This window comes from Delphinapterus leucas, chromosome 4, assembly GCF_059928025.1.
Source record: "Delphinapterus leucas isolate spDelLeu-1000000601 "Yukka" chromosome 4, BTC_Dleu_Yukka2, whole genome shotgun sequence".
Classification (NCBI taxonomy): domain Eukaryota; kingdom Metazoa; phylum Chordata; class Mammalia; order Artiodactyla; family Monodontidae; genus Delphinapterus; species Delphinapterus leucas.
The window spans coordinates 6,620,623-6,692,355 of NC_143132.1; the positions used below are offsets into that span (position 1 = coordinate 6,620,623).

The 71,733-nt window shown below is 45.7% G+C and overlaps 2 protein-coding genes across 12 annotated transcripts; both read right to left on the bottom strand.

Annotated features, from left to right (window-relative positions):
- Nucleotides 1–14,803: 14,803 nt before the first annotated feature.
- On the bottom strand, nt 14,804–22,157 carry LOC149749262 (melanoma inhibitory activity protein 2-like). The gene is given in 2 exon segments (XM_089910245.1): nt 14,804–15,914; nt 15,917–22,157. Coding segments are annotated over 2 exon segments (1,266 nt in total). The 5' UTR covers nt 16,740–22,157; the 3' UTR covers nt 14,804–15,471.
- A 118-nt stretch (nt 22,158–22,275) lies between these two features.
- On the bottom strand, nt 22,276–39,551 carry ETS2 (ETS proto-oncogene 2, transcription factor). Of its 11 annotated transcripts, none has more exons than XM_022552872.3 (10): nt 39,440–39,551; nt 35,294–35,365; nt 31,953–32,064; nt 30,662–30,781; nt 30,144–30,344; nt 28,552–28,635; nt 27,300–27,524; nt 26,227–26,490; nt 24,256–24,374; nt 22,276–23,351 (listed from the first exon to the last, which is right to left on the bottom strand). In XM_022552872.3, the coding sequence occupies exons 2-10, from the start codon at nt 35,363–35,365 to the stop codon at nt 23,136–23,138; spliced, it is 1,413 nt and encodes a 470-aa protein (XP_022408580.1). In that variant the 5' UTR covers nt 39,440–39,551; the 3' UTR covers nt 22,276–23,135. The 11 variants fall into 11 exon arrangements, with proteins under 11 accessions (XP_022408580.1, XP_089766363.1, XP_022408579.1 ...); XM_089910237.1 differs by having other exon boundaries at nt 24,256–24,587; XM_022552871.3 differs by having other exon boundaries at nt 30,138–30,344.
- Nucleotides 39,552–71,733: the final 32,182 nt, after the last annotated feature.

Here is a 71,733-nt window from a genome sequence, read left to right on the forward strand (position 1 = left end):
TGCACATGGAACATACACCAAGATAGACCATATGCTAAGTCATAGAATAAGCCTCAACAATTTCGTTTTTTTTTGGCTGCACTGGGTCTTCACTGTGATGCATGGGCTTCTCATTGCTGTGGCTTCTCTTGTTGCAGAGCACAGGCTCTAGGCACGTGGGCTTCAGTAGTTGTGGCTCGTGGGCTCTAGAACACAGGCTCAGTAGTCGTGGCTCACGGGCTTAGTTGCTCCGCGGCATGTGGGATCTTCCTGGACTAGGGCTTGAGCCCGTGTCCCCTGCCTTGGCAGGTGGATTCTTAACCACAGTGCCACCAGGGAAGCCCAACAAATTTTAAAAGGATTGAAATCATACAAAGTTTATCCTTTGCTTAACAACAGAATTTAGTAAGAAATCAACAACAGAAGAATATCTGGAAAATCTTCAAACATTTGGAAATTAAACAGCATACGTTTAAATAACACATGGGTCAAAGAAGAAACTACAAGGAGGATTAAGAATATTTTGAACTAAACAAGAATACAAATACCAGCAAAATTTGTGAGGTATAGCTTAAAAAAATGAATTAAACTTCCATCTTAAAATGTTAGTAAAGAAAAAAATGCAAATTAAATCCAAAAATCAGAAGCAGAAAATAATAAACATAAAAGTAGAAATCAATGAAATGAAAAACAACAGCAAAATAACAACATGAATGAAACCCAGAGTTGAGTCTTTGAACAAAAAATACACAATGGAATTGATAAACCTTTAACTAGACTTATTCAGGTAAAGAGAGAAGACACAAATTACCACTTCAAGAATGAAATAGAAGCATCACTACAGACACTATAGGCTTTAAAAGGATAAAAATAATATAAGCAATATTACTCCAATTACTTTAATAACTTAAATGATATTTTTTTGTCACAATATTACTTTGGTTGTACTGAAGAGTGTCCTTATTTTTAGTATATACATGCAGAAATATTGGAAGGGCAACTCACTTTCAAATGATTAAACACAATTTTGATGGTTGGTGAATTGAAATTTTGAATCTCACTGGCTGGTGTACAAATGTTCATTGTGTTCTTCCTTTCCCTTTTCTGTGTACTCGAACATGTTCATACTATGAAATTGGGAAAAAGAAATCCAGCATAAATACTTGTCAGCAGAGAGGTTCTCACTCCAGATTCTTCACTTGAAATAGGCTGATGGTGGGAAGGACAGTGTCATGACCTTTTTTCCCAGAGGGCGGTGTTGTGGCCTTCCCTCTGTGTCAGGATGAAGCTTCTTGGTCGGGATGCTGGTGGGCTGTGGAAACTCCTATAAGACAAACACAAAGAAGGACCTAGATCACTGGGTGACCAGTCTTGCCCTTTCACCAACAGCAAGAGCCAAGAAAAATATTTAGTAGCTTAATCTAGAGGTTTAGCTACTAACAACAACTTGGGAAATGCCTGGGGGACTCAGTCTTGGGCCTTGTTCTGTAAACAGAGGCCTGACATACTTAATTGGTCCCAGAGGTTGGAAAAGGAGGCCTTGACTCACACAGACATGAAACTTAGCCTAATTAAATACTAATTACTCATAAGAGCTTTGTTTACCTAAACTTCCCATAAACCAAGTTTGGTATGACATGAGAGCAGGCATAAAGGAGCAGAATCACTGCTCGGAAAATGACATCAATTGAGTCCTTTTTTCAGAAATGATGTTGCTAATTGCACAAGAATCAACAATACACGAGTTGATAAATCCCACACTTAGGGGCTGTGAACAGCTTTCCTACATTCCTAAGGAGCTGTATGTTTGGAATGGGTAAAATGAAAGGAAGAATAGTTGGCCATCTGAAGCCACTTTGGATGAAAGAAGCAGAATTCTCCGTATTTCTATACATCGCTGTAATGAGAGAATCTGTCAAGGGTATGAATGATTGCATGCTTACGACTTTAGTAAGATATCAGGAAAAGAGGCCTGGTAATGTGAGTTTCCCCTTGGCCTTGGGCGCTGGCTGATGTTCGGGCATCCAGCCACCCTCTCTGTCTGAGTGGAGACCTGAGAGGGAGCCAGAGGGAGGAACAGCATTAAAACTTCCTTGCGGGACGAAAACAAACCACTTGCTACTTAATTTTTTATGGTCCATTTGTTCAAGAAATGGAGCGTCTCAATCACGAATGCTGTTATAGACACTAGATACAGTGGAGAAAAAGACAAAATTAATTGCTGTTTTTATGCAGCTTACATTGTGGTGGATGTCATAAAATCAAAATTATTTAAATAAGAAAAAAAATATGTGAGGAAAGCTTTGGACTTAGAAAATCTGGTCTCTCATCCCAGCGTTACAGCCAGCTTGCTGGGGACCCTCAGTGATGAGTCCTTTGACCCCCCCTTTAGACCTTAAGGTCTCATTTATCTTGGGTGGAAATGACCACATTTCCCAAAACAGCCCTTCCAGCCCGATCTTTGTAAGGGGAGATCTGAGTACAGTCCAGTGGGGAAGGGCTGGGCTTTGAAGTAAAGCATTTGGGTTGCTCAGTGATTGAATCTCTGATCTTGGTCAAGTCATTTAACCTCTCTGAGTTTAGTTTTCTTGCTGTGAAATGAGATGATAATGTTTGCTCAATTGAGATCCCCCAGGCAAAGCAACACTCTGCTCCTGACGTGCCCTCATACCTGGTACCTGGCCGCAGCTCCCCTGGGGAGCTTATCTGTGAAAAATGTTTTGCAGGGCAGAAACAATGGTCATTTTGCTAGTGAAGCAACCAAGAAAGTGGGCAATTTCCCCCCAATCGCCCAGCCTAAGAAGGTTTGGCTCACAACGGAAAAGGCGTCCCACCCCCTCCCTCATTCTGAACATCTGTGGTCTGAAGAACTGGAAAATTACCTTCAAATGAGAAAAAAATTTCTGGTGACACATGCTTTCATTATCCACACTGAGTTTGTGTTCCTTTTGGAAAATGTGTCCAGTTGAACAAGTCGGGGCCATTTTTCACACAGCCCGTCCTGGCTCTGAGAGAACAGCAAGAGGGGCAGAGGGACCTGGGCTTGGGCTGCTGTGCACCAGCTGTGCCCCTCGGCATGCCTCTGGCAGAGGCCGGCCCTCCCGTGTCCACGTGTCAGGGGACGATTCCTGCGACCACAGACAACTGACCCCCCAGGGGCCTTGTGGTAGAAACCTTGAGGGCAAGGCTGCAGCAGTGGTCCAACACAATACCATCATTTCTTCTAATTTCCAGAACATGATAGATGATTAACAGCACAAGACTGGGATCCAGCACTTACAGAGAACCTGCACAAATCACTAAGAAAGAGACAAGCGAACCGATTAAAAAATGGGCAAAGGTCCTGAGCCGGTGCTTTACAGTAGAGCAGGGTCCGCAGATGAAGGCCCCTCAGGCCAAATCCCACCCCCCAGCCTGGTTTATAAATAGTTTTATTGGAAGAAAGCCACACCTGTTCACTCCCATGTGGTCAAGGGCTGCTTTTCTCTACAGCAGCGGGGCTGATGAGTTGGGGCAGAGACTGTGTGGCCTGTAAACCAAAGATGTTTACTATCAGCCCCTTTCAGAAAAATCTGCAGATCCTGTAATAGAAGAAATCCAAGAGCCCACTAAGCATATGAAAAGGTGCCCAACGTTATTAGCCAAGAGGAACATGCAAACTGAACCCATAGTAAATTACCTTGTGCATCTATTAGAATGGCTAAAATTCCAGAGACTGACCAGTGTGACAATGGTGGGACAGCTGGGGCTCTCAGACATCCGTGGCTGAAGTGCAAAGTGATACCACCTTGGAAACTGTTCTGCTGTATCCCCTACAGGTAAACACACGTGTTTCCATGACCAGAGGTTCCTGGGTGTGTGTAACTCAGGTGAGATGGGGGCTCGGGCCACCAACAGACACTCGTGAGAATGTCCATAATCATCTTTATGTATAATAGTCCCAAACATGAACTAACCCAAATGGTCATCAGTTGTAAGACAAGTTGAATCAACTGTGCTATATTCACATAATGGGACGGTACACAGTAAACAAACAAACAGTTGTTCCAGGCAAGGACACGTCACAGACGCAGTGTCGAGTGAAAAAAGATCCCAGCGTGTGTGCTGTGTGAATCCACCTGCAGGAAGTCCAGTGACACGTGGTGCTGGGTGTCGGGACAGAAGCCACCTCCAGCCTGGGGATTCTTGATAGGGGTTGCTATTGACCAGGGGGCCTGCTGGGGCCTGGAAAGTTCTGCATATTGCTCAGGGAGGTGTCCCATGCTGGAGACGTATGTTGAAGGTCCCTGAATGGTACCCCGAACATTCAAGCACCTGCAGTGCAAGTGTGGTATCTCAATAAAAAAGAAGATTAAAGAAAAGAAAGACTGGGAATCCTTTTGCACTTGAATCTTAATACCAGCAGTGGCCACTGCAGAGTGAAGTTTTTTGTTTTTTTTTTAACATCTTTATTGGAGTCTAATTGCTTTACAATGGTGTGTTAGTTTCTGCTTTATAACAAAGTGAATCAGTTATACATATACATATGTTGCCATATCTCTTCCCTCTTGCGTCTCCCTCCCTCCCACCCTCCCAATCCCACCCCTCTAGGTGGTCACAGAGCACCGAGCTGATCTCCCTGTGCTATGTGGCTGCTTCCCACTAGCTATCTATTTTATGTTTGGTAGTGTATATATGTCCATGCCACTCTCTCACTTTGTCACAGCTTACCCTTCCCCCTCCCCATATCCTCAAGTGTGGTCTCTAGTAGGTCTGTGTCTTTATTCCTGTCTTACCCCTAGGTTCTTCATGACTTTCTTTTTTCTTAGATTCCATATATATGTGTTAGCATATGGTATTTGTTTTTCTCTTTCTGACTTACTTCACTCTGTATGACAGACTCTAGGTCCATCCACCTCACTACAAATAACTCAATTTCGTTTCTTTTTATGGCTGAGTAATATTCCATTGTATATATGTGTCACATCTTCTTTATCCATTCATTCGATGATGGACACTTAGGTTGCTTATATGTCCTGGCTATTGTAAATAGAGCTGCAATGAACATTTTGGTACATGACTCTTTTTGAATTATGGTTTTCTCAGGGTACATGCCCAGCAGTGGGATTGCTGGGTCGTATGGTAGTTCTATTTGTAGTTTTTTAAGGAACTTCCATACTGTTCTCCACAGTGGCTGTACCTATTCACATTCCCACCAGCAGTGCAAGAGTGTTCCTTTTTCTCCACACCCTCTCCAGCATTTATTGTCTCTAGATTTTTTGATGATGGCCATTCTGACCGGTGTGAGATGATATCTCATTGTAGTTTTGATTTGAATTTCTCTAATGATTAATGATGTTGAGCATTCTTTCATGTGTTTGTTGGCAATCTGTATATCTTCTTTGGAGAAATGTCTATTTAGGTCTTTTGCCCATTTTTGGATTGGGTTGTTTGTTTTTTTGTTATTGAGCTGCATGAGCTGCTTGTAAATTTTGGAGATTAATCCTTTGTCAGTTGCTTCATTTGCAAATATTTTCTCCCATTCTGAGGGTTGTCTTTTGGTCTTGTTTATGGTTTCCTTTGCTCTGCAAAAGCTTTTAAGTTTCATTAGGTCCCATTTGTTTATTTTTGTTTTTATTTGCATTTCTCTAGGAGATGGGTCAAAAAGGATCTTGCTGTGATTTATGTCATAGAGTGCCCTGCCTATGTTTTCCTCTAAGAGTTTGATAGTTTCTGACATTTAGGTCTTTAAGTCTTTGAGCTTATTTTTGTGTATGGTGTTAGGGAGTGTTCTAATCTCATACTTTTACATATACCTGTCCAGTTTTCCCAGCACCACTTATTGAAGAGACTGTCTTTTCTCCACTGTATATTCTTGCCTCCTTTATCAAAGATAAGGTGACCATATGTGCGTGGGTTTATCTCTGGGCTTTCTATCCTGTTCCATTGATCTATATTTCTGTTTTTGTGCCAGTACCATACTGTCTTGATTACTGTAGCTTTGTAGTATTGTCTGAAGTCAGGGAGCCTGATTCCTCCAGCTCCATTTTTCGTTCTCAAGATTGCTTTGGCTATTCGGGGTCTTTTGTGTTTCCACACAAATTGTGAAATTTTTTGTTCTAGTTCTGTGAAAAATGCCAGTGGTAGTTTGATAGGGATTGCATTGAATCTGTTGATTGCTTTGGGCAGTAGAGTCGTTTTCACAAGGTTGCTTCTTCCAATCCAAGAATATGGTATATCTCTCCATCTATTTGTATCATCTTTAATTTCTTTCATCAGTGTCTTATAATTTTCTGCATCTACAGGCCAATATCACTGGTGAACATAGATGCAAAAATCCTCAACAAAATACTAGCAAACAGAATCCAACAGCACATTAAAGGGATCATACACCATGATCAAGTGGGGTTTATTCCAGGAAGGATTCTTCAATATATGCAAATCAACCAATGTGATACACCATATTAACAAACTGAAGGAGAAAAACCGTATGATTATCTCAATAGATGCAGAGAAAGCTTTTGACAAAATTCACCACCCATTTATGATAAAAACCCTGCAGAAAGTAGGCACAGAGTGAACTTTCCTCAACATAATAAAGGCCATATATGATAAACCCACAGCCAACATCATCCTCAATGGTGGAGTTTTAACTAGAATTTTAAGCTTTGCCCTAAAAAGAACGAACATTTCAGAATGTACTAAAGTCTTCTGTAGTAACCTGTTTCTCTCCCTCCACCCCCCGTCCCCACCAAAGCTGAGGACACTAGCTATGGCCCTGGCCTGATCCCTGACGTAGATGTGTTTTGAGGTGACACCTGTGTGGTGTGTGTGTGACTCATACTGAGGGGACCAAGGACCGAGGCTTGCACCAGTCCTGCCCTGGTGGCCATGGAGGCCAGTCCTATTCGCTGGAAGGCAGATGTGCTGGAGGTGGCACCTCCCCAGGGCCAGCTGGTCCCATCGTGGGTCCAGGAGGAGAACACAAGGGCCATGGTCTTTCTATGTGAACCCAAGCCCCACCTTAATGGAGCAAATACCGAGGACCCCCATCACACCTCTGACAGGAAAGCATCCCTGCCCCATGATGCATAGGACTCCGGTGGATGCAGGATCACAGGTGTGAAGGAAGGAAAGCTAAGGCAGCACCTTTTGGTCTCACAGCAGGTGAATGTTTCCTATTAGGTATTGGGATGATGTCTGCTGCTCTCAGACTGTCCCTGGGAAAGACTCAATGGTCTCCCACGGGTTGGGATTTTGGGTCTGACTGGATCATCCGGTAGTGGAGGGTGGAGTCACATCGGAAATGTCCTGGTACCTCCCTCATCACTGCACACGCATGTGAAACGCTGCTTAGCTGAAGTGCTCACGTAACAGGGCTTGAGGATAGGCAGGTCCATGAACGCCTTTTCCTGGTAGGTTTGACTTAAAGCCACCTCTTCACTCACCCCCAGTGAAGGCGAGGAGCCACACAGAAAGAGAGTCAGTGAGACAGACTGTGAACACGTTCCAACAAGGGAACCTTTATGAGGATGTGATGAGGTCATAGATGTGGCAGGACTGCCTCTCCCCACTTTTCCTTCCTGTCCATCCTGGGGCAGAGACGGGCCTCCCAGGAGCCGAGCACAGCAAACAGAACAGAACTTGTCTTCATGGAGCATTTGCAGGATTACATGCAGGTGCAAACTATGAACTCAAGGTCATTGGTTGAGTTCATGATGAATCTGTGTCAATCCCAGGACATTCCCTAGAAGATTACTTTAAAAATATCTAAGGGGTGTGTGTGTGTGTGTGTGTGTGTGCGCGCACGTGTGCGTGCACGTGTGTGTTATTTTTCTGTATTGTTTTACTCTTTCCTTAAAAGTATAAGGAGTAGGGCTTCCCTGGTGGCACAGTGGTTGAGAGTCCGCCTGCCAACGCAGGGGACATGGGTTCGTTCCCCGGTCCGGGAAGATCCCACATGCTGCAGAGCGGCTGGGCCCGTGAGCCATGGCTGCTGAGCCTGCGCGTCCAGAGCCTGTGCTCTGCAACGGGAGAGGCCACAACAGTGAGAGGCCCGCGTACCGCAAAAAAAAAAAAAAAAAAAAAAAAAAAGTATAAGGAGTAGATATCAGACACATTTTTCATTCTATCCTAGGTTCAGGCCAGTTGAATCCCAGCTTAGAGATTTTGCAAGGCCTCCATTTTGAAGTATCATGTGGCACCGTATTCATTTCCTGTGGCTGCTATAACAAATGACCACAAGGGTGGGAGGGAGGGAGACGCAAGAGGGAAGAGATATGGTGAGATATGTATAGCTGATTCACTTTGTTATAAAGCAGAAACTAACACACCGTTGTAAAGCAATTATACTCCAATAAAGATGTTAAAAAAACACACAAAATAACAACAACAACAAAATGACCACAAACGGGGGTGCTTAAAACAACAGAAATTTATTATCTCCCTGATCTGGAGACCAGAAGTCTGTATCAAAGTGTCGGCAGGGTTGGTTCTTTCTGGAGGTCCTGAGGGAGGAATTGGTCCAGGTCCCTCTCCCAGCATCTGGGTCTCTGCATCTGTCTTCACGTGGTTTCTTCCCTGTGAGTCTGTGTCTGTTTTCCATAAGAACACCAGTTACACAGGATTAGGGGCCCACCCTAACCCAGTATGACCTCATCTTGACTAATGACATCTTCAAGGACCCTATTTCCAATAAGGTCACCTTCTGAGGTTGCAAGTGGACATGAATTTAGGGAGATGCTGTTCAACCCAGCACAGGCATCAAATGTGTCTATCAGTCACCTCACACTGCAGATGGGTGGAAAGACCCACCTGTGACCACATCCTGAAGACAACCTCAGGAAAAGCATTCTGGAAGAAAAAGTGTTTCATGAGCACGGGTGGGGAGGGCAAGGGCTGGCGAGCAGGTTGCCATGGTGATTGTGTCTCACATCTACCATGGTTCCCCCAGTTCTCAGGGGGTCCTGCCCTCCCTCCATGGATCATTCACAGTCCACACACCCCGCACACAGGGGTCTGTGCATGGTCAGCAGCCTTTCCTCCTCCCTTGATAGTCTGGGGTCCAGGGATGATGGAGCTGTAGAGCAGCTTGTAGCTCTGGGAGGGGGTAGGAAAGGGCTCCTTCCAGGAGGGTGGCTGCCTGGGTGAGCCCCGGGTGAGGGTGCAGATTTGTCGCCCTAGCAATGGGTAGAGGACCCTCTGGGCCTAACTCAAAATACGGTAGTTCACACGGGGGGTTAGCCTTTAGTGGTAAGGCAAGAGTTCTGGGTGGAGTTTTATGCCAATTGATGGCAAATCCTCCAGGATTTAGTATCCTCACCATTATGTTATGAACCTGGGAACTGGGTGGGGGGTTTGCATCTCATAGGTCGTTCTCTAGCAGGGTATGTGGCTGGAGTGATGTAGTCTGTGTTTGGGGGGCGGTCAAGGGAACTCCTTCAAGTCTCAAATTCCACAAACACTGTTCCCTATACCTTTTTGTCTCAGAAATTAGTTAATATGGCTTGGCATTAACTTTGCCCAGGGGGAAAAATATATATATACATATATATTTATCTGCAGCCTGTTTTTAATAAATCTTAATAGATGGGGTAGGAGCTGCCTTATTGTCTCCTCCCACTCAGAGAGTCCACTGGCGGGTAGAGATTTTACTTCAGCTTAAAGATTCTGTGACGCCTGAAATGAGATATTTAGAAGGCACGTGATATAGACCTGCCCGCTAGTTCTAATCTTACAGCTACTCGAATCTCCCAGGTTTTGTTCATCCTGACCTCATGATTCAGACTTGAAACTTCACCAGCAGTGGGAACAGCAGAGACTATTCAAATAGAAAACCAGCCCCAAACTGGCCATCATTGACACCCACTGACCAAATTGCATCAGTATTTGCCAAGGTTGAGGTCAGATGTTGGTGTGGGATGAAATGGCAGAAAAACTGTGTTTGTGGATGACGTGAGAGCTCCATGGATCTCTCTGATTAGGTGCCTTGTCTTCCGGCATTGCTGATAACTTCTAGGGGTCTTAGGATGGGGGTTCCAATCAGGACCAGCTTCTGCCTCTTCCTCAGGTCTGGTTTCGAAGGTCCAGGAGTAACCCTCAGTCAGAAATCCAGAGAGCACTTCACCACCACCACTGTTGGGGACAGAATACCTGGGTCTCGCCCCTTGTGGCCTCTCCTCCCCTAGGAGAGTGGCAGCCCCTCCCCAGAAGCTTCCCTGGCAGGGAGGTGCTCCCTATACACACAGGAGTGGGAGGCCCCAGCCCCAGCCCTGCTCTCTGGAGGAACTGCTGTGGGTCTGATGGGTCATTGGCGAAGGCTGAGCCATTGTGGTCCCTGCTGTCTTCCCTGGGAAGTTTGGAAGCCGGGCCAAACAATCCCCTTCCCTGAGGGTCCACAAGGAGAGTGCAACAGCCTTGGACAGAGGGTGACTCCAGGGGGAGGATGCCTTGTAAACTCAGAAACAGGGATGCTTGTCACTGCTCCTATACTTGTAAAGCATGAGCCCAGGTGTGACCAACTGCACCTTTGAGCTCTCTCACCTTGTCCGTTCTGATGGATGCTGTGACTCTGAACAGAGTGTTCTATTTAAGACAGAGCTTGCTATTGGCAGAATGATTATAAAAATATAACCAATAGGATTCTTTCACATGCAACTGATAGAAACTCAGCTCTGTCTGGCTTAAACCTCAAAGGGGACTCAATGGCTCAGGGCATTTAAGAGAGGAGGATATGGGAATTCAGGAACAGCTGGATCCAGGGCCCAGCTCTCAGGACTCTGGCTCTGTCTTTTGGCTTCACTGCTTTCTCTTCAATAGCTTAGTTCTCAAATAGGAGATCTCCAAAAGGGAGGAGATGACCCATGATGCCCCAGGATTACAGGATTCTTGGTGCTCATGGTTTCAAACTGAGAGAAGTTCCCTCTTTCTTAACATCTGTACTAATCTGTAAAAGGGGGCTGGACCCGGGCCTGCAGGGGTCACATGTCCACCCTGTACTTCAGGGCTGGAGGTCATTCCCACTTGGAGGAGGGCAGCTCCCCGAAAGCAGGGAAGGAGGCAGAGTTGCGGGGCACCCAGCATCAGGCTTCCACTACCGGTGCTCCGAGACCAGCCTCCCCAAGGGGATGTGCTCCCTGGCACCTAGTGAGAGTTGGGAGACAGCAATAAGCAGAGGTTGGATGTGACAAAGAGCCTCTAAAAACCCCTGCTTGCGACCATCTCGCAATTCTGAAAACCTGAGAATGTCACCTAAATAACAGGAGAAAGGGCTGCGAGTCCCTCTGCCCTGTCCTGGGTGACAGGCGCCATGGTGAGTCCAGAGCTTTCTCCAGGCTGTGCCAGCAGACTGGTGCACTTGACATTTAAACCATATTCCAGCCCCGGGTTCCTTTGAGAGACTAGAGCATCTCTGAACTGAATATCCAGGTAAACCGAGAGAAAGATTGGGAGAAGATCCCGTCTTCTGAAACGCCTGTTTCTTAGGAGAAGCACAGGGAAGGAGCAGACCAGTCCTCCTCTGTGACTCTGCACCTTCCATGGGGTCCCAGCTCAGAACCTGGGGTGAGTTCTTTCCAGTGTCCCCGCCCTTCTGACCCCCGCTTGGTGATCATGGAAAAACCCAGCGAGGGACATGACTTTCCAGGGTCCATCAATGAACTTGGATGGGCAAAAAAACCCACAACATTTTAATTTTCACTAGCTTCCAACTAAAATGTAGCATTTTCTTCATTAATTGAATGGAGGCAACACATTACAGCAGCATTAGCAGCACCTGTGATTTTGTCACCAATAGAAATCACAGATATTTCATACCGCATTAATGCTGTTGTGAAATCTCGAAACACCGCTTCTGCTCATAACTGCTTTGAAATTGCAGTAGTTATTAGACCTGCCACTGATCTTATTCTACAACATGTTAATAAAAAGCACATAGATCACTTTTCCACAACTATATTTCAATATGCATTTCAATGTACAGTAACTGGTTTCATTTGTCATCCTCTGAATTTTATGTTATGCGTTTAAAAATATGATTCTGAGAAGGGGCCCATGGTCTTTACCAGTCTGCCACTGGGAGCCACAGTACGTCCTATGTGCTGGCACCGTGCTGTGAGTTTTACAAGTGTTATTAAGAGAATCCCCACAGCTACACTATGAGGTAGGTATGAAGAATTCCCCCATTTAACAGATGAAAAGATTGAGGCTCACAGAGTGGATAAATTCCCCCAGGACTCAGAGTCAGTAAGTGGCAGAGTTGGAATTCAAATCCAGAGAGTCTAATGGGGAGCCTACCTCAACTTCTTGACTCAGAGGTGACGGTCAAGCTCTGGTGCAGGGAGGGGGCAGGTGTCAGACGTGTTCCTAAAGCCAGTGCATCCTCCAACCAGGTTCACAGGAAGGTATGAACAGAGCAGGTGCCTGTGGGCACAGGCGGGGCCTTAGGAGGCACACCCTTGAGGGAGGACAGGTGAGAACAAGAGAACCTGTCTCGGGCTATATTCGGGGACCCTTGATTTTTTCCCCAAACACTCCTTGCAGGGTTCCCCAAATTTTCCTATCCGTGATATCTGACCTATACTTAGATATCTGATTTTAGGTATTTTTTTCAAAAGGAGTCATCAGAAATTTTAAAACAATAAAGAGGAGGTGCAATGTTTTAGGCTGGTAATAATATTATCAGTTTCTGATCAGTGAGAGAGGTGATATTTTCACTCTTCCACAAAGATCTCTCCATCCCTGTTGATGACAGAGAACTTGACCCATTTCTTTCTTATTCTTTAAACTGGAAAATCCCAGTTCATAGTTAAAGCTCATGATTGACAGTGAATAAAAAATGGCTCAGAGAGGATTTAAGTTCAAAATGAACCCAAAAACTAGGGAGTGATTTCTCAATGAAGAAGATTCTGCTTCCCTGAAAGATCATGGGAGCATGCTGACTTTTCTCCCCTCCCCTCCACTCCCCTGTCCTTCCTGATGGTTCCTGGCAGGTCCTCAGCTGCCCAGCAGGTCTCTCCCCACCCCGAAGCTCCTCTCCCTGAATCACACATCAGCAGGGTTTACTTGAAATGATTATTGAACATTGCTTAGAAATGGAAACCAACCAAGGAGAGATGAGTAAAATATCCAGCTCCCCTGCTTTCTCAGTGGGAAACACTGAACGCAGCCCCTTTTCCCTGTAATTTCATGAGCATATTTGCAGGTGCTCCCAGGTGGGGAGAACTTCTCCATGTGTCTCCAAATGCCTGGTGCCCATCACATGCTCAGTCTGGGTGGGGTTGGGATGGATGTCGGGCAGGTGACCTGGATTGAGGTGGGAAGAGGAGGTGAGGAAGGGAAGGAGTGATGGAGGTGGGAAAGGGGAGGAAAGAGGCAGGAGGGGAGGGAGGGGAGGCGGGAAGCATCTGGAGACAAAGACGGAGCCAGGGGATCAGAGAAGGGAAGGGGCGGAGGTGCTGCTCTTCACAGACTCGGGTTCACATCCTGCTCTGGCCTCACCAGCTACTGAATCTGACCTGTTTCTCACCTGGAGACTGGAGACCCTGCGCAGACCTCATAGGATGGGTGTGAGGGTGGTCCCCTCTGAGTGTAGACAGGGAGGTGGGCGCCCAGACGGTGGACACGCAGGTGATGTGGGCCTGATGTCATCTGTCACCTTGAGCTGCTGCTCACCTGGGCTTCGAAGACAGAACCTTCTCCAGTGTCTGATCTCTGTCCGTGTGTTGCCATGGGAACCCTCTTCCCGTCCTCTACCTGCTCTTCACTCTGAACCCATCCTGGCCCTTCGGGATCAGATGCCCGCAGCCGCCACCAGCCAGGAGCTGTGGCACCAGAGATGGTGTCATGGCCCCCAGAGCACCTGGGACAACCCAGCTGCAGGTCAGCACTTTTCCTCCCTGAAGCTCTCAACACAGGATCCTGAGCCCCCTTGTCACCTGTTGGCCCCAGTCCCACAGGGACCAAACTGGGGGTGTCGGTACTCAGGATCCTATCGTTTCACCTCGTTCCGTGAGTGTTCTCATTTTTAGAGCGACACGAATATCACCAGGGGAGCCCAGACTTTCCACACTTGTCTCCCTATTCCTGAGCTCAAGGCGGCGTGAAAAGTGAGTTTATCATTTCATTGGCAGCATCGTCCTTACTAAAAACCCCACCCCCTCCACCTCCTGCCATCGTTTCCTGGCTTCCTCACCGTCACAGCTTAGAGACAATAAATAACGTATCCAAACAATCTTTGGCATCGTTCAGCCCTGAAACCAGGCCACGCCATAAGCCAGGTGGGAGTGGCCAGTAAAATTACTACCTCAGTCCCCTGTTCTTAATAACTATCTTTTCTGTGTATAAGATTTAGATATCTTGTCCCTATATACACAAATTGCACATGTGTGATTTTTATTTTTCCTTTTTTAACTAAAATTTTTTTCTCTTTATTTTTACATTTTCCTTAGGTACTGAAATAACAAATAAATTGTCTTACACCCACATTGTAGTCTTTGTGTGTGTGTGCATATGTGATTTGCCAATAGAAAATTTTTATTTTCACTTCATAAAACTGAAAAATGTCTAAACAACAAACAATACTTTAAACAAAATGACAAAGGTTGGAAATATAATAAAACAAAAAATGAGGGCTTCCCTGGTGGCACAGTGGTTGAGAGTCTGCCTGCTGATGCAGGGGACACGGGTTCATGCCCCAATCTGGGAAGATCCCGTATGCTGCAGAGCGGCTGGGCCCGTGAGCCATGGCCGCTGAGCCTGCGCGTCTGGAGCCTGTGCTCCACAACAGGAGAGGCCACCACAGTGAGAGGTCCACGTACCACAAAAAAAAAAAAAAAAAAAAAAAAGAGTGCAAGATGTCAACTCCTCTAAATTATTCAATGAATTTAGACCATTTCATAAAAAATTGTGACATTTCAGTGGTAGTGTATTCAGGGTTTTTTTGTTTGTTTGTTTGCATTGTGTTTTAAAACCCATCTAATTTCTTGGGGGCAAATTTTAGATACCTGTACAGATTTCTAATAACAGTTCGTAGCATACAGAAATGGTCTTTATTATTTCAAACATCTCTATGTTAAACTTCAATGATGGCTTAAGGAATAGTGACTTTTGATTTAAATTAAAATACATTATTTATACTATCATGTTCTAGACGGTGCAAGACATACAAATAAATTATTCATAAGAATTGTATTAAGGGCTTCCTTGGTGGCGCAGCGGTTGAGAGTCCGCCTGCCGATGCAGGGGACATGGGTTCGTGTTCCTGTCCGGGAAGATCCCACATGCCGCAGAGCAGCTGGGCCCGTGAACCATGGTCGCTGAACCTGCGCATCCGGAGCCTGTGCTCCACAACGGGAGAGGCCACAACAGTGAGAGAGGCCCGTGTACTGGAAAAAAAAAAAAAAGGAATTGTATTAAATAAAACTTTATTTGAAAAATCTTACAAATTATAATGCATTATCTGTATGAATAAAAAATAATGTAATAGAAGCTAAACTAAAAAGATAAAAATCAAAATTACTCTAAAAAGGGAAAACACATGCAGATGTTTGTCCTGGTTGTGAGTGTCCAGACCCTGCTGCTGTGAGCTGAGTCAAACCTGCAAGTGACCCCAGGTCCCTGGGCCCTCGTGGCATGATCTTCCTCCTTCCGGGGAGGTGGTGCCTGATGACCCAGGAGATCCCCTGACACTTCCGGGCCTCTGTGGACTGTGGGTAGAGCAGCAGGGGCACAAGGGCCCCTTGGGAACGGCTGGATGTTGGACTCGACCTTGGCCAGCACCTGCCTGTTGTGGTCACTCTCTTGCCTTGGCTCCTTGAGCTTTCTCTCCATCTCCACCACCCAGCTTTCTTGAGCTTTTTTCTCATGGAGGCAGGTCTCCTGGTGATAGTAGGAAGTGGTTCTCTCCAATTCTTTGCCCATGTCTTTGGCTGTCTTCTTAGAGAGGTTGAGGCTCTGATTATGGAGTTCATGGCTCTATACACGTTGAAAAATTTCTTCCATCCTAAGCAGCGTGCTTCCTCCTTAAACAATTTTTTGTGAAGTTGGATCACATAGTCGTCATGTAAATCAGGCAGACTTTGAAGTTTCTGCTTCAGCGGCTGAATCTCACTGTCAAGAAGTAAAGTTTCACACTGCAGAGATGCTTCCTCAGTTTGGAGACTTGTGATTTGTCCTGTACGCTCTTCGATCATTTGCTTTTCTTCCCTCAGTTGTCTGGCTGCTCCTTGATGTTCCTCTTCAGGACGTGGCAGGGACACGTTGCAGTCAACATCATCAATGATGCCCTTCAGGTCAACTTCTGACCCATGGACAGGGCAATGGCCATTTTCTGCTTCCTTCTTTGGCTGGATGTCTGAGTTCCCTTCATCCACGTGATCTCCAAAGGGGTCAGGTGCGGAGAAGATTGTCAGCAGGTGTTCTGCTATGGATCTTAATCGGCTGACTGTATCTTTCAGGACCTGCTCCTTTCGTGCCTTCCACTGCTCCAGGCTTCCTCCCATCTCCTCCTTTTCCTGGACTCGCCACTTTTCTCTCTCAATTTCTTGGTCAGACAGTTCTAGACTTTCTGGAAAATCAACACTGTTATTCAGATCATTTGTTTCTTTCTTCTGAGGTTGTTCTCCCTCTTCCTCTGGTGCTTTAAAGGTGTGTTTTCCATCAGTAACTTGGGAAAGTTGAGGAGGCTGGCTGTTGTGTACCTTTTCCAGAAGGTCCACAGTGTCCTGAAATGATGACCTGCTCTGGTTTGCATTCATTGCCGACAAGCACAGCGTTTGTAACATGGGAGGACTGGCCTCCACCCAGGTGGCCCGAGGGCTTCATCAGCCTGAGCTATTGGTCCAATATTCTCATTACACTTTCCACAGACTTCATCATGGTCAGAGGACCTTTTCCCTCAGAACTTCACACCTCTTGAAGTGTGCCGTCTCTTTACTGTCAGAGCCAGCAGCACAGCGCATAACAGGAGCTCGCAGGGAAACGCAGGGAGGCCTGGGAGGTGCGTCAAGCTTTGGGGAACCACCAGCAGAGCACCCCACAGGTGTTCCAGGATCAGTTGGAAAGTGGACCAGGGAGCAGGTGGCAGACCTTCCATGGCTGCGTGGGCTCCACAGATCTGCCTCTGAGGGCCAGTGTCCTCTGGGTCTCAACTGACCACTCAGAACCCTGCAGAGTGTTCTGTCTCCAAGGTAAACAAGGGCCTGACAACCAGGGCTGATCTGTTAGGCTGGGGAAGGGGAGGTCAGCCAGGTTCTAGGAAACAGTTCTCCCTAATTGCTCTGAAATAGAAAGTGATCTAATCACTTATACAGGCCTTGGGGGAGGTCGAGAGGGCTGATCACGGCCTGGAGCTGGACCCCTCTAGGCCCCACCTGGCCCTACTGCAAACCTAGGGGGTCAGAGCAGGGCCAGGCCATGTCCTTTCTGTGCAAAAGAACAAGCCAGTGCAGAGTGGTGGGGCCCTGTCCTATTTGCATTGTGATGAAAAGTAACCTCTTCAACACCCAATTTGGTGGAGTTTACCAGCAAATGGCAAAATTGTTTCTGAAGGGTGTTACATGGAGATGGATCATGGCTGATACACATATTTTTGTTCATTTTCTATTTACCATTTTCCCTCCATTTCTATCTCCATCCTCCAGCCAGCCCAGGCCACAGGTCCCCTTGAATCAGCCTGTCTGTCCCCCAGCCATGTAAACACACAGGTGTGTGAGGAGCCCTGGTTACATGTACTCAGCATATGAAGCCATAGTCACAGAAACAACTGATGGGGATCAGATGTGGCAATCTGGGGCTGTTTTGCCATCTGAACATGAATTCGGTAAGCAAGGAGGGGTCACTTACTCATAGCACATGGACAAAGGTCATGCCAATTCCAGTTGCAAAGGTGTCGACACACCAGCTGTGACCAAAAGTGGTCTTTTCCCTAATATTAGATTTCAAGCAGCATCACATGTTCTAAACCTGCCCAGGAGTTTCAAAAGAGTGTATACAATAAGAGGTTTCCCCTTTCCCCGCTTGCGTCTCACCCTTCTGTTGTGCTCTTACAGAAAAGACAGATTAACTTCTGGCCCAGGTTATGCGATCCTGTCATCTGCTCAGAGAACGGAGCTGCCGCCAGCTGCTGTGTGTCCAAGGACTCTGTGTTCTCTTGTAGGAGGTTCCTGGATAATTTAAAATTCAAAACCAAGGGCAGTGCACAGAAGCCTGGGGGAGCCCCTGGGTAGCAGTTTTAATGACATCAACAAAACTCAGTCTGGTTATCTTGGCAAGAGAACAACATGAGGAAACAGAAGACCTGGGTCTGAGTCCTGGTTCTGTTCAGTGTCAGCTTTATCACTGAACTGTGCACCCATGCTACTTCTGGAAACAGAGCATTGATGTGAGAAGCCGTCTGTTCTTTGCAGAACCCCTGCTGGAAGGCTTTGGTTAAGACTTCAGTGGAGTCCGCAGGCCACTGACTTCCCACAGTCTTAAACCAACCATGGATACATCCACCAGGGACCTCATTTTGTGGGGGGAAACTGAGGCATGGAGTAAGTCACGTGCCCATGGTCACAAAGGCCGGGTAAGGGTGATAAGCTGAGGTCTGGCTCCTAAGCACAATAAACCCTCCTGCCAACTTGATGTTTCCAAAGAGATGATGAAACAGCCCACCCTGCCCCCTTCCTTGGACTCTGCCCACCTCCTCCGGCCCCACATCCTGTGCCTCACACACCCATCAGGCTCCCAGTCCCTGTATCTGCTGTGAGTGTCCATCTGCAGCTCTCAGGCCCCTAATATGAGGAATAGCTGGGACCCAGGGAGAAGGGGGCAGCTAAAGGCAACTTAGTTCTGCTGCTTCTCCACCTTGTGGAAAAGCTGGAAGACAGGCCACAGGAACCTCATCTCTTTATGACCACAGATTTGGCTATGTTAGGAAAAATCATTTTTAAAAAATATTATGGTAAAATATACATTTAAAAAAAGGTTTGGAATTTCAGTGGAACTAGGAAAAGGACAAAGAGCGAGGCTAATAGAAGGACTTGGAAAGGATCCATCTCAGCCTGGGTGAATGAATTTTTCCTTATCATGCAGACATTAGACCATTCTATTTGCTTTAAATAAAAGATGCTTCATCTTAACTGGCTATGAAAGGGTAAGATTGGAAACACAGACACTGAATTAGAGAGACAAAAAGAAAATGTTCCCTCCCTGTGCCCCCCTCCCTGCCCCAGTTCTACCCCTTTTATTCTGGGTGAGCTTCTCCTCTTTCTAGAACAGTTCTCAAAGTGAGGTCCACAGACAACACCCTTTCAGAGGGATCCTCAAGGGTCGAAATGATTTTTATAATAATATTAAAACCTTCACCTTTTTTACTGTGTTGACATTTGCATTGATGGTGCTTAAAACTCCTGGATCCTCAGCACTAAACTGTACTAGCAAGCACAATATTCTTCATCATGTACTTGCAAGAAAAAAATACTAGTTTCCTTTCAAAAAAGTCCTTGATGAAGCAGTAAAAATTAAGTTTCTTAATAAGTGAAGACACATCTTTTTAGTTTCTGGGTAATAACATGGACAAGTACACAGAAGGTCTGGTGCTACTGAGATAGATTGGTTGTCCTGGGAAATGCAGTTGTGGATTTGAGTTGCAAGCTAAACTAACCATTTCATTCATAAGCGCCATTTGTATTTGAAAGACCAACTGACAAATGATGTTTATTCAGACTTGGGTATTTGGCAGGTATTTCCCCAAAAGTAAATGAAATCAGTCTGTCACTTCCAAAAGAACAACTTTAAATATTTGTTGCTGATGATAAAATTTGAGCTTTCAAGTGAAAATTTGAATTTTTGAAAATTTGTATCTGCCACTGGGAGCTTGATAGCTTCTCAGGACTTTTCTGGTGAAACTGGTGGTGAGAGTAACTAATGTGATCGTTTGACATCATATGTTGAAATTAGTCAACATTTTGAAGCAGTGTTTTCCAATGACTAATGCATGTTACAAAACCACACACGGGTAAAAGATCCATTCAAAGCGCAAGATGGACCAATGGAACTTACTGTAACCATAGGCAAGTTTATTGATATGGTTTCATAGGCCAACTGGAATTTATCTTTAAGAAACTACCATTTGTCAGTTTAGGTGTAGTATAAAGCAACATCCAGTTATGTGAAACCGCTATAAAACACACTTGCCTGTTCCAATTACAGATCCCTGTGAGGCCTGATTTTCTTCAAAATGTATCCCAACAGGCTGATGCAGAAGCCAACATAGGAACCCAGCTCTTTCCCACTAAACCAGACATCAAAGAGATTTAAAAACATGTAAAATAGTGCTGTTCTCACTTTTTGGGAAAAAGTTAATTTTTATAAAATATTAACATAGATGTAATTTCAAAAATGAATCACAGTTTAAAACTTGTTTTAATTTCTAATATGGTTAACATCGAGGACCAGTGGTGGGCTAGTAAGTGTTTAATAACCTGCTCCCTGAGAAGCGTTGGTGGGGGAAGCCCTGACTTGTAGCGTTTGCTGGTTTCAGTGGTGTTAACTTACTCTCGTCCCAAACAAGTTTGAGCTACTAATACCTCGCTGATGCAAAGCTGGGGAGAGGCCCTCACCTTCAGCTCTGGCCAGCCCATGGCAAGCCGGCTTCAGCACACCACTGATACAATCTACCTAAGTTTTTAGAATCCTCACTTATTTTGCAGAGTAGAAAGGTGGTCCAAGAATGAGTTTGAGAAGAGGTGTCCTAGGGACCACCAGCCTAATCTATGATAAGTCATCTCGGCAACATGAGAACTCCAGGGGAGTCAAGGTCTCAGTTACAAAAGTCCTTGAACTTCAAACTCCAATGCTTTTATTAGAAACATCCTAAAATCTCTTGTTATCTCTGCCAAACCCCTGGCAAAGACTAGACCCCTGGATTTTTCTATTTTAATCTCTTCTTGAAATTTTTTCGCGTTAAGGAACACTTTTGGGGAATTCCTTCAGGAAGTGCTCACAGTTGGTTCCAGCTTGGTCCCAATTTACTAGGGGATGGGTGTGTGAAATCAGTTAAAGGGAGATGTAATTCTGAAGGAGTGAGCAGGTGTGTGTCCGGCGGTTCTGAGCCCAGTATCCTGACTCCACCACCTCCACGCCGGGGGGTCGGTGGGGATGAAGAATGAGGACCCTTACAAGGAGGAGTTTATATAAACAAAATACTTTATTATTTGAGAAAGAAAAGGCCAAATTACAAAACTTTTATACTCAAGTCCTGCTCATTACCACGCCAAAGGTTTACCATGGATTTGATTTTCCATAACTATTGGGTTGAGCCACATAAAACTGCCAACTTCGTAGATGAAACACAAAAACATTGGCAATTTCACGTGGTCAAACCCCATATAAAATGAGCCAATAGCTAAGATTTCTTTTTGGCAGCAAGATGTTCCCAGTCCCATGTCTGTTGATGTTATAAACAGATGTCTGAGAGATAAACAGGTCCTGCTTGAGAAAAACACCTTGTGCGTAGTGATACTGGAATACAGTCTTGTGTGGGTTCTGAGGCTGTGTGGTGCCCCTTCCAGCTCTGCTCTGCCCCGCTCGCCCTACCACCCAAGCCCCTGGTCTCATCGCATGGATGATTCTTCTTTAGAGATGTCACCGATGGTCCTAGTATCTCCTCATGCTGCTAGTGAGGGCTGTCCAACTTTGAAACCGACTTGACTTGATCATTTACAAAAGGCAGGAGGCACAGGCTGAACCAGGGATTCCTTTGAAACAACTACATAAGTCTCCATCATGATCAAGATGTTTTCTTCACAGGAACAACCCCAATCCCTTCTCTTTCCCATCTTGTTGGCCCTCTCTTTGCCTCTGGGCATTCTGCGTCCAAGAAAATAAAACTGTGGACACTAAGCAGAAAGGAGCAGCTTGGTATCCAGAAAGCCCAAGACTCGACTGGTAAACAAGATGGGGAAAATCAGGCTTTACTCACGTTCAATAGGTTTAATAAAGCTTCCCCTCCCCCTGCACCTTCAGCTCTGTACGTCAACTGTACATGGAGCTGAGGTAAAAATAAAACTTTCTTTACAAATTACATTTTTTTCCAGTGAATTACTTTTGCAGTAAAAACAGCTGCTACATAAATCCCTCCTGATCTCTGAAAAGGAGTCACATATTTCCAAAAATAGTATTCTTATTTTAATCAAACAGCATAATTTGGGGCACGGGAAGGAAGTGGCTGGTCAAGGGGAGGTTAGTTGTTGGGGGAAAAACAGTTGAACTCAAAAATAAGTTTTGTATATAAACTGATTTAAAGGCATGCATAGAAATGGAAAACGTATGTCATTTGTCAAGAAAAATACTGCTTTATAGCTTTTACATTACAATTAAAGGAGAAGCAGAGAGGCCAGATGGGCCCCCAGATAATAACATTAAGTTTCTTATAAAAATTCCCAAATGTACAAAGTCCTTGCCATAGATAACCCAGACGAAACAAAACGAAAAAAAACAGGAATTAACCCTCTTAGACCTTATTCCTGTAGGCATATTAAATGTAAATAATACACACTTTACAACTTCTCTTAGTCTGCCCTGGCAGATTAAATGTTTGCAAAACGCCACCTGTGCTCTTGACAACTGGAATACATTGCAAAATGCCGTCTGCATTCTCATTTCACATATAGTTATATAATTATTTTAAATTACAATATACAATTTCTGTTAAATAGGTCTGTTAGGGGATTTTGATAACAATTATAAGGTTACAGTCATATATACAAACTAACTTCTGAAATGGCATGATTGTTTCCTTGCACTCTCTTCCCCCTCTGAACCAGAGACCTCTTTGGCATTGGCGTTTCCTGGTTGCAAAAGGCAAAAGAAAATCCAAAAGTGTGTGTCCACGAGATGCTCGCTCCTTTGAGAAGACCCAACAGCCTGAACGATCCTGTCACGACACAGCCCGCCCAGAGCCAGGACGGCTGCCTGGTGCTTCTTTCTGGGCCATTCTAATGTAACAGCATCTTAAGTTGCGTGTTCCTGGCAGCAGGAGTTAGAAGCGAGAAACTGTGCTGCTTTCGGCAGAGAACCGCGGTACCAGATGAAATAAGGCCACTGCTTCTTGGAGACGTTCCCAGACGCGTTGATCCTGCCTCTCAGGGTCCTTGGATGGGTCCCCATGGCCCCAGTTCCAGCCCCGGGCGGCTTCAGTCCTCCGTGTCCAGCTGGACGCCCAGGATGGCGTGCAGCTCCTCGGGCGTGAAGCCCAGCAAGTTCTGGAGGTCGCACACGAAGCGGTACACGTAGCGCTTCCCCGACGTCTTATGGATGATGTTCTTGTCGTAATAATAGCGTAAACCCCGGCTCAGCTTCTCGTAGTTCATCTTGGGCTTGTTTTTCCGCTTCCCCCACCGGCGGGCCACCTGTGGGACGGATGGAAAAGAGTTCCATTCAATTTGGCAATTAAGAAAAAGTGCATCACTTTCCCAACAGTGATTCGGATGCATGCTCACTTGACCACTACGTAAGGACCACAGAGGTGTCATCTGCTTCTGTGCACATGCCAGGGCTCTGCATCCCCCCGGCTGTTTCTCGGGGGATGGAGGGAGGTGCTGATGCGAGAGCGAGGTGACCCCACCCAAAGCTCCGTCTGAGGAGGCCTCTCACTCAGCAAAACCCCCAGGAGCCAAGGGTTCAGAATCAGGGAGGTCCTGAGACGAGGGAAATGCTGTGTCCCACCCACCTCCTGGGTTTGAATTCTGACCCCCATGTCCACAGCTGCTGAGTGGAATCAGGACCTCAGGACATTCTGCATCCCTCAGTGCTTCTGCTGCCCTAGGATACCGGGGAGGTGACAGACTGCACTCTACTGGTACCAGAGACCAAGGGCTCCCCCCTTACACTGTCCTCGAGGGGCTGGTATCGGACCTGCCCTCGGCTTTCTCCTCCAGATGGGGCTGGAGCAGCTCTGCCAACCTCAGCCGAGGAGCGGGCTCAGTCCCCCCAAGAGAAAAGGCAAATTTCCTAAAACATCTTCAGATGATCAGGCGAGAGCCTCAGTTGACAGCTTTCCCCTTTCAACTAGATGACAGAGCAGGGTGGTGAAGCCTGCCTGGTGCTGTGTGCGTAAACAGGGGACACTATAAACTGTTCACCAGCGAAACAAGACTCCACATTTCCCGACAGTCAGGCACGCCTCCTGTGGAAGTGCTCTCATCTGTATACTGGTGACCCCTTTCCTGCACCCAGAGAATTGGATTTGTGAGCCCCACGGGATGGAATCAGGTTTGAGAGCCTGGAGAGCAAGTTCCCAGGTTCTGGACGTACCTCATCGGGGTCAGCAAGCTTAAACTCCCATCCGTCCCCCGTCCAGCTGATGAAAGACTGACAGGATTTGTCGGACAGCAATTCTAGAAGAAACTGCCACAACTGGATAGGTCCGCTTCCTGAGGGCAAAGCGGGCGGGTTATGTTCTTCTAGGTTTAAAATACAGCATGGCTTTAGTTGTCCTACTGAACCAAGGAATGTGAGACCTGGCTCTGGACTGGGTGCCGAGGTGAAGGCGCGACTCTGGGTGCTGGTGACAATCCTGGAGGGCTTCCTCCACGCCCCCTGCTCCTGAAAAAGAGGCCGCTGGGCCCTTGATTGCTGGGTTTGGTCTTTTTGGAAAAAAAGAAAAAAAAAAATTCTGGGCCACCAACTCTTGGCATCAAAATTTCTCACCCTAGGGCTTCCCTGGTGGCGCAGTGGTTGAGTCCGCCTGCCGATGCAGGGGACACGGGTTCGTGCCCCGGTCCGGGAAGATCCCACATGCCGCAGAGCAGCTGGGCCCGTGAGCCATGGCTGCTGAGCCTGCGCGTCCGGAGCCTGTGCTCCGCAACAGGAGAGGCCACAGCAGTGAGAGGCCTGCGTACCGCAAAAAAAAAAAAAATTCCTCACCCTATGTAATTGTTCCTTATGTAATAACTTTCAAGGTTTATTTCTAGAAACACCCAGTGGGACAGGGATGCAGGCGGTGTAAGGAGCCTTTCAACACAGGATGAGGCGTGTCATTCTCCGAATCCCATGCGTAGCTTTCTTGCCAGATGACAATGGGCAAATTGCTTAACCCAAGACTTGCTTTACTCAGTGGTCACTGGGGCATCTGGGGTTGTAGCCATGGCCTCACCGCCTCTATTGGATGAGGTATAGGCTCTGCAAAGTGCTCTTCATATACCTTTTCTCGATTAATACTTAGAACTGCCGCCACCTTGTGAAGTATCACCGTATCAATATTTTAAAGATGAAGGATAAGATGGGCTCAGCGGCCGGGTGCCTTGCCCTGGATCACACGCTTATCCAAGCGCCGTTCCGCAAGGCACAGTGGCTATATTGTTGATAAGGCTGTGTGACCTTTGTGACCACAGACAGCTATCTTCCTCTGAGCCCATTTCCCCACCTGTAAAATGGGTTAATACCACCCATGCTAGGCTGTCCTAGGGTCTACTGACCATATGCCTACCACACGGACCTGGCAGGCAATGAACGGTAACTAATATTAAAATGAAAACCACCAACACCATGGCTGTTTACTTTCTTATCAGGCCCTGATGCCCATGTATGAAAATTACAGCAGTTTCCACACTCTCTGAGTATTTTAACACTTTTTCACGGCTATTTGTTTTATGTGACAGAAAAAAAATGGGTGTCTACGTATTCTTATTTTAACCTATTGGATTTTTTTAAAGCAGGTATTTTTTTTAAATCCCCAATGGCCCCATATGTTCAAAATATGAAGAAAAAAAAAAGCACATTTAAGGACACATGAAGCAACGAAAAAAATTTTCTGATATTTTCGCTAAAGTACTGGAAATATCTGGTTCTAAAAACAGCTTTAATATTTGTCCCCGGCCTAGAATAGCTCTTACCCAAACCTTCAAAATAAGATGGATTTGAGAAGCAAGCAGAGGTAAACAGTCCCCGGGTTATTGGAGGCTGGCTCTGCTGCCCCTCCCCCAGCCAGTTTACATTCTCTGAAATTCCTGGCGTGGCTGAGTCAGGGCTTAAGCCTCCACGGGCCCGTGTCCCCTGCTGCTGCTCTTCTAGGCACTGGCCTGGCACATCCCAGGTGAGGGAGCAGCAAATTTGGCCTTTTCTGAATTCAGGGAGACAGCTCGCTTGGGTTCAGGATTACACCCCACGCATAAAACGTGGAGTGTCAACACAATGTGGTCCAGCGAGAAACGCCCTTGATGAACAGGGCGGGTGCAGGGCTGGGCGGGTGCAGGGGAGGGGACGGGGACCCGGGGTGGCGCCCACCTGTGAACCCGGCCAGCACGGCCGCAGGTATAACTGGTTTGCCTTGCTCCACCGGGTCGCTCCTCTCCTGGATGTAGTCCTTGAAGGACATGGTCGGCTTGCTGAGGCCCAGGGACTGGCTGCAGTCGTCCTCGAAGCTCTCGAAGGACGGTACCCGCTGCACGTCCAGCAGGGACGACTGGCTGTTCCAGGATTGCAGCAGCGACTCCGAGCTCTCGAAGCTGTCGGCGCCTGTCTCGGCGGAGTCGTGGTCTCCGGGCTTCCCTGGCAGAGACAACAACGGACTCTGACCCTCCAGGACAACAGCACGTCTGGTGCTACCACCCACGGAGGCGGCATCATCGCCATTGCCCCCTTTAAGTGTTCACCCTGCTGGTTCAGAATCACCCAGACTTTTTACGATGCCCTGAAACAGAGCTGCTTATTCCTTATGATACATATGCTACACAATCGCATCTTCCATCAACGGCAGGATGTAGCTCTGAGCAGAGGGCTACACAGCAAAGAAAAGGGCAGCAACGTGGATGGACCTCAGGCACACACAATGCGAGCAAAAGACAAACACAGGAGAAAACACAACCTGCGTCAAGTTCAAGAACTGGCAAAACTATGGTGATAAAAGTCAGGACAATGATGGGGTGGGGATGCTATTAACTGGGAGGGGGCGTGAGGAAGCCTTGTGGGGTGCTGGCACCCTCTCCATGTCAATCTGGGTGGCTGTCACAGGGGTGAATATGGAAAAATCCAACCTGAGCTTCACGCACAGTACATACGCATCCCCATACAAAGAGATCTGTCACCTTCCTACACTGCCTCCCGCAATAGCCCACTGCGTGGACGACTCTGGCCACAGGAGCAAGGACTGTGTCATTCACCCGGCACCCCCAGTGCCTGGGACCTGAGATACGTTAGGAGTAAGCTCGCCGAGCACCACTGTTGGGACCGTGACCCGACGGACCAGTCCTTGACCTCCTTCACTGGCTGAACTCTGGATGTCTGAGCTCATGTCACCGTGGCTGCGGGATCGAACCAACAACCCTGCTGAGAAGGGCACTTGGAAGCCAGGATCTTACCAGAACTGCTGGAGAGCAGATTCAAGGTGGCGGCCGGGAAGTCCTGGCTGATGGAGCAGTAGTTGACGCTGACGGTGCTGAGTCGGGCCTTGGGAAACATCTGGAAGTCCTGCTCGGGGCTGAGCGTGCTGGGCGCTGAGGATGCTGGACACAGGCCATCCAGGAGGCCGCCTTTGGGGTAGTTCTGCGTCTGCATTCCATACAGCGCTTGCTCCACGCCAAAACCTGCAACAGGACCACAGATGGCAGAGCCGTCAGGTGACATCAACGTGATGACCAGAGACCCTCCACACCTCAAAACGGAGCGCGAGCAGGTCTGCCCGCTCCAGCCCTCCCTCCCCAAAACCCCAGTGGACGTGTGAGCTTGGGTGGGCAGCTTTTCTACTATGTCCTCCCCTTCTCTAACTGTTCGTCTTCTCAGTCAATGAGCCCTTTTCCAAAATGCCTGCAGCCCCTGGACCCCGGATGCAATGCCTCATGTGAATATTTCTACATCTCTTGTTTTTCAAGTGCTTCCATGTGAGCCTTGGGACAACAGGGTCACTGGATCTTTCAGCTTCTGAGGAAACTAAGGCTCAGACAGATGAAGTGATTTGCCGTCCAGCCAGTGACCCATAAGGGAGTATCTCCAGTTGCCCTGCCCACTCTGGCTGGAGGACCACCAAAACCTACACTCGCCAGTGTCAACCACCGCGGGGGTGGTGGGGGGACAGAATTCCATGACACCTATTTAAACCCCAAAGTTCAGAGCAAATTTAGTATTGCTGTCCACACACTTCCTGGGCCTGCCACCTTTGTTTGTTACACTAATCTGACCACAGCAATTGGCTCACTCCATTCTGCCCCTTGAGTTATAAATTGCCAATTTATAGCCCTGGCCAAAGCAAAGATAACGTGTCACTGATGTGACGTTAAATTTTCTAGTAGCCACACTGAAAAACTAAAAAGACACTGGCGAAATGAATTTGAATATTTTACTTGACCTAAGAGAGCCATTATCATTTCAATACGTAATCAGAATTTTAAAAATTATTAAGGAGATATTGACGTTCTCTGTTCAATACTAAGACTTTCGGATCGGGCGGGTGTGTGTTATATTCTCACTACACATCTCAGTGTGGACTGGCCGCACTTCTGGATTTGTGAATGTGTGTGATCACCGTATGGGACAGTGCAGGTTCTGCCTTCGAACCTTCCATGAATCTAACAGGAAGACTCAGAAGCTCTTAAGGGCAGAATTAATTGCACTGACCTAACGAATTGCTATTAATCCACTGAGGAACTGAGTTGAGGTGTGAAATTTCTTCATACTGATCTTCTGTCTTTTCTTGGTTTTCTGAAAAATAGACAGAGGAGACATAAGATTATAAATTGAGAGGTTTAAACTACAGAAGAACAAAAGTTCCTTTCTGAATTCCTGTTCTATGTTTATTTCAGCATAACAAAATGCATTTTAGCACTTCCCACTTAACCTGACGGAATGTTCCATGTCATCATGTCGTTTAAAAGCACTAGAGACAGAAATGTATTTTTCTAATAACTAGAATAAGTCTTCTAAACTCCTCAGTGCTGTTATTGGCGAAGCTGAATTTTCTAGTATACGAGAGAGATCTAGATGGTGTATTGAATTCATCTATGTAGTCGACAAAGGGTTAATAAAGGCTTACGAAGTACCCCTTGTACCAGGGGCTGGAATAGAGCAGGTTAGTAACATGGACACAGTTCCTGCCCTGGTGAAGCTTCTGACCCATCGCCTCAAGCCCTGAGGTGTGTCCAGGGGTGGTGAGCGCTGTTACAGAAAGAGAGGTCAGAGCAGTGCTATGGGCATCCGAACAGGGACACACACGCCCAGGAACTTAAAGGGAAAAGGTTAGCATTCCCTGTACGTGCTTACGTCCTACAAACACACAACCACATGCACGCCCACCACAAATCCAGACCCACACAGACTCACACAGCGAGAAATGGCAAAACAGGTCTAACTTGCCAGCAAATAGATTCACCAGAAACTTGTCAGACCAGACGTGTCCAAGTTCAGGGTCTTTAAGTTTCCCTGGCCCTCAGAAGCCATAACTAAGAAGAGCTGGCAGGCGACCCTGAGATCTTTTTAAGATTCTGAGTCTGTGACAGACGTTGAAACTCAGAGTTTAAAATCAATTAAATGAGGAATACTTCCCTAAACTCTTCTCACGGGCTTATTTTCTTACATTTTTAACTTGAAGGATTCCCTCACTATACCGTTTCTCCTTTGTAACTCAATATATTTTTTAACATTGGTGTCAATGCTCTTTTTAGGTCTAAATCAAGACTTTCTATATAAGAGCTCTTTTTACTCAAAGGCCAGTCCCTGTATAATATGTCAGTGTGTAAATATGTATCAATTACTTCTACATTGGTTTATAAACATAAAACAAAAAAATTCTCTGTTGGATTCCATTTGGTCTTAGGAAATGTTACTATAAAATTCCCAGTTTATCTGAACAAAGGCTCACTTTCGCTGAGGCTGACTTATTTCCTAAGGCTCTGTGAGGTGAGCTCCGAACACGGGCCTTCTTGCTGTCTCCTCACCTGAGCCACACGTATGCCTCCAACTCCAACTCATGACGTCTGGCGACACTGAACACCTTGGTGACTAGGGCTCCTGCCTTGTGGCCAGTGCTCCCCACACACGTACTTAAGTGGAGTCAAAATCCATAAATCACCTCCACGTAGCTGACTCACGCCAATGGCATTTTCAGACAATCTGCCCTACATCACTGAAATGCCAACCGTAGATGACCTCCCCCCCATCACTCTTCCCTGCTATGCTCACCCCGCCTGGGGAGCCCAGTTGCTCACCGGTACCTTTGATCATCTGCTCCAGGTGTTCCCAGAGAATGTCACCCACAAAGTCAGGCGCCAGCTCCAGAAAGCGCTCCTTGCCAAGGTTACACAACACCTGGCCGGTCATGCCGAACCTCTGGAGGTTGACGTCCACCAGACTGAACTCGTTGGTGGCCCAGAGAAGCCACTGGCACACCTGCTGCTCAGTCCACAGCCAGGGATCTACCGGGGAGGGAAGAAAAGGATGCAGTAAGGCCAGAAGCACTCCTGATTTACCCGCAGAGCCCAGACGGGCACCAGAGTCCAAGGAAATGAACGAGACACCCAGGAAGATGTTGAGGCACTACAAGCAGTGCTGGATGAAGTGTTCAGTTGGTTGGATTTTGAAATAAAAACTGGCTCAGCTTAATGACAGCTCTGTCCCTCTTTTCAATACGCCCTCAACAAATGCTTGAAATTAAGTCATCTCAAGCTATGGCAGCCTGATGGCTCTGTCTAGTACAGCGCAGGCGCAGAAAGCTCCAGGAAGGAGCGCTTACTCTTCGGGATGCCAAGGCGGCGCTGCTCCTTTTTGAAGCCACTGAAGGTAGCTTTTAAGGCTTGACTCATCACAGCCTTGCTGCATGGGGTCAACAGAGGCAACTCACAGTTGGTCGAGTCTGGAAAAGAAACCCCACGGGGATGTTAGGAGTTCAAGCTGGCAGCAACACAGGGAGAATTGAGGCGGGGGGGGGGGTCTTAGCTTCTAGGGGAGAACAATTCTGATCTCAAATCTTCCGCATCATTCCTTAGATGAGTGTAAATATTAACAAAAACTGTGTTTTTGACTGCAATGGAGAAAATATCATACATCTCATAACTACACTTATTTTAAAAAAATCTAAAATAAAACTCGAGTTTGATTTTTTGCCAAACTTCATAGAGCAGTGATGCCTAGATAACGGTTCTATTTAAGACTATTCTTACATTTTCGACAATGAAAGAAGTTGCAGGTTTTTGGCCAAAAGCCTTAAGGGGTTGTAAATGGCTAATTTGGAAGCGACTTCCATTAAACTAAGCGGCAGCAAAGGAACATCAGATGTAACAGGAACACACAGCACTTAGCACCCGTGACGTCAATTTTTATTGAAACACAGCCTTCTCTGGATTCCCTCAGCAATCTCAAGAATGATAAATGACTGTCACATGATGGCACGCTTACGCAAGCATGTGTGTTTTAATTAATTTTCTGGGCTGTATTTTCTAGCACCTACTTCATATGACAAAGTAATTTCTGGAACATTTCCAACTAATAACTCTATCACAGTAATCTCAGAGGCATTACTTGACGTGCTATTCCCTTAAAAAGAGTAAACAAGGACGTTAAGAACTACGGAAGCAAACGCAGATGGGTAAAGATGAGCAGGAATAATTTGTTGCCCCAAAACTCGGGGTAGGGGAGGAAGATCCAGCTAAGGATGCAAACCCTGGATGAAAAGTTGGGGTGCATTTTAATGTCTACTGGCCTGCTTCGCAGAGGGGGCTGGGAGATGGGGCCCGGGCTGGCTGCAGTGTTGAAATATCCTAAGGAGAAGCTGGGGAGGGGGGGAACCCCTGTGGTTTGCTCCCAGCAGGGCACCCACCCTCCCTGGGGTGTGTCTGGCAAGTGAGGACTTCAGAGTCACCAACCGCATAAAAAAGGAAAACTGTCTTCTCTCAGATCTGAGTCTCTACCGGACTTCTCATACAAAGATTCAAGATACCAACATTCGTCACTCGTGAATTATAATGTAGGAACTGAACTACTTAGGGACATCACGCTCAATTTGTCAAGTCTGAGTAACAAATTACCATGAGAAATTGAATCCAAGCCTGTTGGCACTTCCTGGAGTGTTTGCTCTTCATTTAGGGAGGGGAAAACAGCGAGCAGGGAGCCATCAAAGGTGTCAAAGGCAGGCTGGCGCTGCAAAAGCAGAGGGAAAGAAAACTGAAACGTGACATTTAAACTTACTTAATGACCTATTTTCAAAGTGGTCCATGGGCAGCCTCACTGATACACCCTGATTAAGCTGTCAGTCATAAAGCCACGCATGGAATCAACCAGTCTGAGTGGACTTCTGACAGGGTCAAAGTGACCAGAACGATTCTACTTTACTCTGGATCACTTACAGGCATACCTTGGAGATATTGCAGGCGTGGTTCCAGACCATCAAAATAAAGTGAATATTGCGGTAAAGCGAGTCACACAAATTTTTTGGTTTCCCAATACACGTAGAAGTTACATTTACAGTATTAAGTGTGCAATAGCATTATGTCTAAAAACTATGCACGCCTTAATGAAAAACTACTTCATTGCTAAAAAATGCTAACCGCCATCTAAGCCTTCAGAGAGTTGTAATCATTTCACTGGTGGAGGGTTTGAAATATTTCGAGGATTACCAAAATGGGACACAGAGACACGAAGAGAGCAAATGCTGTTGGAAGAATGGTGCCGAGGAACTTAGGATGCAGGGTTGGCACAAACCTTCAATTTGTAAAAAGCGCAGTAAAGCGAAGTACAGCACAACAAGGTCTGCCTGTCATCAGCCGCAGAGCCAGAATGACTGGGAGCTTATTTTTAATGGCCTAACCAATTTAAATGAATAAATTAAGTAAACAAACCTAAAACCCAGAGACTCTTAGAACAGTGCCTGGAGGGACTCAGAGACCACTGCGATCCAAACACCTGGGCGGGCTTCCCTGGTGGCGCAGTGGTTGAGAGTCCGCCTGCCGATGCGGGGGACACAGGTTCGTGCCCCGGTCCAGGAAGATTCCACATGCCGCGGAGCGGCTGGGCCCGTGAGCCATGGCCGCTCAGCCTGCGCGTCCGGAGCCTGTGCTCCGCAATGGGAGAGGCCACAACAGTGAGAGGCCCGCATACCGCCAAAAACAAACAAACAAACAAAAAGAAAAACAAACACCTGGGCCTTCTAAGCTACTTGGGAGAGATGCTTAGGCTGTGTGTATAAGAAAAACGACTTGGTTCACTGCAGTTAAAATGAAAGGCGAGTCATTAAATGAAAATGAAAAATCAAACAACAAAATACATTACTTTTTCTCTTGAAGCATTTATTCTGAAATGTTTACCATGAAACACTGCAACTGAAACTACATGTCTTTCCTTATCTACTCCAACGGTTCAGAAAATAACAATACATATGAGAACATTCCTTAAGACTTAATTTTGTAAAAGTTTAGTGTATTGAAAAGGACACCCCTCCCCCATCATCTATTAAGGGGAAAGATTTCTAAAGGAAATAGGTTTAAAGTTAAACTACCTATAATTTAGGGGAAAGAGGGGGAGAAATACACCGAGAAAGATACGCCTGGAACTGTGAGGATTTCTAATAATCTCATCTAACATTTACAAATGAGTCTTAATGTAAGACTCATTGGGACTTCCCTGGTGGTCCAGTGGTTAAGACTGCACTTCCATTGCAGGGGGCATGGGTTCGATCCCTAGTTGAGAACTAAGACCCCTCATGCTGCATGGCGTGGTCAAAAAAAGGAAAAATGACTCATTTATGAGTAACACATGTAACAGATAAAGGCTTGATTCATCACTGCCTAACCTGAAGAAAAACGTGAAGAAAGGTTATATGTTTCCAACATAAGCTGGAAATCCCATGTCATGTGCAATGCAATGACCCATCTGTTGAGTCATCAATTAAAAAATGTGTAAGACATTTACAAATCAAACAGTTTGTGTGTTTTCTTTTTAGAAATGCAGAACAATGAATGACGCATTACATAAGAAGTAGGAGCTCAACCCAATGATGTCCCAATGATGTTGGAGTCCAGCTCCCCAAAACCCAAAGCAAAGATGTCCAATTGCCCAAAGCCCACGGAGGAAAGACAAATTCTGAGTGTGAAATACTCATCTCGGCTTATGAACTACCTTATAGCAGCGCCAATTTTGGTGAAATAGCCAATAGATTTTTAAAATTCCCACTAGCATTGCCCAGTGACTAAGAAATGCCTGCCCTTTCCTGACTGTACTCCTGACTGTTCTTTTTTTTAAAACCAGGAAGCCAAAAGACAAGACAAATTCCTGCTGCGTATTTCAACACATCAAATTTCAGCAATGACAGTTTCTTCTCCAAGCCCAGAGATCGCACAGGCACTGTCAAACTCTTCTAGTTTATAGAAGTCTTCTCTCTAGAGGGGTTGTTTCAAACTTAATACCATAATTTCCTGTATGGTTTCTGCCATGCCAACACTGAAAACGTCTGACCAAAATGAACAGAAAAATGGAAACCTTGCTGACTTGACGTCTGATAAATTTCATGACACTCTAGAAAGGTCTGTGCCAATTTTTGCCTCTTGGGATTCTATCAGACAGATAACCTCACGCTGATCCACTGAGAAAAATGTAACATGCCAGAGACACATTATCATACAAAACACCGAGCTAGGAGGAGGCTAATTTAAAATCGCTGTTTCTGAGACATGTTTACTACTCGGCACTAAAAAAACCCCAATCAAATCTCACTGTCACATTTGTAGAAGGCAAATGGAAAATTATCAGTTTCTGCTGCTAAAGAATGTTCCCCAAAGGGACTGAGACAGAAACTACACAGAATGTTTATTACGCAGCTGAGAAGGCTCTTTCATCTTTAATCTGTTCTTTGGTTTACATAAACAGGCGCAGTTGTGTCTGGAAGGACACAATGGATGCAGACTGCCTGCATCCCGGTGGGCACTGACCCTTCTGACGGGAGCTGCAGCAGCAGTTGGGCCCGCCTGCCTCTTCTAAGCTCTTTCATTTCAGTTCTTAAAACAACTTTTCTGTCACCCAAGAAAACTCCTGGGGGGACAGAACAGATAGCTCCTCCAGCTCTGTTCTCTGGAGAATTCATAGGATTTTTCACCTGGTAGGAGCCTCCGAAAGAAACTACAAAGGCCTCACCATCTACAAATTAAATGGTTTCATATCTTGGAGGACAAGTTGAACAAGCACCAGGACACCCATTTTGCAGACTAGAAAACGGAGGCCCAGAGAGATTAAGCAAACAGTCCAGAGTCACACAGCCAGTTAATTAAAAAGCTAGGGCTAGAACCGGTCTTCTGGGACCCCAACCCACTGTTTTTTCTCCTAGAGATTGAGTTTTCCAATTTTTTTTTTAAGTTTTAATTAATACTTGTTCACTCACCTTGAGTGTCCCTCTGTAACTGCTGGACACAGGGGCCACCTGGTCCATGTTCTTGATTCCAAAATCATTCATCTTAAAAAAAAAAAAAGAAAAAGGAAAAGAAAGGAAGAAAGTCAAAGAGGCAACAAATCAAGTCCACATCCACACCTAATTCTGGCTGAGTTGGCCCAAGTTCTCCAGCCCTAACAGGTCATTCAAAACTGAATGCCAGGAAATCTTCTCACAAATGGGATGCTACTTAAGTAATTAAATAATAATGCTGATTCTCCGCTGAATTCTATTTAGATTTGAGGCATACAGATAAAGTTGCCTTCTAGCTGGCTGGGTGAGCTGAGCTGGGGGCCTGGGTCCTTCCAGGACAGGAGTGGGAGGATGCTCAATTCCAAGGTCACCTCGGGGTGTGGGCCTGGAGGGCTGCCGGGCAGGGGAGGGCTATCTCCCTTATGCAAGGGGGACAGTCAGCTCAACCTGGGAGCTCCAGGACAAGCGCAGGGATGACGTGCCACCGCAGCTCCCAGATCCAGGAAAGCCTGCCGGGAGACCTGCCTCGGAGGCCCCCTCCCCTCTCCAAGCTGTGAGGAAGCACACAGGCCCAGGAAGCAGATAAAAGGGAGAACCAGGGCTGCAGCTCAAACCCTCCTGCGTTGTCTAGATCCTCCTGCGTTGAATACACAAGCTCAAAATACGTCTGCTTTGCGTGTTGCTCAGCTGTGCATCTCTTCAAGAGGAAGTAATTCTGATCACAGATCTCCCTTACTTGCTTGGATGGTCTGGGCTTATCCTGGGCCTGCACTGACCAACGTGGCGGCCACCAGCCACGTGGGGCTCCTGAGCGCTTGGCACTGGGCTGGGGCGAACTCCGACGTGCTCAGCATGCAAAACACACTCTCAATTTCAAAGATTTCGTAGCGAAAAGTAAAGTATCTCAGTACTAATTTTGTATGTACCGCATGTTTATGTAATATTTTGAATGTACGAGGTTAATTGAAACACATTGAAATTAATTTCACCACCTTTACCGTGGCTATTAGAAAACTTAGAGTTGCATGTGTGACGGGCATTTGGACAGTTCCATATGTGACCTGTGATTGCTGTAATCAACTGAAAACTTATTTGGGGCCCTAAAATGTAATTGTTTGGTGGGGTAAGTTAAACATTAATAAGTGAGAAAGGTACTTAGATAATCCTGCCTTAGTGTTAGATTAAAAAAAACAGAGCAACTAAAGCTGATTTTCAAATAACCTGGGAATCCCCTATGACAGTAAGCCACCCTCCCCGCTTCACGGCCTTGAACTGGGGGTCTAAGAAGGAAGCTTTACGGGGTACCTCTAACTGCCCGCCCTGCGGTCTCCACTGAGGGCTCCTACCTGTTACAACCAAGAACCCTGAGTAATTAAAACATTGTGCAATGGATAGACTCACTGGCGGAGGCAAACAGCTTACTTTCCTGTAACTACTTAATTCGAGTTTGTACTTTCTTGTTTTCTCTTTATAGTCAACGTTATGGCTAAACAGACCTCCCAACAACTCAGCACACAGACACACACCCCCTTGGCTAGAAAAGGCAGTATGCGAGGAGAGTCCCAGCCACCAGGGAGGCCAGAGGCACTGGACAGGCCTGTAAAAACCCTCAGACTGCGGGTAATTATCTTGGGGGCCAGTGGAGGTGCGAAAGCTTTGACAGTAAATCATAGTTGGGGGTGGAGGGGTGGGAGCAGGGGTTCGGAGGGGAGGAGTTGTCCTGGATCAAAAGTGACCGCGTTTGCTCAGAATCTCCACTTGGTGGATCCTGTCATCCACCTGCACTCAAAAATCAATACTCACTACTGATGATCACTGCCCTGGTAGATTGCACCTTGCTAAGGGCTAAGCCTGAGCTGGGGCACCACACCTTCCCACCTCACTCAACTGTCTGACATCCCCGAGCGGCAGATGTTATACCATCTTACAGTGAGGCAACAGAGACCTCGGGATCTTGCCCAGGGATCACACAGCTACTGCGGGGGCATCTAAGGGGCACAGGGCAGACCAAAGCCCCGGGGAGTATGGCCCTACCTCCTGAGCTCCTCCAGGAGCCAGGATCACCCGAATGATGAGCCGTGCGCCCTCCTCCCAGCACATCAATAAAGAGCAGAGATGGCACACAGATATCTTTAGCCTAGGCCCCTGCTCGAGACGCTTCATGATGTGAAATGCTCCTTAATGTAGAGCTTTATGCCACTGACCTGGATGAACTAAGTCCTGTCACCCGGCTGATCACATCAGCAAGCCTCGAACAGGAGACCCAAATGAAAGCACACCTTGGGTGTTGTCAGTTACCCATCGTCTTCGCCTGGTTTGCGGACTTTATTCCACATTCTTCAGCTTCACGGAGATGGACAGAGAATAGATGTGGAAGGCAATGGAGAAGCCTCGCCTGATTTTTGTGTACAAATACCAGGAGGAAAGGCAGTCTACCACTCCCACATAAAGAGCTGTAATGACTAGCTATGGAATAGAATTCTTCTGTTGTCCGGATTTTAATTTGTTTTGTAGAAACCATGTAGAATCAAAATGCTCTACCGATGCTTTCTGACAAACACATAACTAATCAAATTTAAGTTCCCTTATTTTACTCAACACAGCTTGTGAAGGTGGCAGACAGGCCAAGTTTCTCCACCTAAGTCAATTTCACATTTAGATCTTTTTGGTGTTGCCCTATTGATCGATGCTTTTGAACAACAGAAAAAAGGGAAAATGGCAGAAATGGAAGGGCTGAGAACGGTTAAATTTTAAAACAAACAGAACTTGCCGGACAACAGTACCGTTATGGAAACAAGTGATCGCTTATGTGAGATTAGAGCACAGGTTTCTATTTAGGTAAATTTAAAAAAAGCAAGAATAAAGAAAAACAAGCCTGAAACGCACTTTTGAAGATTAGTTTGCTTTTCCTTTGAAAGTTATCAATCTAGAGAGAGGAATGACTAATCCCAGAAATGAGTGTTTGATTATTTCCCCGCAGGACTCAGAGAGCTAGCATTTACTGCACTGTGATATCATTCAGAATTTTAATAAACCTTAACTTAGAGACTTATCTCTCTGATTGGTGGTGATGTGGGCAAGCAGACAGCGCACAGCCGCTTCCACTGCACGGAACAAACATAATCTCTTACGGGTAAATTAAAATAAATTACCCCTATCTCCAAAGAGAACTGCTCACTTCTTTACTTTCTAAATCAGCAGTAGCAGGTCAACTACTATTTTCGGATACCCTAACACTGAATACAGGCCAATATAAAAGTCTCATGTGCTTAAAAAAAAAAAAAAAAAAGCCGTACACGCTCAAACGCTGTTACCCCTTCATCCAAAATGCTCTAAGAACGGGAAAATAAAGTCAGCCTTGTGCACCCACATCTCCATTTCCGACAGGCTCCCCATGTTCGCCTCGCAGGACCGCGGGGCCCGGATCCAGAAGTCCTGGGGCGCCCGCGGGGGTCCCACTGGAGCCGCAGGACCCTCCAGCCGCCCCCCTCGCCCGCTGCCACGGCCGGGCCCCGGACCTGGCCGCGGAGGTGACCAGGGGATTGGGATCGGCGCGTTTTCGGGAAGCCGCAGCCTCCCAGGTGTTTCAGGCGCCCGGCACCCCAGATCTTCCCGGGCCCGGCGTCCTCCCCGCAAACCCGGGCGCGCCGGGGCCCCTCGGACACCCTCTCCAGCGTCCCCCACCCCTTCGCGAAATCAGGTCCGCCGGGCGCCCACTGGCAGGAGCCCCCCTACCACGCCCGCGTTTCCTTTTAAAACAAAAGCAAGTGAAACAAGCGGCGCGCCCCGCCCGCCCCTGCCACCTCGGCGACCCCGGGGCCGCGGCCCAAGTTCGCAGCCTGCTCCGCCCGTCACCGCCGGGCCCACTCCGAGCTCTGCCCGCCGCCCCGAAAGCCACTCGGCCCCAGGAACACGAGCCCCGAGCGGACCGGATTCCAGACGCTCGACCCCCGAATGCTACGGATGGCCGCCACCCAGCCTGGGTCCCGGCTGCGCCCCGGAATCCGGACCTCGGCGCCACCCACGTCCCCCGCCCGGTTCCTGGATTCCCCGATAGAGGATCTGACGCCGGAGGACGCTCCCCGCCGGACCCCGGCCGCCCGCCCGGCCCGATCCCGCTCTTACCGCGCCTCTTCGGGCAGGGCCGCCGGCGGTTCGGGGCCCGGGCTCCTCAGTGCGCGCCGGCTAGGGCGCGGGCGCGGCCGCGGGCGCGCGGCGGGGGATGTCTGGCAGGCCGGGATGGGCGGCGGACTGAGGGCGGCAGGCTGCTGGCGGGCGGGCTCCGGGCGCTCGGGTCTGGGGCTACACCGCACTCCGCGCAGCCGCTGGAGGAAGTAACCGGCTGGTCCCCTCCGCCGCGCGCTCTTCAGGAGCGGGGGGAGAAGGGAGGACAAGAGGGAGGGGAGACGGCAGCGAGGAGGGGAGGAGGGGCTGAGGGGGAGGGGAAAGGAGGGAGGGGAGTGGAGGAGAGACTGCAGAGGGCGGGTGGAGGGGAGGGGAGGGCAGCGGGGGGAGGAGGGAGAGGAGAAGAGCAGGGGGCGGAGCCGGACCTTTCAGGCGGGACCTCGCTCGGCGCCTGATGTCACTCGGCTGTCCCTTGCCTGCTGTTCCAGGGCCGCTCTGGGCCGGGGACTCCTAGGCCTGGCGCCCCGTGCTCTGTGTGTCCCGGGAGCTCAGGAGGAGAGTCGTTCTTTGGTTTCTTCCCCGGGTCCGGAGGCTTTAACCCCAAACGTGCTCTGGCAGGACTGGAGTAGCACTGGTGCCACCGAGTGGCCGCAGGGCTTGGGGTCATAAGGGATTCATCCTGGCCCCATTCTTGGACCTCCTCGTGGACTTATGATTTCTGATCATTTTTATTTCTGGTCATTCTGTCATGCTGACGCTGAGATGATAAAGATGCAGAATGGGCCCTTTTATGGGTCACGGAGTCCCCCTGCTCCGAGAAGCCCCATTCCTACAGCCTCCGTGTGAGTGGCACCCCCTAGAGTTGAGCGGTGCCTTAGTAGTAACCAGCCTTGACTGAGCTTCCCTGGGCTAATCCTCATGATAATTCTCCAAGGCATTATTGTCCCCACTTTAAATATGAGGGAGTTGACCCTCAGGGTAAATAACTTGCCAAGTCACAAGACATATAAATGGGAAATTCAGGGTTGAAACTCCAGTTTATCTGACTTCTAACTATGATCAAAACCATCACCCATATCTCCCATTTCCATTTTTAGCAGGAAATATTCAATACTTGAGTCCCTGGCTAGAAACGTGCACATTTCCTATTCAGATTCAGGTCAGATTCTCAATATTTTGGAGAAATATTTAGATTCCTAAAAGTAGTTATAAAATAAAATAGCTCAGCTTAGGCAAGGCCAGGGGCTGAAATTTGGTGCATCTCAGGGACTGCAGTGCTGTGAAGGGAGAGAGGAAAGGCCTCACTTCTCCGTTACCAAGGTTCCTGGTTTCCATGGCAACCCTAAACCAGGAGTTATCCAGATAATTGAGATACTATTGCACCTTAATGTTTCCAGGTACCTGAGGGTCTCCGGGTATCACCACTGCATGGGTCAGAGGCAGGGTCTACACGGCTCAAACAACCAGGTGCTGAGAAGATTGATATTTCCAGCACATTGAACTGATTCTGATGGTTTCTCCATGTACATTCAGGCCTGGAACAGAAATCACAGATAGGTCAAGAAGGAGTTTCATAAATGGGATACAGATCCATAGTAAGTTACCATGGAGACATAAAGAGTATTTTTTTTTAACTGTAGCAGAAAATACTGACTCATCTGGGCTGCAGTTTCCACTAATAGAGGGTCTTTTCCCCCAGGCTACTGAAAGCATCTGAGAAGCTTGGTACAGACAGCCATTAGGTCAAGTTCAGTTGCCCGGAGTGGGGCTGCCTTGTCCATAGGAACTGTTCCCCTGCCCGTGGGTCTCCGGTGCTAGGTGATCAGGGGCTCCCTGAGTCCCTGAGGTCCACTGACTCTTTGGGAAGACATCTTTCCTCCTTGAGGGGCTGGTCGGGGGAGGGGCGTTTCCAACACATCTGAGCAGAAAGACGTCAAAAGAAGTGGCACTGGAGTCTGGAGACAGTCCGTTCCTGACAACCAACTTTTCCCCTGCTCTAACGGGCTAAACCTTGGGCCAGTTCTCGCCTCTGTAGAAGCAAGGGTGATTATGGCGCCTATGTCATCAGGCTGTGATGGGCATTTGACACAGAACCAAATTTGTAAAGAATTTGTTCAGCACATGGTAGAGAGAGGTTAAAAATGACATAGCTATTAAGTGTCTTTTTCCAAGCTCCCTTCTGGGATCATTTGATGAAAAATCCTTTAAAAAATATATACATGAAACAAAAATCCCTACCCTCTCAGATATAAATGTGTGAAACCTGATAGAAAATAATCCAACCAGGAGCAACATGCAGAGCTGAAAGAGGTGCAGAGGCTGGAGAGAGGAAGCTGGGGTCACGCACAAGCCTGTACTCCTGACTCCCACCCAGGCCTCTGCCACTCCCTGTTCCCCTTCCCAGGAGCCCTGGGCTCAGGCAAGCAACCCCCTTGCCCTGGGTCCTACGCGGCGGTGGCTGATCCCCCTCTAGGCTTGGGTGGTCACATGCTCGTAATAAAATATCTTATCCTAGTTCTGGGGCCATAACAGGGTTCCTAACATTTTTTACCTTCCTGTTGTTAGTCGGTTTCCTAGTTACTCAGCAGAACTAAAACCCAGCCTGGCCGCAGCCTGTGATTATTCATTGACTATTATGGCTTGATTCACAAGGAACATCGGGTTTTCCAGTAAATTAAACCCAATAAAAGTATGGCCCTTGCGCTTCAAGATCAAAAGTCAAAGGTGTTAGAAGGAAATTAAAAGTCAGGAGGGCCCATCAGGTGAAATGACCAGATTTACCATGTCAGGCTGAGTGTAAGAGCAGTCTTAACTCTTCCTTTAAGAAAGAGGGAAGCTCATAGAGGAGAAGAAGAAAGAGGAAATTACAGTAGAATGTATGCATTATAAACAGTAAATGTCTAGAGGGTAAAATGCAGACAAAGAGTTCTTTAGAATCCAGACGTAATTATTAAAAATGATTAGCTTACCAAATTATCCTGTAAAAACAACAACAAAAACTTTTCCTTAGAAACACGTCTGTATTTATCTTGAAATCCAAATCAATAGTCAACATACAGTTGCAAGTGGAAACCATACAGGTGGTTTCCACTTGCAAGCTAAACAGATGTCATCTGGTCTGAGATGTATCATTTATTCATTTAGCAAACACAGTGTCAGCTACTGAGGAGACAGATGAGTAAGGGCTTAGTCCCTGCCCTTGAAGAAGTAAAAATGAAGTCCACGGCTCTGCAAAAATCATGCACAAGTGTGAGACTTTGGAAATCCTGGGAGGGGGGTGGGCAGTGGAGGGGGAAATGTACTTAGAGATAGAAATAATTTAATGCATGCATATCTTTCTGGCGCCTACATTTCCTTTGCTGACCATTCACCCTGCAGTCACAGGGTCATGACTGTCAGTAGTTATTCCACTGATGCATGTTGGGGTCAAGGAGCAGATGAAATTAAACTTTATTACCTCCCCCATTTCCTCCCACCACACACAGCCAATATGCACACAACGTGTATACCATCCAGCTGCTCTCCCCTTGTGCCCATCTACGGGCTGGCACTGGTTCCTGGAATCCAGGCCAAGCTAGGGTCATCCAGCAGCCTCCCAGGCCCCTCCCCCCGACAAGGTGGTCCCACACTATGGAAAAGCAGGTAGTTTCTACCCTTTTCTTTAAGATTCCTCGGAACGGCCAACATGGGACTACCCGCGGGAGGCCAAAAACTTCTCCTAATGTCCTACGTTAACTTCAGCTGCTTTTGACAGCCTCATTGGTCCCTTGTGTTTCCTGGGGCGTGAAGGCAGGATAACTAGATATAGAGCCTGTGATCTTATCCGGTGAAGGGCAGCCTGTGGGGCCAGACTTCCTGAGGTCAAATCCCAGCTTAGCCCTTCACTAGCTGTCCAGCTGTGGCCCCAGCAAGTTACTTAAACTGTCTGGATCTCAGTTTCCTTCTCTGTCAAGTTTGCATAATAGCCTTGCTTTTCTTCTAGGGTTGTGTGACGATTGAGTGAGTTAAAGTTTCTTAAGTACTTAGAACAATGCCTGGCACATAATTAAGTCTAAGGTTGTGATAAACAAGCAACAGCTCCGCAGAGAGCTGGTACTGCCATCCCCTTCAGCCGCCTCTGATCCCGGTCTTCTGCTACACTCTAAGCAGGATTTTGATTCACAGTAGGGAATAAGGTCAAAGACTAATTCTCTTGCCTTTGGTAGCAGGAGACCAGGGAATGAAACACTGAATTTTAAAATTGGAAAAGTCTTTGGAGTTGATAAGTGAGACCAACTCCTGTTTTTACCAGGAAACTGAGGCCCAAGGAGGATCAATTCCTTGCCAACGGTCACAGGACTCTTTCCTGGTGGGCCTGGGGCCCCAGTCTAGACCTACTGCCCCCACTGCCTCCCTGACGCAGTCATTTTTTCCTTATAAGGCAGTGCTCTTGGAGTATATAAACCACCTTCAAAATCCGCTGTTATATTAAACTGCGTGATGACATGCTTTAGGCAAGTCTGAACAGCAAAAATAGTAAGAGGGACCTGCTGTATTCTGCAGGATTGATAATCCCTAAATAAATGTGTCTGCAGTGTGAGTCAGACCTGTACAGACAGAGGACTTTGGAGTTGTGTGTGTTTCTTCTGAATCACAAAATGATTCCCACAGTACACACTGGGCTGAATGATGCTTTGAGCACCAACTTGATTATTTGTCTTGCAAACTGGACGTGGAACTGCTAGTCCTCACGCAAATGAAGACTTAGTCTCTATTGTACCTGTCAGTCCAGCAGAAGATTAAGGAAGGCTAATTCTCATGCCACTTTAGGTGACAACATAAGACCTGGATTAGCATTTTAAAGCTCAATAATGTAACAGATATAAGCAACACATGAATAAATCATTAAAACGGGATATTTATATTGTGTCCATTTGAAACCGCACACCTCAAGCTGGAAGTTGAATCCACAGGCCAGGACTAGAACCCAGCCAAAACCCAGATTGGGACGCGGCCTCTCCCGCTGCGGAGCACAGGCTCCGGACGCGCAGGCTCAGCGGCCACGGCTCACGGGCCCAGCCGCTCCACAGCATGTGGGATCTTCCCGGACCGGGGCACGAACCCGTGTCCCCTGCATCGGCAGGCGGACTCCACCACTGCGCCACCAGGGAAGCCCGAACTCACTGTCTTTTAATTGAGATTGCACACCTGGTCGCAGGACTTAATGAAACTCAGGTTCTTTATGTCTCAGCGCAGAAGGAATTCAAGGAGAAGCAAAGTGATAGGTGAGAAGTGAATTTATTTAGAGAGATACATATTCCATAGACAGAATGAGGTCTATCTCAAGAGGCAAGAAGGGCCCTGGGAGGTGAAACAGACAGACTCCGCAGACAGAGGGTGGGCCATCTCAAAAGGCTAGATGCCCCGAAATATGGGTGGTTAGTTTTTATGGGCTGAGTAATTTCATAGGCTAATGAGTGGGAGAGGATTATGCCAACTATTTTGGAGAACGGGTGGGGATTTCCAAGAATTGGGCCACCGCCTACTTTTCGGCCTTTTAGGGTTACCCTTGGAACAGTCCTGGCGCCTGCGGGCACGTCATTTAGCCTGTACTGATGAGCGTATAACGAGGCTTAAGGCCCCCTGGAAGTTGAGTCTTCTGCCACCTTGGGCCTAGTTGGTTCTAAGCAGTTTATGTTGTATCCTCAGCTGGTATGTCATTCTTTTAAAGGTTGTGCCCTGCCCCCTTCCCTCCTGTTTCACCTTCTTTTGAGGAATGGCTTTCCAATTGCTGCAAGATTTTTTCCCCCTCTTCTTCACTTTTATGAATGCTGGTGTCTATTTCAGACCCACTGAGTTGTTAGGGCCTCTTGTTTATAGCCGTTATGTAAATCACCTCTTTTCATTAAAGCTAATGCTTGCTTTACCTCTAAATGCCAGACTTGTCACCTTGAACATGCCTCTTTGCTTCTGGTTGAGGGTGAGGAGAAGGGCCCACCCTCCACTCGCAGCTGTCAAGGGGGATAACCAGCTGCGCTCATCTTCTGGAAGATTCTCACAGAATGCTGCATGAGGAACCCCAGCTCTCCTAGCAAAGGAACATCCCTTCATGTGCCCCCTTAATCAAAACAAAGCAGAGCTGACTAGCAGGGACACACCCCTCCCCCTCCACGCCTGGAGAAAGGGACAGTGAAGGGACCAGGTCCCAGTCTCCACCTTGAAATTCTTAATACTTTAAAATTATTTATTTATTTATTGTTTTTTAATTTTTTGGCCATGCCCCTCGGCTTGTGGCATCTTAGTTCCCTGACCAGAGATCTAACCTGCGCCCTCGGCAGTGAAAGCACTGAGTTCTAACCACTGGACCACCAGGGAATTCCCTTAATACTTCTTTTAAAAAATAAGAGGCTCTCTTCCATTTTGCAGAGGGCTCTGCGAATTATGTAGTCGGTCCTAGGTGGGACATTTCTCCCACGCCATTCCCCACGTGCAGGGAGCCAGCGGGCACTTCTGTCACACAGAACACACGGCAGACGTGTAGCTGTCAGTCCCCTGCTCCCGAGGCAGGTCTGGGACTCTGTGTCAGTCTGACTTGGTGTCTTCAAACTACACACTCCACAAACGCACATCCACACCTTTCCTGAGATATAATTCACATACCATAAAATTGATCCATTTAAAGTATAGATAATTCGTTGTTGGTTTTTAGAATATTCACAAATATGTGCAACTGTCAATTTTAGAACATTTTCCTCACCTCAGAAAGAAGCCCTGTGTCCATTAGCGGTCACCCCCACCGGCCCGTCTATCCCTATCCAGCCTTATGTAATCATTAATCTGCTTTCTGTCTGCCAATTCTGGGCATTTCCTATGAGCGGAATTGTACCACACTTAGTCTTTTGTGACTGGCTTCTTTCACTCAGCATACTGTTCTCAAGGGTCATCCATGTTGCAGCCTGTGTCAGCATTTCATTTTTCTTTATGGCCAATATATATTTTAGTATACACCATTGTCTGGTTTCTGTTGGCAACTACCTGGGAAACTGCTGGCCTATCGACGAGTCTTAGAGCATCTTGAACACCTAGAGAGGGGTCACCCCTCATGTTCTTTTCCTGGACCAGCCTGGGTAGCAGAGGAAGAAGCAAAGCCAGTCCAGGCAGGAGCAGCCTGGGCTGTGCCGGACGGTCCATCACGGGGCTTCCTTTAGGTCCCATCTGTCCTTCCCTCACAGCAGCCCTCCCGGCAGTGGGGCACCCCAGGAACAGCCAGGCCTACCTCGTAGGGTATGGAGGAGAGACCAAGAAGACCCTTCCACCTCTGATCTTTAGCACATGTGTTTCTTGGTAAGGAGGGAGCAGAATGTTTGATGAAACTTAGCGAGTTGTGTCTTCTCGTTCCCTTATTTTCACCCTACACTTTGAGGTTTGTATAGAAAAGTGAGTCAACTATTTCCCTGCAAGAACCACCTGATCTGGTTTAATTTTTTTAAAAGTAACCATTTGACATTTTATTTATTCATTCCTTCATTCTAGTTTTATTGAGATATAATTGGCATCATTTGACATCTTAAAAATGACTTTTCAGTGTGACTTATACTCATTTCTAAAGACCTAAACACTGTGCTTGTTTTCAACACAGCAGCCAGAGGGATGCTGTTAAAAAAAATCCGTCAGACCTGTCACTCAACAGCTGAAACCCTCCACTGGCCCCGGGTGACTCAGAGGAAAAGCTTGAGGCCCCACCAGGACCCCCAAGGTCCTGTGACCCGGCCTCCCTCCGTCTCTGCGATTCTCTTCTTTCCCCAATCCTGGTGCCCCTCAGGGCACCAGCTGGCCTTCCCCAAACACCAGGCGGGATCTTTCCTCTCCTGGGAAAGCTCTTCCCCCATCGAACATTTCAACCATTGCTCATCTGACACAGCATGATTTTTTTTTCTAAAGCCCTTGGCATTATGTAATGTTCCTTTGACATTCTACTTTTTTACCCTGCTAATTCTCTATTTCCCTAGCATGAATTCTACTCCATCAGGCCAGGGCTTGTATCCGTTTAGGGCACTACTTTTCTACAGTGCTCAGAACAATTCCTGACACACCACTCAATAAATATTTGTTGAGTAAATGACACTCATGAATCCCGAGGATGAATTTTTGTCACCTTTCCGAGGAACACGTAAAATGTTGGTTGATAAGTATGGATGCAGATGTTAAATTTTTACCAATAAAAAGAGATAAATACATTATACGATGTCTTTCATTTAAAAAAATTTTTTAAATGTTATTTTATGTTGGAGTTTAGTTGATTTACAATGCTGTGTTAGTTTCAGGTGTACAGCAAAGTGATTCATTTATACATATACATATATCTGTTATTTTTCAAGTTCTTTTCCAATTTAGGTTATTACAGAATATTGAGTAGAGTTCCCTGTGCTATACAGTAGGTCCTTGTTGATTACCTATTTTATATATAGTAGCGTGTATATGTTAATCCCAAACATACCTCGCCCTCACCTTCCCCCCTGGTAACCATAAGTTTGTTTTCGAAGCCTGTGAGTCTGTTTCTGTTTTGTAAATGAGTTTATTTGTATCATTTTTTTCGACTACACATGTGATATCATATGGTATTTGTCTTTGTCTGTTTCATTTAGTATGATAATCTCCAAGTCCATCCATGTTGCTGCAAATGGCATTATTTCATTCTTTTTTAAGGCTGAGTAATATTCCATTATATATATACATATATATATATATATATATGCCACATCTTCTTTATCCATTCATCTGTCAATGGACACTTAGGTTGCTTCCATGTCCTGGCTATTGTAAACAGTGCTGCAATGAACATTGGGATGCATGTATCTTTTCAAATTATGGTTTTCTCTGGATATATGCCCAGGAGTGGGGTTGCAGGATCGTATGGTAGCTCTATTTGTAGTTTTTTAGCAATGCCTTTTATAATACTTTGCTGAAATAGTAAAAACCAGAATAGTGACAGAACCTTGCATTTACATTGGACTTTATGCTTTTCCTAGGTTTACCTTCTGTGACATTACTTATTTTGGATAACATTAGTATTTCCAATTTAATGACTTGTCCAAAGTCACAGAGCAAACTTCAAGGTGATTCAGGACTAAAATCTCCTGAAGTTTTCATTGAGAGTGTTTTCCCATTAAAGTACATAGTACTTTGCATGTGTGTAGCCCTTGACAGTTTGCACACTGCTTCACAGACATCAGCTGCCCGTCCCTTGCCCTGTGGGAAGCAGAACATGCCCTGTTATCCCTGTTAACCAGTGAGGGAAACGTGACTCAGCCTGGCCAGTGCCTTGCCCTGCGGCCGTTGGCTAAGCTGAATGCCAGGGCCAGCCCTCTGCTCCGTGTACTGACTGGACAACAGATAAGGCCATCCTTGTGCTTTGCAGAATGAGCTATGAAGTGACCCTCAGCATTCGAGGCTGTCATGTTGGTCAGTTCCATCGTGTGAGGGCAGCCTGAAGACCCTTGGTGGGCTGGGTTTTGAAACTTGGCTGAGACGTGTCTCAATTGCTCCAGCCACGTGGCTATAGGGGGAAGGGGCTCCCCCACTGCCCAGGGTGCTTTTCACCTTGACTTGGGTGGGTTCCCCTTCTCTTGGCCTGTGCAGTAACTCTCCATGAGGGGTAGTGGTCATATCCCTGAAGTGAGCTTAATTGTGGTCCCCCTCAAAGATATGTCTATGTCCTAACCCCCTACGAATGTGACCTTATTGGGAAAAAAAGGTTTTGCAGATGTACTTACTGAAGAATCTTAAGATGAAACCATGCTGTGTTACCCTGGCAGCCTCTAAATGAAGTGATAAGTGTTGAGGAAAGACACAGGGAGAAGAGGAGGGGGCCAGGTGAAGACGGAAGCTGGGGTTGGAGTGATGCAGCCACAAGCCAAGGAACATCTGGAGCCACCAGAGGCTGGAAGAGGCAGGAAGGACCCTCCCCCAGAGCCTCCAGAGGGAGCGTGGCCCTAGTGACACCTTGATTTTGTACTGCTGGCCTCCAGAACCGTGACAGAATTAATGTCCATTTTTTCAAGCCACGGAGTTTGCGGTAATTCATCACAGCAGCCACAGGAAACTAATACAATCCCTTTGTGAGACAAGACACTGAAAGGAGAGAAAGGAGGCACCAGGGGTGCAGTCAAGGGACAGGAACCTTTCTAAGAAAGTGAGGGGTCTTAGCAGCAGTAAGGAAGTTTTGAGTAAACTGAAAAAATAGGGTAACAAGTAAAAAGTTGAATTAGGCAGTGACTTGGATCTCTGACATTCTCTACAAGAAAATGAGAAAAAGGGGTTTATGAAAATTCTTTCTTGAATGTTCCAGCCAGTGGGGGCAATATGCGTTTATGGTGGCAATTACACGTTGGACTCTTAAGTGCAATCTTGGGAGTGAGTCACCGTCTACGATTCATGTGAAAAAAATCATTAAAATAAAAGAATAAGAGCTTAGAATTCAGTTCAATTACATGTTGATAACGTTGTGAAGTGGTCAACGGTCCGAGGATTAGAAGAAACCAGAAGGTCATCTTTGGCTCTCTTGTCCCTGTTTGTTCCTAGTTTCTCCTTGTTGGGCTCTCTGGGGCCCCTCAACGTTGGGATCTGATCCAGTCCCTGTTCCTGAGTTGGGAAGAGAACTGGGCTGGCCCCATGGACTTTTGGACAGCAGCTAAAAGTACCCCAATAGGAAGCCCTGTGGTCTGGTGGAGATTGGACCCAGGGTCACTGCTGGGTCCTGAGAAGTCCCCTGGTCGCTGCTGCTCTGTGCACCAGGACCTCTTCCTTCCCTCACTTCTGGTCTCTAGGGCGGAGCTTCTGCCTTGGTCTTGTTTCTTCAGTTCAATCTTCTCCCCTGCTTGGTGTCCTCAATCCCCTCCCTGTCCAGGAGCATGTCCAAGTTCTGCCATCCAAGGACAGCCCCCTTATAGTGACCACCTGTCTGTCTCTCCTCTGAGCATGAACCACACTGGGATTTCCTTCCAGCCCATCTGTTAGCACGTGCAAGTGTTTCTGTGGGACTCCAGGGCTGATCTCAACGTACTCCATCACAGGCTGTGGAGGACAGGAGTGAGGGCCTCAGGAAGGCCAGCCAGGCGACTGCACTGGGTGTAAAGGTAGGGGCCAGGGTGGCTTGAACCACCAGTGGCTTAATGGTGGAGACGGAGAAAACGATTCACCATCTTAGAAACCAGCACCACCATCCAGTTACTCAAGCCAAGGTCCTGGGGGTCATCCTTGATTCCTTTCCTTTCTCACCCCCATAAGCCATCAGCAAATCCTGTGGACTCCACTTCCATAGCATATCTCAAATCTAACCATGTCTCACTCTCTCTGCTTCTATACTCTTGTCACCATTTTGCTCACCTTGACCGTGCATCTGTCTCCTAACTGTGGACCACCCCTCCACTGCAGCCATCCTATGAGTCACCCTTCACACAGCAGTCAACCTAGTCTTGAAAAAGTAAATCCCACAATGCTACATCTCTCCTCAGAACCCTCCAAAAGCTTCTTATTCTAAGTAGAATAGAATCTCAACTTTTTCCAGTGCTCTGAACAACTGGCCCCACCTTCTTGCCCATCATTCTTCCCCTTGATCATTATACTCCAGCACACCTACTTCTGTCTGTTCCTGAAACACCTGAAACTGCTCCCACCCCAGGGCCTTTGCATTTGCCCTTCTCCTCAATGCTCTTTGCCCTGTCTCTGCATCCAGGATAAATATCACTGGCTCAAGGCAGTCCTTTCTGATTCCTGATCAGAAGGAGCCTCACCTTCCCATCACTATCACATCACACTCTTAACACTCTTTCTAGCATTTAGCACTTCAACAATTGTCATTAGGGCTTCCCTGGTGGCGCAGTGGTTGAGAGTCCGCCTGCCGATGCAGGGGACACGGGTTCATGCTCCGGTCCGGGAGGATCCCACATGCCGCAGAGCGGCTGGGCCCATGAGCCCTGGCCGCTGAGCCTGCGTGTCCGGAGCCTGTGCTCCGCAACGGGAGAGGCCACAACAGTGAGAGGCCCGCGTACCGCAAAAAAAAAAAAAAAAAAAAAAAATTGTCATTAATCTGTTTCTTTTATTTTGCTGTCTTTCTACTGCAAAGTAAAACACAAGCTCAGTGGGAGCAGAGCCCTTGTCCATCCTGTTCATTGCTGTGTCTCAGCACCTTCAGTGAATGAATGAATGAGTGAATGAATGAATGAATCTGACTGGATTCAGTGTACCAGTCCTATCTCTCAGATCTTTACGACTCCCAAGTTTTGTTATCCAAAGTATCTTCCATCACTAACCACTGAGTCACCTATAACCCTGATAAGCAGTCGTTGAACAAATAGTGACTAAGAATCAGTGTATGTCACTAGGACTCTCCCTCTGGGTGGCAATAACCTAGGAATGATTAGCTCATTTTGTATAACTGCCCTTAAAGATATAAGACATTGGGCGAAATATCCTGCTGAAGAACAAATAACTTGTCACATTCACCTTTTCTGCTTCACCAATAAGCCCATCAGGTGCCACCGACGGAACTTGTTTTTGTGAAATCCTAGCAACCCTGAGGCCCTCACTCAGTCGGGAGTGTGTCCTGGCTCAGCCCTGCCAGAGCAGTTGTGAAGTGTCTGCTGCTGCCCGGATGCCTGCTGCACACCTAAACGGCCTCTGTTCCCGGGCTGGCATGGGCTGTGGACACCTCACAGTGCAGAGCTTGTGGGCAGAGGATGGGTGGCTCTGAGAGCCTATAGTCCAGAGATAGAGTTTCTCAACCTGTTGGTCCCTTAAAATACAACAAAAGCAAATGGGTCTGCCCTTCACATAGCACAGCACATAAACATGTCAGAAACAAGACACCACAGATACAGGGACTTAAACGAAGTGGAATTTTACTGATCCTGGGCATAACACTCGGAGAAGGTGGTCCAAAGCTGGTTTTGGTGGCTCAGTGATGTTGGGACCTAGGCTCCTCCCATCTTGTTCAGCCCTTGTCCCCCTGGTAGAAGATGACTCACTACCATGTCCACATTACTTCCTGGGACAGGAGGGAAGAGAAGCAGAGGCACTTCCGTTTAGGGGCACGATTCAGAATTGCACACTGTAGTCCAGCTTGTTCCCATCGGTCTGGATTGAGTCACATGACTTCATCTAGCTGCAAGGGAGCCTAGGAGGTGTAGTCTCTGGCTGGATGAGCCTGTGATAAGAATGGCTACCCACAGGGCAAGCAGAGACTCAGCTACATCCATCCCTGAGATACGCCACTCCCCCTGGGCTATTTCCCTGTTGACCAGGGACATTCGTCAGGCTCTCTATCTCTTGCCCTCTCCAAATCAATCTGAAACCTGAACCGGGAACTGTGGATACTAGCTCTGACATTTCCCTAACAATCTCTTCTTCCTATTCTTACTGATCTAATAGGAATGAACACAATAGTGTCAGCCAGTTGTTTTCCCATCAGATGCCCTCCCCCTGGTATCTTCCTTTCAGTCAGTACTACACCAGGCAGCCCGATACGCTTCCTAATCCATTGCTCTGATTATGTTATTCCCCTGCTCAAAGACGTTCAGTGCCTCAGCACTGCCCTCAAAATGAAATCTAAACAGCTTGGCACGGCTTTCATCTGCATCGCCAGCCTTGTCTCCTGCTACCCCACATCACCTACCCTGTGAGCCTCAAGACACAGCCAAGGGAAGGGAAGAGAGTGAGGAGAAAGCAAAATAGAAATGTACCGAGGATCTTTTGAATAATCATTGCTATGGTCTGAATGTTTGTGTGGCCCCCAGATTCATATGCTGAAGCCTAACCCACCCTGAGATGGTATTTGGAGGTGGGGGATTTGGGAGGTGATTGCATCATGAGGGCCCTGCTTATTTTGCACACGGTCCTTATAGTAGCCTTGTTGTGAGCCAACTCCTGGGTCTTAATCCCTGGGCTGTAACGCTCAGTTTTGCCTGTTTCTCCCTAGAGACTCTAAGCTTCCTGAAGGTCCAGAAAAGTCCCCTTCCACCCAGGGCTTGAGGCTTCCTGGGTGAGGGCAGCACCAGGATCTTTTAGAGGAGCTGCAGGCAGCTACTTCCAGGCTGGAGAGGCTGAGATTGAAAGGGGCTCCACCAGCTCAGTGGACGTCAGGATCCTGGCTGGCTGACTGCAAGAACCCCTCTTCCTTCCCAGAGATTTCCAGAAGAGGCAGCCAGGCCTGGTCTGTGGCTGTGGTTACTGAATCATGGACTTAACCATGAGCAAAAGCAGTGGGTGGCCCTCATGGGGCATGCCTCACATAGCAGGAAACACTCCGGGGCTGGTGAATGGGGCTTGACCCGTGTCACCAAATTGAACTTGGAAGGCTTCCTGTGGATTCCAAAGCCTGGATCTGTTCACAGACCCAGAGATCTCCTCACACCACCTGTGTTGATGGTGTGAGCTCCTCCAAAGGGCTCTGAGTTCTTTCCTGGGAATCTATGCATCTTTCAGTGACAACTGGACACAGGCTCTCTGTTAATACCAACTCCAGGGGGCTCAGATGCCCCCAGGATCGACTAGAGAAGGGGTTGCCTTCTGGGGTTGGATTATAGAGCCACGTTACAGAGGAAGCTACAACAGGAAGTTTGGGCTTTACCACCACCATGGGACCTCCAACAGGGACCTTCACTTCCAATGCCTTGGTTTCTCCCATAAAACAGTGACAGTGCAACCTGCCCTGTCAATTATACAGAGACTGGAAGAGCTATGCCCCTGTCTCCTCCCTCTCCCCTCCCCCTCCCTCACATCCACAGATATTTACCAGGTGCCTGCCACGTGCCAGCCCCAGTTCTAGGCAGCCTGGGATACTTTAAAACAAAATAGACAAACATCTCAGCCCTCATGGAGTTTATACATCAGCAGAGAAATACACATGACAGATAAGAAGCATAACAAGTAAGTAAAGTATTGAGTAAGAAAAATGACCATAAGTGCATTGTGGGTAAAGAGGAAAAAAAAACTGACAAGGCAAAGAAATCTAAATTATGAGTGACAAAGGGACCTTAAGATGACTTAGTGCAATGGGTGTCAAATCTTTTTGTCTCAGGATGCCTTCATATTCTTAAAATTTCTTGTTGATATGGATCATACACACTTTTACCATATTAGAAATCAAAACTGAAACATGTTGAAAACATTTATTTATTTAAAAATAATGACGATAGACCTATTACATGTTCACCTGAATAACATTTCTTAATGAAAGGTAACTGAATGCTCTAAAACAACAAAACATTAGTGTGACCCATGGAATTGTTTTACAATTTTGTGAATCTTCTTAATGTCTGGCTTCATGGAAGGCATTTGGATTCTCATATCTGCTTCTTTCTTTTTTTTAAATTTTATTTATTCATTTTTGGCTGCGTTGGGTCTTCATTGATGCGCACGGGCTTTCTCTAGTTGCGGCGAGTGGGGGCTACTCTTCGTTGCAGCACAGGCTTTTCGTTGCGGTGGCTTCTCTTGTTGCAGAGCATGGGCGCTAGGCGTGAGGGCTTCAGTAGTTGTGGCATGCAGCCTCAGTAGTTGTGGCACACGGGCTCTAGAGCGCAGGCTCAGTAGCTGTGGTGCACGGGCTTAGTTGCTCCAGGGCATGTGGGATCTTCCCGGACCAGGGCTCAAACCCGTGTCCCCTGCATTGACAGGCAGATTCTTAACCACTGTGCCACCAGGGACGTCCTCATATCAGCTTCTGAATTCAATCCCTTGCAATATCACATGTCACTGAAAAGCTCCACTGGACACTCAGGAGACAGTGAGAATGAAAAAAGCAAATATGTAATTTTTGCCCTCACAGACACTAGGAAAAAGGCTCAGGGACCCATAGGTGCCCTGGAACACACTTTGAGAACTACTGCCCTGTTGTATTCCAATCTCATTTTTTAGATGAGAAAACAGAGATCCCAATGTGAGTTTATGAGGTCTGTCAGCTGATCAGTACCACGTAAGGAGGACCAGATGCACAACTGCTTACCTTAGCCCAAGATTCTCTCCCCAGCATAACGTTTGTTGCTTGATCATTTTAATGCAAAGCAAATGCCTAGATATTTAATTATGTTTAAAATGAAGGCACAACTTTTGTAATAAATACGGTATCAACTCAATGGCCACCCACAGCCCAAGGTAAGTCATACGTGTGCCCGAGGAGCACAGCTGTCAATGGCATGTTTATTACTTCCTCCATCTCACTGGGCTGTGGTTTACACAATGCCCCTTTGTGCTTTCTGAAAGGCCTGTGTGTCTTAAGTGTAGCCTTGGGTACAGTGAGAAGAGTCATTACAACAACAGTAAATATTCCCTTTGATGAATGGAGCAAAGGTGATTTAAGCTGCATCTTGATGGAAGGAGGAGAGGTCATAGGCTGCTCTGTGTCAGCTGGTCACACTTAGAAGAGCTTCTCACCTTCTGGACAGGTGTATTTGACGCACCTTGACTTCAGTCCCGGGAGGCCCCAAGTCGGCTTAATCACAGCCAACTAGAGTGAATGGATCAACTCCTCTTGTTCTGGGACTGGAGGGACATAGCTGCCAATCGGCACCATTTGATCTCTGTTCCAGGAAGGACAAACCCTTGGAGTAAGTGTGGTCTGAACAAACAGTGCCTTCACCGAGCTTCCCAGGTGTTGTAGGCATTAGTCATCTAGGTGTTATCAAGATGTAGAAAGCCCTGACTGGGTTGGGAGTGAGTCACTGGGCCCCATCAAAGACCAATGAGACAAACAGAAACGAAGCAGAAAAATCAATATAGTGCCCTTCACCGGATGGGCCTGGCAGGGGTTGTGCAAGCAAAGATTTCGCCACCTGGAAGGAAGGTGATGTCCCCTGTACCCAGCTGATGGGGCCCAGGGAATTGGTGGGGATCTCTAAGCTGAGGCCCAAGACCTGTTATGTTCCTTCACTATGTCTCTGATCTCTTAAGGTGGTCTGTACCCCTTTTAGAATGTAAAAATGTAAAACCAGCCTCATGGGGGTAAGGCAGAGGCATTTCTGGGAAGGAAGAAAGGGAAGGAGGCTTTGCAAGAGAAAGAAATGGGTTGTTATTAGAATTAGGAAGAGTGACTCCAGAGTTCTGAAGTTTATTCCTTTAACGGCTTTAACTAAGGATCTATATTTTAAGATTTTAGTTCCTTGTTTTTCTTCAGACATTTTTGATATCATAAAATAATTTGGTTGATAAGGCTTTTAGAGCCATCATAAATTTGAATTATTAAGTATTTACCATGTTTACTGAGACTCTAGGGTAAGTTTAAGGTGACATTTAATGTACTGTTCTCTATAAAATAATTCATTTTCATGTTTCCCTTTTCAAATTTTCAACTCTTTGTTCATAAAGCTGTACTATAATTAAGCATAAATGGAGAAAATCTGGGCCTGTAAATACTGTCACGTGAGAGCGCTCAATACGAATGCCAACTTAAAAAAAAATCATTGCTTTAAAATCTAGAGAAATGATCTAGACAAAAGTTAGAATATATAACTAATTTTACACCATATTTAATGCTAATGTTAAATAGTTTAAAGAACTACTGACTCATTTCTATTGAAATGACATTTAAATACCCTTATCACTCTCACTATAAAAGCTGGACATTCTCATTAGTGACATTCACTCATCTGTATCACTTATGACTGGGGACAGTCACACACCTAAGACCCTGACATTAAGCTCTCTGCATTGGGTCAGTGTTTGGAGGTGTGTAAGGTGAGAAGCTTTGCTTTTGTTCGTGTCTGGGAAAGTTAATGCCCATCTTTCCATGTATCCTAAGGACTTGGACCCCTTACTCAATTTAGCATGTTCATAAGAACATTCTAGATCTACCTGAATCAGATGCACTATGTTTTGCCCAGTGGTATAATATAGTGAATGAGAACATGCAGGCTTCTTAAATGACGCATGTTCCTGCTTCTCCTTATGTCAATTCACTCAGCAGGTAGTAGATGCTCAATAAATATTTACTGAATGAATGTCAGAAACAGATTGTAGAAGAAACAATATATATTACAAAGTCATTAAACCATAAATTTTACAAGGAAATTCCTATCTTGATCAAAAAAAAGAAAAAAAACACTTAACAAAATGGTTGCTTAGTGGTGGATACTCAGGATGAGCAGGAATTTCAGGAGAAACTTGAGAAAAGTTAGGCAGTAAACATCCAGATACGGAGTCCCTAACCCGACTGCGTTCCCAGGCATCTGGCTTGGCCCTCACAGGAAAAAATAATATAAGTCCCCCTGGAACCTCCATCCCCCCAGCCTCGAGGGCCAAGGTGATCACTAAACTCTGCACCTTTAGGTATTGTTGAAATAAATTACCAGGCCCCAGGTGGAGATGCTCTGGACCCAGGGCTACCACGTCAGCAAACCGAAACATAACTTTGGTGGCCCTGTAAATGCTCTGCTTGGCCAGAAACGCAGTGTCTCTGGCCAGCCACTCCCCAAATGCCAAGCCAACTCTGGGCTCTACACTCAAGTCCTTGTTTTTTATGTTTTATCCTGTAAACGCCTCCTGCCTCCTGCCGCATTTTGCCATTTTCCTAATGGAGACTGTCCGCTTCATGAAGGGTTAAGTAAAATTTGTTTGTATCACCTAAGCTGTCTTTAATCATTTTTTAACAGTACCTTTGGGGCCTGTTAAAGGAGGAACTAAGACATATGAAAATGTTTTGAGTTTCTTGGAGCAAAAATCCATTCAAATCGGGCAGCACCAGACTGGAAATGGTTCTCAGCCCCCCACCCACTGTCCCCAGAGAAGAAAGATACATATAGAGAGCGGAGGCAAAGACAGGAAGTCACTGGTTGATGGTAGCGTGAGGCGTAGCTGGCTGCTTGCAATTGGTTGTCCTTAGCTTTCGATTTGGGAACTTTGAGGCATTTACAGGCTTAGGTTCTGGTTTGCTTATGAAGCTGCCACAGCATCAAGCCATGTCAGACTAATGGCCTCTTTGTTTAATTAATTTAATGGGCCTAAACTGCCACATTTGGGCTTAGAAACCTATAAAAACTTAATTTTAGGACAGAGCTTTAAAAGCAACCGTTGGCCCTGAAACAGCCACATTTAGACTACTATACAGTATGCTGGCTTATTTTTTTTATTTAAAAACATTTTTTTTGCTAGTGGATATTTTAGTTTGCAGTGCACTAGGATGTAATTCAATTCAGTAGCGACCCAGTAGAATTAACTGTTCGCACTATACAAACTGTGAGTTCTGTTTTGGATGTATCTTGAGAGGCAGCCAGACAGTGTGGATTAGATTTTGGTATGGATCAGATCTTGGCTTTGCCTTTCACTAGCCATGTGACCTTGGGCTAGGTGTTGACCCTCTCTGGGCCTCAGGTGTAACATGGCGATCGTAACACCTACCTCAGTGGTGTTGTGAGGGTAAGTAGCCACCCTGATGATTGATTGATTTATCCATCTTCTGTCTATGTATCTATCATGTATCTATCTACCTATCTATCACACAGTCTGTAGACCAGGCTACAGTGTTTTGGCACAATCTGCGCAGGAAATACAAATGCTGTCATTGACTACACTGCATCCAAAAACGATTCCATTTTATGCTTTTGTCTCTCTCTCTTTTTAATTGAAGTATAGTTGATTTACAATGTTGTGTTAGTTTCAGGTGTACAGCACAGTGATTCAGTTATACATATATATATTTTTTCAGACTATTTTCCCTTATAGGTTATTATAAAATATTGAGTAGAGTTCCCTGTGCTATACTGTAGGTCCTTGTTAGTTATCTATTTTATATATAGGAGTGTGTATATGTTAATCCCAAACTCCTAATTTATCCCTCCCCTCTCCCACTTCCCCTTTGGTAACTGTAAATTTGTTTTCTATATCTGTGGGTCTTTATCTGTTTTGTGAATAAGCTTATTTATATCTTTTTTTTTTTAAAGATTCCACATATAAACAATATCATATGATATGTCTTTCTCTCTGATGCCGAAAACTCGGCCTCTAGGCACAAGTACCAAATCAAATCTTGCAGACAGAGTTTTGGGCGAAGAAGAAAAGAATAGCTTTATTGCTTTGCCAGGCAAAGGGGGACACAGTGGGATCACGCTCCTCAAAACTGTGTGTCCCACTTGGGAGAATTTGGTGAGGAGTTTTATAGCAATGGTTGAAGGGCGGGGTTGCTGGTAAGATTGGAGTGTGTGCAAGGCCTGTACTCCTTTAATCTGGTCTCAAATAATCTCTTGATGAGCTTCTCTAGTTCCTTTAATCTGAAGAATGCTACATCTTCCATTAGTTGGGGGTTTTAGTTTTGCAGAAGAGCTCAAAGATATTGTTGTGTGTATCCCTTGAGGCAGAACCAGGACCTGCCCCAAGGCTGCACTACTGTTTCTTGCCTGCTCCTCCCTTGTCTCTGCATCCCCTCCCTTCCCTGATTAGCAACTGTTCGAACCTGCCCTTTGGGACTCAGGAAAGTTCATGGAGGCTGGAGTCTATTCCCTACAAACAAGAAATGGGGAACACGGGAAGGCTTTCATGCCCAGGAGCCCCGCAGGATCCTGCTCAGTTTCATCTTTCTGACTTACCTCACTTAGTATGATAATCTCTAGGTCCATCTGTGTTGCCAAAAAATGGCATTATTTCATTCTTTTTTATGGTTAAGTAATATTCCATTGTATATATGTACCACATCTTCTTTATCCATTCCTCTGTTTATGGACATTTAGGTTGCTTCCATGTCCTGGCTATTGTAAATAGTGCTGCAATGAACATTGGGTTGCACGTATCTTTTCGAATTATGGTTTTCTCTGGATATATGTCCAGCAGTCGGATTGCAGGATCGTACGGTAACTCTATTTTTAGTTGTTGAAGGAACCTCCATACTGTTCTCCATAGTGGCTGCACCAATTTACATTCCCACCAATGGTAGGAGGGTTCCTTTTTCTCCACACCCTCTCCAGCATTTATCTTTTGTAGACTTTATGATGACGGCCATTCTGGCCAGAGGGAGGTGATACCTCCTTGTGATTTTGTGCAAAGTAGGATTGTTTACTTCTCTAATTTGAGAACATCTTAGATGGATGGAAGTTTGAGAATCTAGTAGAACATGGTAAAAATGGAAAACTGAGAAGAAACTGTAAGGTACTATTTTCTGGTCTTTGTTCTGTCCTACTGCTGTGTAACAGAGCAGAAATGACTTTTTAAAAGTTCAGTTTAATTGTATCGGACAGTGAAGTGAATCAACCTACTGTTTTAAGTAAGCGATTATGGCCCCCAAGCTATGGGTAGCCACTTGGGCACACCGCCCGTTTCTTACTCTATAAAAATGGAACTCTGAAGTTCTGAGCCTCCCTTTACAGTAGTGGGAAGGCTTGATGAGACAATGTTTGCTCAGAGCCGGGCTGGAGGAAATGCTTTTAACAAAGCCTGTTTCTTCCTTCTCTGAAGACCTTCTTTAAATTATGTAAATAGAAACTATTTTGATTTAAATAAACCTGCTGCTTGGTTAGCAATGAGGGATGTTTCTGGCACCCCAAGGCAGACCATCGGGTAAAAATGAATTACAGTCCTGAAAGCCTTCCTCTTTGATAAGTACTTGATCAGGCTGATAAACTTCCAGAGAGAGGGTTCTCTCTCTTTTTCCTGAAGAACCAAATCCGACTAATGCACACTCAATTTAAGATGCCAAATGAATCCCTTACATTTAAAAGTTTTCTAACTACGATTTCAGACTTAAGATGGTGGATCAGAGCCCTGCAGCCATTCAGTCAGTAAAGCTGGAAATTCTGGGCAAGAGTTTTCCTTTCTAACTGGGACTCTTTCTGCAGGTCTCACTCTTAAGTATCACCTTACAGGGAGGACCTTTCTGACCTCAGGCTAGGTTCCGTTCTGAGCAAAGTGACCCAGGAAGGCTTCTGGCAGTGGGTGGTGGAACAGATGCTCAGGGCCACTGGGGTGTTCCAAATACTAGTTCCTTTTCCTACAGGCAGATTCTTCATCCTGGCTTTTTCCCCAGATGGATGAATGATGCCCACTGACAGGCCAGCTTCCCACAGAGGTCTGGCTTCTGTTACGCAGCAACATCTTTCTTCTAGTTCCCATCATGTCAGATTGTGAAAGCCAGGGAGACAGATCTGAACCCCAGCACTTCACTCAGTGCTCTGTTCCTGGCTTCAGATGCTCACCACCAACTGTTACACGGAACCCGCCATGATCCTGTTAATTTCACCCTTTGTGAGGTTCTTGCCTTTCTCGGGAGAATTAATGCAGATTTACACACAACACAATGAACTTGGTGGGGTCTTAACAGTTGTCTCCTGAGTACACAGCAAGAGGCATGGAGGTCGGGGCTGGCCTGGAGGTGGTGGATCGGCAGTGAGGTGAGCAAACTCTCATTCTAGAAACATCTTTCTGACTACTGTGTGGAGAACAGATGAAGGAGGGAAGCTTGTTGCCATGAGGCCAGGTTAGAAGAGGGCTGTGAGGTAAGGGAAATGGAGATGCAAAGGAGCATTTCTGAGTCCATGTCGAGAGAGCAAGTTCTTTATTGTGGAAATTGGTAAGAAGAAACCTTCAACTGAGAAGTACCAGACCACATGACAGGTTACAAAACAACTGAAAATGGTGGTTAAAATAACCAAATCAGCTAAACATGTGTGGAAATAACAAAGACTGCAAAGCCTATTTATTTCTAGCTGGTGGCAGCAAGGAAGTTGGCCACCATCTCTTACTTCTCTTGAGCCCCCTTGCCTGACCCAACAGCTATAGAAGGACCACAGAACCATGACTATACATTCACCTTCTTGTCAAGCATGCACAGAATATTTACCTACATTGTACACATACTGGGCTAAAAGACAAGCCTCAACCAATTTCAAACGATTGGTAAATTGGAGTCCACATTTTCTGGCTACAATGCTATTACATGGGAAATCAATAACAAAAAGGCAACTAGAAGAAAACCCATGTGATTGGAGTTGAAGAAACACAGTTATACATAATTTATGGATGTACAGGTCAAAGATGGTGTCTTTGTCTGCTATAGTTTCCATCACAAAGTACCACAGATCTGGTGACTGAAACAACAAAAATTTACCCTTTCTCACATCTTTCTATTGGTTAGTTAGTTTTATCCAAATACATTGAATCTATTTTTTTTTATTTACATAATTTTATGTATCAACTTAACTGGACTAAGGAATGCCTAGATAGCTGATAAAACATTATTTCTGAGTGTATCTGTGAGGGTGTTTCTGGAAGAGATTAGCAATGATTCAGTAGAGTGAGTCAGAGATTCACCCTCACCAATGGGCAGGCATCATACAATCCATTAAGGGCCTGACCAGAACAAAAAGACAGAGGAAGGGCAAATTCTCTCTCTCTTCTTCAGCTGGGACATCCATCTCTCCTGCCCTCGGACCTCAGAACTTCTGGACATCAGACTGAATTATACCACAGGTTTTTCTGGTTTTTCAGCTTGCAGATGGCATATTGTAAGACTTCTCAGCCTCCATAATTGTGAGCCAATTCCCATAATAGATTTCCTCTTATATGTCTGTATATATCCAATTGGTCCTGTTTTTCCAGAAAACCCTGAGTACGACACATATTATTTTGCTTGAGTTACCCAGAGTTGGTTTTGCTACTGACACTCCCAGAATGACAACTAACTTGAATTTTCATCTCTGCCCAACCACTTGATAGCCATATGACCCCGTGTTAGGAACTTAACCTCTCTGAGATTTAAGTTTCTCATCTGCAAAAGAAGCATAATAATAAAAACAAGCAATGCAAAAAATGTTGAGAAGATTAAATTAGACAAAACATGTAAACAGAAATATCCATCCTTGAATCTCAAAAGGGAGCTATAGCTCAATAGGGCAGAGGAATAAATATTATGTATCGATAGAATGAGCACCACGATTCTAAGCTAGATTTTATGCTGAATATCAACAAGAATAGCTGACTACACTTTCCTTCAGAATTGCCAGAGAGGAGAGAACTTCTCCTGGCATAAATTCGAGGAATTCACAACGTCTTTTCCTGGAAGCTAGATGATATAGCTCTCTTGCTATGACCTGACTCTCAAGAAGAACAAAGCAGTTAGTCATCGCTACTACTCCGTCAAGATCCTGAATATATTTGAATAAATGGGAAAAAAGTCCTTACCTTACACTACATACGTTGCCAGTTCTTTTTAAACTTTCCCTTTGAGTGTCACTCTCAGGATGCCATCTTTGTTAGCCATTCTCTTTGTACTTGTCTCTTTTGTATCGGTTGTTAGAGTTGTTTGTATTAGTTGTTTATGTTTATAAAAACTTGATGGGAGGGTAATAATATGTTTCAGAATGTCAGAGTTTACTAATATTATGATTCCTGTTGTTAGAACTGCTTTCTATACAATTGGTGTTACTTTTCTCATTAGTGTTGTCCCAGTGTTATTTCTAGCAGTTCCTTCTCTTTCGTTTAAAAAAACAATAACAACAACAACAACAATTTATTTTCACACAGTTCTGGAGGCCAGAAGTCCAAGAACAAGGTGTTGGCAGGTTTGGTTTCTCCTGAGGCCCCTCTCCTAGGTTGGCAAATAGTTGCCTACTTTCTGTGTCTTCACCTGATCACCTCTTCATCTGTGCGTCTGTGTCCTAATCACCTGTTCTTATAAGGACACCAGTTCTTATAAGGGTTAAGTAACACCCTAATGACTCTATTTTAACCCAGTTACCTCTTTACAGAATCTATCTCCAAATACTGTCACATTCTGTACTAGAGGTTAGGGTTTCAGCATATGAATTTTGAGGGGACACAATTCAGCCCAAAGAGATGACCAGAAATTCTTTGCCATTTCTCCCATCCAGAGGCAGGATCTGTGTCCCTTCCAATGAATCTGGGAGGTCGCTGTGGTTGTTTCGAGCAAGAAAATATGGCTGAAGTGCTGCTGGCCAGTTTCCAGGTCTGAACCTTAGACTAGCAGTTTCCTTCCTCTTAGAGCACTCTCTCTGGGAACCCTGAGCCACCTTGAATTAGTCCAACCATCCTGAGACTACTGTGTGGCAGATGCCATGTGTGGACATACCAGCCAACAGTCTCACCTGAGCCTACCCTTCCCTCCCAAGATGGAAAACATGTATGGGGGGGCTGTCTTGGACCCTCCAGACCAGTCCATTTACCAGCTGAATACCACCAGTTACCTCAGTCAACACTGAGGGGAGCAAAAGAGTCACCCAGCTGAAAGTTGCCCAAATTCATGACCCACAAACTGGTGAGAGAAAACAAAATGATTGATGTTTTAAGCTGCTGTACTTTTTTTTTTTTAATGCAGCAATAGATAACCAAAGCAAAATGTCAAAGGAGAAATCATAATGGAAATTAGAAAATATTCACAACTGAACGACTAGGAATATACTAAATATTAAAACTTGGGGGATGCAGTTAAAGCAGAACTTAGAAGTATGTTCATAGTTTTAAATGCTCACATTGAGGGGAAAAAGGCTGAAAACAAATGAGTTAAATATTCATCTTAATATTACAAGAGAAAGAACAGCAAAATAAATAAACTTAGGATCCAAACTTGCAGATTAGATCTTCAAGAAGTCAGTGGGACCCCTGACACTGCCAGATTTTGTGTGTATGTGGGAGAGAGTCCACATATCTCGACAGATTTGCAAAGTTTCTCTGGGCTGGTTGCGCAGATTTTTCTGACTTCTTTATTTAGTTTCCTTAATTGCTGCAGCCACTGTGGCTGTGGCTCTGGGGGTTACTTCTTTTACGTGTGTCTCTGTGTTTGCACTGTTTTTCATTTCTCTTTCTCGGAAAGAGATGATGACGATCTTAATATAATCATAAAAAGTAATGCAGGCAGCCTATGGTGCTGTTCATTTTGCTCAGGTCTGTCCCCTGGTATGGGTTCTCAAACCTGGCCCACTCTTGGTCACCATTACTACCCGTGTCCCTAAAAGGCCCTAATGGTACATCCTGGCCACATTGGTCCTCAAAGCGCATCTTCTTTTGGCTACCTGACTTTGGCTACCATCCTGACATTGAGTACCCCCCAGGATCTGGCCACCGTCCACCTTCAGAGTCCTCCATTCAGGACGCACCTGGACACATCATATACTTTCTAGTCTTTACTTCTTGTCCTGCCCTGCACATGGCCCATGAGTTCTTCCCACTACACACTATCTCTTGTGCACTGGTAAGAAGGAGGCTCAGGGGAGTGGAAGGATGGGGGGACTCTAAACTCAGTTTGACCCAAGTTTAAATTATGGCCCTACATCTTACTTGTGTGTCACCCTGGGCACATGATCATACCTATTTCCAATTCCTCACATTGCTATTGTGAAGGAATATGAAAGGAACTGTTCCTCAAAAAGTTAAACATAGAGTTACCATATTAACCAGCAATTCCACTCCTAGGTATGTACCCAAGGGAAATGAAAAAGTATGTTCATACAAGGACATGAACATGAATGTTTATGGCAGCATTATTCATAAGAGTCAAAAGATGGAAACAACCCAAATGCCCATCAAAAGACAAATTGATAAAGGCAAATTGTGATGTATACATACAATGGAACATCATCGTTCAGTCATAAAAAGGAATGAAGTACAACATAGATGAACCCTGGAAATATTATGTTAAGTGAAAGAAGCCAGTCACAAAAGATCCCATATTGCATGATTTTTTTCATATGAAATGTCCAGAATAAGCAAGGTTATAGATAAGCAAATTTATAGAGGCAGAATGTAGATTAATGGTTGTTTATGACTGGTGGGACTGGAGGGATAATGAGGTGATACATAATGAAAACCAGGTTTTCTTGAGGTAATGTAAATACAGTTGACCATTGAACAACATGGGGGTTGGGGTGCTGACCCTCTGTGTTCTTGAAAATCCGAATGTAATTTATAGTCAGCTCTCTGTATATGCAGTTACTCATATCTCTGCTTCCTCCACTATCCACAGTTTCAATTCCGTGGATTCAACTGACCAAGGATCACATGGTACTATAGTATTTACTGTTGAAAAAACTCCGGGTATAATTGGACCTGCACAGTTCAAAGTCATGTTGTTCAAGGTCAATTTTATTCTAAAAATGAAGCCAGACACAAAAGGTCACATATTGTATGATTTCATTCATATGAAATGTCTAGAAGAGGCAAATCCATAAAGAAAGAGAGCAGATCAGTGGTTTCTAGGGGATGCGGGGGGAGGAGTGAATGGAGAGTCACTGTTTGATGAGAACTGGGTATTTTTCTGGGGTGATGAAAAAGACTTGAAACTAGAGAGAGGTGGTGGCTACGAAGCATTTAGTGAATGTACTCAATGCCACTGAATTGTAGACTTTAAAATGGCTAGTTTATGTTATGTGAATTTCACCTCAACTGAAAAAAAAGATGAAAGGAATCAATGGTACATGATAAGTGGCGATGACTATTAACCACAGCTATTATTACCAGTGTCCTTTCTGCCCCATAACCAGCAGAACTGTTTTTTTGTTTTTCCATTTATTTTTATTTTTTTAATTGAAGTATAGTTGATTTTCAGGTGAAGAGCAAAGTGATTCAGTTACACACACACACACACATGCATATGTATGTATATGTTCTTTTTCAGATTCTTTTCCATTATAGCTTATTACAAGATATTGAATATAGTTCCCTGTGCTATACAGTAGGACCTTGTTTATCTACCAGCAGACTTGTTTTAAGGGTCTCCCTCACTTCTGAAGGAGCCATAATGCATTATATCACATATATTAAAATGTACTCATTTCCCATCTTAAATGTTTCTTGAATGTAAAATAACCTGAGATGTTTTTAAAAAATAACATTGCTTCCAAAATGAGCTGGCTACAAGTAGCTACTTTAATCTATTGTGCATAGCTGAGAATTCTGTATTCTGGTAAATTGAGAAAATCTAGCTCACAAATTGTTTTAAAACATAGTGGAATTTGTACCTAGTCAAAATTCAACAAGTAATGAATTGAGATAGCATTACAGTTTGTAGATATTCAATGAAACAATTTGGATTTCATAATTTTCCTCTCTCATCTAGGCTTTCACACATTTTCACAGGCCCCTCAAAAAGTTCTCAGCTAAAAGTTTAAGCCCAAGATACCTAGTGGATAAATCAGTTTGAGAACCAGGTTCCATTCTGGTGTCTCTTCTGTACTATGCAAATAATCCTGACCGAGTCCAAGTAGTGTTTTGATGGATGAGGCCAAATTAGGATGTCTATAGGTTTTGGAGGTTTGGCAGGTATTTCAATGTGGGAGGAAGCTTGATTATGAAATAAGAATCATGAAATAATGGTTTAGGATGAATATGAACAGCAAGATGAGGGTTTTAAAGCAGGATACTCCAAAGAGTCTCAGAGAATAAACGATCCTTGATACTATCTATTGAAGAGTGGAACAGCTTGATGTTTATTTAAATTCGTTTTTCTGGGAAGTTCCTGGAATCAGCAATAAAAGCTAGTAACTTCTACTTTCCAGGGCACAGTGGGATGGTGCAGTCATGTTAGGGAAGGCTGCTGAACAGTGAAGCCACGTCTGTGTAGGCAGGAACCTGTGTGGGTGTAGATGTTCCTGCTCCTGGAGATAATCTGAGGCTATGTCACGGAGCACTTTAAATAATATTTGAAAGAATTTAAATTTTATTTGAATGAAAATGACAGAACCAGAGCTTGTATTGGAGGATGAACATGGCAGCAGGTTGGAATGGAGACAAGATCAAAGGCCAAGCGGCCGACAAGGTGGATAGTGAAATAGTTCGGGTGGGAGGCCATGAGAACTTCCTAGAGACACTGTAGCCTTTACTGTCCATGTTGTCATTCATCCAGAAAATATTCTACTGGGTGGCAGGCACTGCTCTCCACGCTGAGGCTCTTGGGGACAAGTACAGGCAAGGACCTGTTTTCGTGGTGCTTACAGAGACCTCCTGCAATGCACACGTGTAGGATGAGTGATGTCATGCCTTCTGAGTCCAAGACCCTGATTGCTTTACAGGTTAAAGTCTCACCAGCCTCAAATTCAAAGTCCTGGGTATTCGTTTCCTACAGCTAGTGTAACAGATTACTGCAAACTTAGTGGCTCAAAACAACACACATTTATTCTTCTCCAGTACTGGAGGTCAGAAGATCTAAAATTCAGGTGTTGGCAGGGCTGCATTCCTAGTGGAGACTCTAGTGGAGAATCTGTTTCTTGGCCTTCTCCGGCTTCTACAGGTCATGCATATTCCTTGGCTAATGGTCCCTCTTCCGTCTTCAAGGCATAGGGTCATAGCACAGCACCTTGAAATCTCTCTCTCTGACCTTGGCTTCCCTTGTGATAGGTCCTTCTCTGAGACAGAGACTCCTGCCTCGCTCTTATAAAGACTTTTGTGATTACCTTTAGGTTCCACCTGGATGATCCAGGATAATGTCCCCATCTCGAGGTCTTTAACTTAATCACATCTGTAAAAGTCCCTTTTGCCATGGAAGGTAACATTCATAGTTTTGGGGATTAGGGCTTGAACACCCTTGGGGAGCCATCGTTCTACCACCCATACCCTCCAAGAATAGATCTCATTCTTCTTGAGTCTTCTCACTCCCTTGAGCCTTCTTCTCTACTTCCCAATGGAAGTTTCCACTCCAGCCAAGCTGGTGTTCTCACAGTCTTGGCCTCCAGATTTTCTTATAATGACCTTACCCCTTTCTTGACTTTTCCATGTTCTCACCATCTTTTAGGGCCTCTGGAAGCCCACTTCGTCTGGGAATCCCTCGTCAACGATTGTAGCCCATCTCTTCCTCCTCTTCCTCAGATATCTCTCATTCATTGTGAACATAAGATCCTGTTAGCTCTTTTATGTCTCTGTCTTATCTCTTTTAGGGCAGAGACTGAGCCTCAGCCACTGCTGGTTGGATTAAATAAATTTCAGAGCAACGCATTATTTTACCTAGGGAGGAAAGAGCCATGAGGCATTCATGTGGTGTCAGTAACCAAATAAATGAAGACATACAGTGTGGAAATTGTGAGCAGTCTGTCCTTCATTGAACAGAATGAATGAGAACAAGGTGTGTCTGCCAATGGGCTTGGGTCAGCTTTCAAAAAGAACCCCCTGATCCCCAACTTTTGGGTCACTGAATTACTAGAGTGGGCTGTGGAATCTCACTCTTGGCTGACTTTAGGAATAGGGTTACAGACTACCCCTCAAGGATGACCTGGGTGCAGCTGTGTTTATTTAGAAGCAGGGAGTGGACTGAATAACACTTTTGCTCTAGGAATGTATGTGAATCAGGTCCAGAGTGAGCATCACTGCACTACTTTCATTCCCCCCTTCTCTTTCTCTTCCCAACTGTGACCTTTTAGGACTGATTTTGAACTACACACCTGATCGGGAAAAAAAATCTGAAAAAGAAGTTACCCGTAAGCACCCTGCTCAGTGGTATCCATCTATACTTCCCAGAACTAGATGCATTGGTCAGATAATAAATGCTAGCTGCTGTAACATTGTCTTAACATCATAAAGATCTGCTTTCCCTCCTCCACAGTCTGATGCAGGCTGGGCAGCTCTGCTGGGCTCTCCTCCAAGTGGTAGCCCAGGGATCCAGCCTCCTTATATCTTGTGAAGCCATTATCTTCACGCATGACCTCTAGGGTCACGATGGAAGAAGGGCATGCTTCAGAGTTCGTGCAGGGAGCTTTAAGGCCAAGCCATAACTCCAATACCTTCTGCCCATTTTCCATTGGCCAGAACCCAGTGAAATGGCCAACCTAACCACAAGGGAGGCCGGGAAATGCATCCTCCTGTGTGCCCAGGCTGAGGACATGCAACTATGAATATCTTGCCTCGCCCTCCTCTACTACAGCCTGTCCACACAGACCAAGCATCACCTGTGACCGCATCTGAATGTTTGATTAATATGACATTTTATCCCAATACTCACAGATGTCTAGCAGCAAGGAGACCAAATCTTCAGGTCACTGACTGGTGACGGTATTATATCAACACAGTTAGAGATGCTTCTGCAACTCTTGACAATGTGCTTAGCCTGTGCATGCAACCCAGAGGTAATTTCCTATAAATAATACTGCCCGGCAGAAGACCTAAATAGACATTTCTCCAAAGGACATACAGATGGCCAACAGACACATGAAAAGATGCTCAACATCTCTAATTATTAGAGAAATGCAAATCAACACCACAAATGAGGTATAACCCCACACTGGTCAAAATGGCCTTCATTAAATGTCTATAAATAACAAATGCTAGAGAGGGTGTGGAGAAAAGGGAACCCTCCCACACTGTTGGTGGGAATGTGAATTGGTACAGCCACTATGGAGAACAGTATGGAGGTTCCTTAAAAAACTGAAAATAGAGCTACCATATGATCCAACAATCCCACTCCTGGGCATATACCCAGAGAAAACTATAATTTGAAAAGATACATGCACCCCAGTGTTCATAGCAGCACTATTTACAATAAGCAAGACATGGAAGCAACCTAAATGCCCATCGACAGATGAATGGATAAAGAAGATGTGGTATATATATATATATATAATGGAATATTACTCAGCCATAAAAAAGAATGAAATACTGCCATTTACAGCAACATGGATGGACCTAGAGATTATCAGACCTAGAGATTATCATACTAAGTGAAGTAAGTCAGACAGAGAGAGATTACATGTGGAATCTAAAATATGATACAAATGAACTTATATACAAAACAAAAGCAGACTCACAGATATAGAGAACAGACTTGTGGTTACTAAAAGGGAAGGGAGGGGAGAGATAATTTAGGAGTTTTGGATTAACATATACACACTACTATATATAAAATAGATAATCAAAAAGGACCTACTGTATAGCACAGGGAACTATATTTAATACCTTGTAATAACCTGTAATGGCAAAGAATCTGAAAAATTCTATATAGATATCTATATCTATATATCACAATATAGATATCTATATCTATATCCATATCTGTATTGTGATTGGGGCTTTGTTTTGACTTTCTTTTCTTACAGTTTGAGAAAGAACCATGTTCCAGGTCATTTGGCTTCATGACAAATGAAACGAAAGTGGGGCTTTTCTACCTTAAACCTCAGCCAGCCTGTATGTCCACACCTGCATATGGTCAGCAAGGCTGCCATGCCCTCAAGGTCAGGGGTGCCAGCCCTGTCTCCTGTGTCCACTGACTGGATGGGGAGGGGACTGGCAAAGACGACCCCTGGGGGGCTTTCCAGCCTGTTTTGACCTCCAGCTCTGGCCCCCCATCTCAGTCCTCAGCCCCTGCAAAGTAGCCACAGTTTCCTTCTGGGGAAACCTCCATCCAAGGG

What these genes read in the sequence shown, in the direction of transcription:
- ETS2 (XM_089910236.1), bottom strand. Translation starts at nt 35,365, where the DNA reads ATGAATGATTTTGGAATCAAGAACATGGACCAGGTGGCCCCTGTGTCC. An exon ending in CGTGCTGGCCGGGTTCACAG is followed by an intron (nt 24,588 to 26,226) that starts GTGGGCGCCACC and finishes TTTTCCAAAAAG; the next exon opens with ACCAAACCCAGCAATCAAGG. An exon ending in AGCTTGCTGACCCCGATGAG is followed by an intron (nt 23,352 to 24,255) that starts GTACGTCCAGAA and finishes TCCGTCCCACAG; the next exon opens with GTGGCCCGCCGGTGGGGGAA.